This window comes from Schistocerca americana, chromosome 5, assembly GCF_021461395.2.
Source record: "Schistocerca americana isolate TAMUIC-IGC-003095 chromosome 5, iqSchAmer2.1, whole genome shotgun sequence".
In the NCBI taxonomy this organism is placed as follows: Eukaryota; Metazoa; Arthropoda; class Insecta; order Orthoptera; family Acrididae; genus Schistocerca; species Schistocerca americana.
In genome coordinates, this window is record NC_060123.1 from 627,942,337 (window position 1) to 628,014,425 (window position 72,089).

The window sequence follows — 72,089 nt, forward strand, 5'->3', positions numbered from 1 at the left end:
AAGGTACTCCACCTGATCGTCACTACTGGCTATGGGGGCACTGCAATGGCTTCATGCCAATGTATGGGAAATGCACCATCCATCCAGACGTCATTATATGTACAAAGGAAAATGAGTTTGCCATCAAGAGATAGGTGCTACAACATCTAAATGTGAATATCGACCGGTCCTGGAGCGAAGGTTCGTGATGAGGTGAGAGTGCGTTCAAGCTCTCTCATAATAAGAAGGTTGCCAGTGAAGAGTAGAGCCTCCACTCAGCTTTAGGAAAGCTGTCCGTTGGTTTTGCATACGGATGGTACACGAGTTAGCAGACGAATTACACATGGGAAATGGTCGCTCAAGTATGCGCCTGAGGACGAACCACTCTAGGTGGTGGGCATGCTGTGCATTACGGAATGAGAGATTCAGATGTGAGAAAGTGAGTGTGAAATCTGAAAGAAATTTGGGTTCACCAGTGTTGAAAGAAATGAGAATAAGCTGGCTGAGAATATCTCCCAGGAGAGAGCCTCTCGGGCAGGTTTTCAGAGAGCACCAAATGGGATGGTGGGCATTGAAGTCACCAAGTAGCAAAAAGGGTTGAGGGAACTGAGCAGTAAGCTGCAGTATGTCTGCCCTGGTCAGATCAGATGATAGGGGTATACAGGGTGTTACATAAAGATACGGCCAAACTTTCAGGAAACATTCCTCACACGCAAATAAAGAAAATATGTTATGTGGACATGTGTCCGGAAACGCTTACTTTCCATGTTAGAGCTCATTTTATTACTTCTCTTCAAATCACATTAATCATAGAATGGAAACACACAGCAACAGAACGTACCAGTGTGACTTCAAGCACTTTGTTAGAGGAAATGTTCAAAATGTCCTCCGTTAGCGAGGATACATGCATCCACCCTCTGTCGCATGGTATCCCTGATGCACTGATGCAGCCCTGGAGAATGGCGTATTGTATCACAGCCGTCCACAATACGAGCACAAAGAGTCTCTACATTTGGTACCGGGGTTGCATAGAAAAGAGCTTTCAAACGCCCCCATAAATGAAAGTCAAGAGGGTTGAGGTCAGGAGAGTGTGGAGGTCATGGAATTGGTCCGCCTCTACCAATCCATCGGTCACCGAATCTGTTGTTGAGAAGCGTACAAACACTTCGACTGGAATGTGCAGGAACTCCATCGTGCATGAACCACATGTTGTGTCGTACTTGTAAAGGCACATGTTCTAGCAGCACAGGTAGAGTATCCCGTATGAAATCATGATAACGTGCTCCATTGAGCGTAGGGGGAAGAACGAAACTAAAATGAGCTCTAACATGGAAATTAAGCATTTCCGGACACATGTCCACATAACATCTTTTCTTTATTTGTGTGTGAGGAATGTTTCCTGAAAGTTTGGCCGTACCTTTTTGTAACACCCTGTATAGATACGGGATGGTACAAATCAAAGTGGCCTGGAGGACAGCATTCTAAGGTACAAAGAAACACAGCAGAGAAAAGAAAATACAATACCAACCTGACTACAACAGATGTTGAAAGTGACAACCATTCATCTCTTGGTAGTTTTGGATCCTGTCAGCAAGTTGCTGAAGGCAGATCGAAGTTGGACTGCTGCAATCTTATCGGAAATGTCCTGCTGCACTTCTTGAAGACTATGTGAGTTATTGTGATACACATTAGACTTCAGGGCTCTCCACACAAAGTAATTGCACACTGACAGATGAAGTGACCTGGATGGCCGGCTACGGCCATGACCAGACTGAGCTCTGCTAACAACTCTGTCAGGCATGAAGAATATGCAAATGTGCTACAAGGTTTAGCCTGCTCCATCCTGTTGTATATAACCACAAGTGGTGTGGTTATATGCATACATTCACATCCAATCGTATACACTTGTGTCGCGACTTTTACTTGACCTGTATTAAAAAGAGACAAGCTGTAACTGGGGAGGGAAAGGCAGACAGCAACAGCTTTCAGCTGGGTGTCCAATGAAATTGTTTGGCTGTGGATGTTATCCTGAATGAGTGTCATGACTCCCCCTTGAGCTAGAGTTCCTTCCTAGGAAGGAAAGATGAAATGTAATGCAGTGAAGTGTATGAGGTCACAGCGATCTTGAGGGCATAATTTCGTTTATCTTGAGGGCATAATTTCGTTTCCTGGAGGTATAAAACAACTGGACATTGTGAGTGGAATAGAATCTGCAAGTCTGCCCTGTGTGATCTGATGCCATGAATGTTCCTTTGAAGAACAGCCATATTAAATGGTAGGATATATTTCTCGTAAAAGGGGGCAATTACTTCGGTGGTTGCCGAGTGCCAGATATCAGCTGTGCACTACTACTCAAGGTTTTAAGTTCGGAGGATCCTATTCCAGTGTTTCTTCAGAGGTACCAATAACCTCCATGGATTGGTCAGCTGACTCCAGGGTAGAGAACTGGTTGGCGAGTCACACTGGTGAAATGGAGGTCAGCTGGATAGAGGTATCGCACAGTGTCAATGTTCTATAGGATGTCCGAGTTGTAGAAAGGGAAGGAGGTTTGTCCTTTTTCGACTTCCCAGTACCTCTGCATTTGTCAGAAGGGGCTGCAGATGCTTGTTGGCTTGAGGTACACAAAAAATCATCTTGGGAGTATTCCTTTTTAAATTTCCGTTCTTCTGGTTATGTCACAGGTGGCTGCACCGGTGTGGACCAAGGTTTTTCGGTGTGTTGAGCAGCTGTAGTTGGTAGAGGTGAGGACATCACCTTAACATTAGGCAATTTCACAACTGTACCAGTGAACTGGAGGTCACAGGTCTGCAAAGCCATATCTTTTGTGGGTCACAATGGCAACAGAAGTACTGTAAGTGCCGGATAGTGGTATGCAAGGCTTTTGGCTAGATAACATTTTGCGAGCAGCACTGAGGGGCACCTTTTCATTCACCTGGATCTCCTGACCGGCTCTCTGATCGAGGTACACAGGGCACTCGCGGGATTCAGCAGCATTGTTACTGTTGCAGTTGATGTAGTGTAGAGGAGGAGATGGACAATCTCCCCCACGAACATCCTTGCTACAAGTTACACATTCTGTCACATTTTTGCAGGACATGTGAGTATTGCTATAGTACTGACACCGGTAGCAAGACGAGTTTGGTATGTAGGGTTTGACGGTAACTATATAGCTCGCCTTTATCTTCTACGGGAGCTCCACTCAATCAAATGTTACAAAAAGGGTGTGAGTAGGTACTAATTCTGTCTTCATCAAACCTCTTCATAACGCGATTGACTGTGGTTATGCCCTGTTCAGAGAGATACACAACATTATCTCCCTCAGTCATACCAGCAAACAGTATATCTGTGGAGGAGTGTGGCTTTAAGCAGTTTTTGGGCTTGGAAGGCAGCCTGTCTCTTGAAGCAAAGTTCCGTAGCATAAGTGAGTGCAGGACTTCAGTGGGCCTGCAGTGGTATTCACACCTTTCTGAATGATGAAGGGGTTCATTGCAGAAAAATTCTGACCACCTCCTATGCATGACACCACAAGATAAAGTGCAACTGCAAGATCTGTCGTGTCTTTGGCTGTATTCCCTTTCAATTTATTAGATGGAGGTTGCATTTATGGAGTTAATGTGCTCATCTTGGGTGAATCCCCCATGATTGCCAATGTCTCCAATGGCGGCATTCCTTCCTTCTGGGGGACCCCACAGAGGCGAGCACACCCACCTTAGGTGATCGTTCACACCTCACAAATTCTAGTTAAAGGAACTGATCGGCAACTGGGAAGGTAACACCTCAGGCTATCACCCCTCCCTGGTCCTGGCCTTTACCATGGTAGTATGCGCGAGCTCTACCCTTTGACTCAGGGTTCGGAGTTAACTCATTATCCCTCCCTCGGGCAGGTAGGAAGAGAGACAAAAAAAGGTGAATCAAATGCTGAAGAGAAGAAAGGGCAGGAGAAGTTATAACAACAAAGGAGAGAAAGACAAAAATGAAATCCACGTCAGTTTTTCGATACTTTCACAAGTTTGTTTCCCGAGTGTACACAGACGTGGTCCCAAATAGAGGGGAGAAAGAACAGGGGAACTCAGTTGTGTTGTATTGTAAATGTATATTCATGCATAGTAGTGTCTAATTGTGATATTATAATCTGTAAGAGAGAAAAAGCTGGCTTTAAACTGCAATAAAAATTTGGGAACAAAAATTTTTACAAAAACTTAGGTAGCTACTAACTGTTGTACGTAATGATAGTTGATCTCAGAACAAAAACTCACATTTGTTGTTTTTTATAACACCTGTGCTTTATTTATTCAAATTTACAAATGCGAATATTGTGACATAAGAAATACAAAAACTGCTTCATCTGTCCAAGGAGGTTTCCTGCTGCACTAAAACTGAGGCTGGAATGCAAAACACTCTTCACTGAACAGATAGCTTGGGAAAAACACTACTGTTATGCTTCTGCCACTCAAGTGGACCATTGTCACTCCTACCATCCATTCAGAGTTAAATACGTCAATAGGCTATTTTCCTCTGTTAAAAATATGGTTCAGATTGTTGTTGTTCTCATTGATTAAAACATTTAAATGGCATTTACAGACAATATTCTCATAAAGTATCTGTTATTGCTATGTGATTAAAGCTTAAAAAATCATTGAATATCAAGGTATGGTCACATGATAGAAAACGCTCTGTTACTGGCAGATTGTCTGGTGACGTCACAGATTGGCAGTATGACTAAGCTTGTAGTGACTCGAGAATTTCAGTGTAAATTCTAGAGACGCTCTGCCTTCCACCATTTCGAACACCCGATATTTTAAATATAAGTGTTGTTGTTGTTGTGGTCTTCAGTCCTGAGACTGGTTTGATGCAGCTCTCCATGCTACTCTATCCTGTGCAAGCTTCTTCATCTCCCAGTACCTACTGCAACCTACATCCTTCTGAATCTGCTTAGTGTATTCACCTCTTGGTCTCCCTCTATGATTTTTACCCTCCACGCTGCCCTCCAATACTAAATTGGTGATTCCTCGATGTCTCAGAACATGTCCTACCAACCGATCCCTTCTTCTAGTCAAGTTGTGTAACAAGCTCCTCCTCTCCCCAATTCTATTCAATACCTCCTCATTAGTTATGTGATCAACCCATCTAATTTTCAGCATTCTTCTGTAGCACCACATTTCGAAAGCTTCTATTCTCTTCTTGTCTAAGCTATTTATTGTCCACGTTTCACTTCCATACATGGCTACACTCCATACAAATACTTTGAGAAACGACTTCCTGACGTTTGAATCTATACTCGATGTTAACAAATTTTTCTTCTTAAGAAACGCTTTCCTTGCCATTGCCAGTCTACATTTTATATCCTCTCTACTTCGACCATCATCAGTTATTTTGCTCCCCAAATAGCAAAACTCCTTTACTACTTTAAGTGTCTCATTTCCTAATCTAATTCCCTCAGCATCACCTGACTTAATTCGACTACATTCCATTATCCTCGTTTTGCTTTTGTTGATGTTCATCTCATACCCTACTTTCAAGACACTGTCCATTCCATTCAATTGCTCTTCCAAGTCCTTTGCTGTCTCTGACAGAATTACAATGTCATCGGCGAACCTCAAAGTTTTTATTTCTTTTCCATGGATTTTAATACCTACTCCGAACTTTTCTTTTGTTTCCTTTATTGCTTGCTTTATATACAGATTGAATAAATCGGGGAGAGGCTACAACCCTGTCTCACTCCCTTCCCAACCATCTGCTTTTTGTACAAATTGTACAAATATAAGTAAGAGAGCGGAAACGTATCTACTGTGCCACCAGTTTCTGTGTGCAGGTTGGAAGTTTGTAATAAGAAGACGATAAGTGGGGCAATTGAACAACGCTGACAAGTGTTTGCAGCAAGCATCACAGACACTGTGTGCGAGGACACGGAGTAATTAAATGCTATTCTTTGCTGTGTCAATATATGTGGTTGTTGTAAAAAAAAAAAAAAAAAAAAAAAAAAAAAAAAAAAAAAGGAAAATGAACAATTGACCATAGACTTTTACTTACTTCATGTCTTAACTCTGAACGAAGCAAAACTCATGGGACATCTATAAATTTTTTAGTTGTTAAAACCAGGCCATTGTGATTATATTTAATTGTATCTAATGGGTATCAGTGTAGTTGACTTGCAAGAGTTTGTATGCTTATATGGAACTTGTGGAAATGAAAATACACCTGAGCTGAACTGAAAATATGAGAGTACAGAGTTATTTCAAGTGAGAGAGAGAGTAATTTTTTCATTCCTCTAACCAGCATTATTTCTTCGGAGAAGAAGTTATGGAGATTAACGCAGCCACATATCCAGAGAAGAGGATTGGCTAAATGTTTCAAGTAAGTCAACTGTAGTAAGAGAAGTGCGTAGTTCGAAATTCAGCTTTGTACCACTTCTCTTGTCGCTGAAACCGTTAGAACGCAGAACCTGACGTGATCAGGACCCAAAGAGAGAGGCATTTTCAAACGAAATCAAGATAAAAACATCTTGAGAGTTGCCATAGCAACCAGTAGTAACAAGGCAGGGAAATTGTTTCGCAGAGCTGGATTCTGCATAAACAGTAAAAAGGGATGAAAATTAATAAATACCATACAAGAAAAGATGCAAGGAAAATCTCAACAGTTAAGACTAAGAAGAGTTACGATGAGATCTATTCGATGACAAAGTTCCAGTGTGGAGAGTAAGCAGCCCTTGCACACATCGCGGGGGTGTGGACCCCGTAACCAGCAACCGACGCCTACGACACCAGCTGCGGCTCACCGGTGCTGAAAACAACCTTTGACGCTGCAAGTGCCCGTGCTGTTCACCAGTGCTGGTTCCACACATGCTCACCGACGCAGCCTAAAACTCTACGTCGGGTGAGCGAAAGACAATTAATTGAGGGTGAAGTTAAGGACACTGTTCAATAATGGAGTGTTAGTATAGTTATTATACTCAGAGGTGAATTTTTTTAATAATAATTTGATCTAAAAGAAAAATATGGACAATACTAAAAAAACTGGGGAAACGTCAGAACTAGTCATGGTCATGACAGTGACAAAAGAAATGCCAGACTGGACTGAGGTAGCAAATTTAATGAAAGCACTAAATCTTAAATTAGACTCAGTGAATACTCAACTAAATGCTAGATTAGATGACCAAAGTGCAGCTGCAAATGCTCGAATTGCAACTTTAAGTGAAAAATTAAGATGCACAAAGTGCAAATTCAGCTACTTTAAGACAAGAACTAAGTCTTAAGTTAGATTAAGTAAATACTCAGTTAAATGGTAGATTAGATGAACAGAAGGCGGATTCAACTGCTATAAGAAAGGAATTAAGTGCTAATTTAAGTGAAAAACTAGAAGCACAGGGTGAGGTTTTAAATGCTAAGTTCAATGCCTTAAATGATAAAGTGGAGAGTTTGCAATTAGATTTAAAGAATGAATTAAGTAATTGCCTGACTATCCATGTCAACCAACCGTTTACTGACTTTAGTCAGACCCAGAGTAACCAATTTCAGGACTTAGCTAAAAAACTAGAATTTGATATTGAAGATAAATGTAACAATGTAGAATCTGAATTTAATGAAAAATTAGGATCATTTCAAAGTATATGTAATGTTACATTTGATGCAGTAAAGCAGAGATTACACACTTTCCTTTAAAGTGTTGAGAAACAGGACAAGCTTCTAATTCCTGTAGTTCAATTGCAAATTGCAGGTGATAACACTCGAGATGATAACATGGAAAGGAATTTTAAAGAGAAACTAGCAACATAAGACACAATAAATGTAAGCAGTTTGGAGGAACAAGTAGAAGAGATGATAGACAGAAAAGTTGCCGTGAGAGTATCCTCCCACAATGTGCATCCCATTTTTACCTTCTGAACTTAGTAATACCAAGAGAAATGTAGATGAACTGTGGAAAGAATTCAAACTCATGCAGGGCACAGTAGATGATAGAGTGACTTCTCCCAACATAGTATTAACTAGTGAAGTTGATGTGTTGACAAATGTGCCAACACCTTGTAGATAGAGGAGGCCGAAATGCACGCTATCTAACACAGACGGGCGTGAATTCTGGAACAGGATAAGTAGTGAATGCTAATAAGAAAAGTATGCAGCTCCTCGAATACTTAACTTTTATTCCTTCATGTGAATACAGCATTCTTGATGAGACATTTCATACGATACCTATCAAACTATGTAAGGCTAATGGCGCCTTGCTAGGTCGTAGCCATGGACTTAGCTGAAGACTATTCTAACTATCTCTTGGCAAATGAGAGAAAGGCTTCGTCAGTGTAGTCGCTAGCAAAGTCGTCGTACAACTGGGGCGAGTGCTAGTCTGTATCTCGAGACCTGCCTTGTGGTGGCGCTCGGTCTGCGATCACACAGTGGCGACACGCGGGTCCGACATGTACTAAATGGACCGCGGCCGATTTAAGCTACCACCTAGCAAGTGTGGTGTCTGGCGGTGACACCACAAAAGTAACGACAGATTTACAATGGAGGGGGTGGGGGGGGGGGGGGCAAATTCAGGGTTATCGAGACAGTTCCCTTAGTTTATGCCATATGGGGAAGTATATCCTACTCATTTTTTGGAAAGGTTCAGTCAAGCCTTGCCCAAGACTTGGGAAGATTCAAAAAAGATTGAATTTGTGGTGGGGTACCTTTTAGGAGAAGCTTCAGAGTGGGGCACAGTGAACATAGAATTTTCAGTAAAAGTTTAAGGAGCAGTATTGGTCAGCAAGTGCCCAGGAATAACTAATATTTGACTTGTGGAACCCAAAGTATTACAACAGTTCGTAAGGTACGATCCAAAAGTATTTCGACTGGCATTTAACGAGAGCGAAGTACTTAGATAAGCCCATGGAGGAAGAAGGGTTGGTGCGAATTTTAATAAATTGTTTACCCATTTACGGAAGGAAGGATATATTGCGTAGTGGGTGGAAAACCGTAGAAGAATTATTATCCTTTGTAGATGTACTTGATGCCTTAAACAAAGACCACAATGAGAATGTACATCAAAATGAAAATCAGAATTTCAGAAGAGGTAGCAATAACAGTAATAGCAATTTTAAGAGGCATGAGGCCAAGTTAGCTAGAGTACAATTTTGTAGTATACGTACCACCAAAGCGAGTACAGCTAGAGTACACCAGTGTAACCGGAATAAGGGTAACGAAGATTATCAGAAGTAGCATTCACCTTCAGATTTAGATCCAGTTACTTTGCATGAATTTGTACCAAGTAGTAATAGAGTACAAAATGGTAACGTAAAAGCCCGATTTGATAACCAACCAGTAATCACCAATAATGTGGAAAATTAAGTGTGAACTGAACCCAGGGTTGGAGCCCAGGTCATAGAAATACATTAGGAGGCCTGGTTTATAATGGGTATGTTAATTCCATGCATAAAATACCAACCAAAGAATGGTTGCTCCTGGAAGAACTGAGCTTAACTACCATTAATCCACAACCAATAATAATAGGAAAAGTGAAGGATTTTGAAGGTAACATATTTATAGATTACAGCATTTTCTTTAACACATTATGAACATAATATCACTTACTGATATTACCAGTAACGGGATTGTACATAGTCGGTATTACTGGAACAAAGAACAAAGTTGTAAAACACGAGACCCAGGTGAAATTAAACATTGGGAATATCCCATTTCGTCAGACACTTTTAGTAGTAGAAAATATCAATAGGGACGTGTTATTTGGCGTAGACTGGCTATCAGAATTTAATGTCATATAGAATTTTGAGGAGAATTTTCTTTACTTTGGGAAAGATGAATACAAATATTGTGTAAAGTTTATGATGGACAGCTATATTGGTAAACAAACAACTGAGAGTCGATGTCTGAGATTAACGGCTACAGCAAGATTGTAACCAGCATCTGATAATGTAAGTCAAGTATCACACCACGCTGACATACAAAACAAAGTAAATGAATCTCCAGTATTGTCCAATGACCAAAAATTAGATTTATCTAAAATTCTATTGGAATATGAAATGGTATTTTCTGATCATGTGGGTAGTATTAGTGACTATGTATGCAAATTTAAAATCAAAGATAGTACTCCATTTTTCTGTAAGCCTTATCCAATACCAGTAAGTTTAAACGAAGCAGTTAAGGAGGAACTAATTGTGATAATTATTCAGGAATGTCAGTGGAACATTTGTTCTGATGTTTTGTAGAATAGTGGGACAAGTATAGCAGAAGTAAAGGTATGGTATATTGAATAGTGTATATAAATGTGGTGTCTACAGGAAGTATAGTGGAAGAGTAGTGGAGGACTCTAGGGGATTAACTGAAGTATTAGGAAGTGAGAGTTAAGTATGAAATAGATTTTATTTTCTGGAGGATATTTAATTATAGTGTACATAAAGATGTATACTTGGGAAATGATAGGCAAACCTAAGAAAGGCTGACCTATACTGTACGGATAGGGGCACCAAGAAGGAGATTGACCTATACCATAGGAAAATAAGAATTAAAGAGGGGCGTACCTGCTGAAACAGAAGGAGGAAGTGCACTCATAGGGTCAACCCGTATGTAAGGTATAGGTACTGTTCCTAAAGAGAAAAGGACAGTATTGTGACAGAAGTCACACATTTGGTAGGAATTCTTCTGGTAAATTCGAATTCTATATTCCATTAGCATTATTACGTTAACCCCAAAATTAATATTGTTGGATGTTAATAAAACAGAATATGACATTAATGTCACATTTTAATTCAATTGTACCTTACCTGGAATTCATTTTTCAACACAAATTTGACGTACAGCATTTAATACCTCAGCTCTATCAGTAATGGACATCATTTATAATAGTCAGAAGGGCAGCCACGAAAAGATGTTAGTCTGTGCAGTGTCCAAATTGTGACTTTCTTCTTCACAAGACAGAGACAACACAATATCCACTCACAGTATCTACAGATAACAGACTTTAATATGACAGTTGTAGTGTACTGTTGAATACTGGTAACAGTGAAATTGATGTTTTGTAACTAAGTAAATCTGCACTTGCTGGTCACACATGTATTTTTTTAAAAAAACTGTGCTTCTACAGTACCTCTGTACTGTCGGGCCCAGAGTTGCCATGACAAAGGAAACTGAACTGTAGTTTACTACTCGGTTATCAGCATTTCTGTTGCACCTGTGAATGTCTCTAAAAATTTAATGAGTTCTTTTGTAGAGTTGTTGTCGTAACCATGAAGTTTTTCAGAGACACCCTACTCTGTAGGTATTTACATGATTTTATCATGCTGCCTAATGATAGACTGTAGCATCTGAAACAAGATGTTCCTTATAGCTTTTATTCCTTGCTTGAAGCTAGTCCATAACAAATTCACATCATAGTTCCTTCATCAAACAGTGTGTTTCTTTGGCAGCATAAGTCATCAAATAAATCACGGGAATCTCACTTCTCAAATAATCATCATCAAAAATATGTTTCAGGACATGTTCAAAACATAATATGTGTAACGCATGCATAATACTGAAAGGATTGCAATATCTTGCATACTTTACAGCATTGGTCAGTAACAAATGAAGTCTTACTGATATGCTGGAGATTTACTCCTAAATTAAATAACATTTCCGCAATTCCCCAGACTTTTTCTTCTCAGGAAAGTGAGTTGCTGCCAATACCATATTCTGCAGTGTCCACTTCTGAGTGACAAAGTGTGCAGTAATAGACAGACAATAACTTTCCTAATACGGATCAGTTCACATATCCATTGTACATGCATTCACATCTACAGCCTTGTCTATTCTGGGCATCACACTCGCCCATGTTTCATTGACTTGTCTTTCAATGTTTTGTGTCATTGCCATATGACGGGGCATAATGTTGGAGACATCCACCTTTCCAAATTCTGAACTGACAAAATGCAAAATTCTCCACCTGATACAAGGGTGTTTTGAAAAGTTCTCAGAACGGAATAGAAAAAAAGTACTTACATCACTGAAAATATCTTTATTTTTCAATGTAGTCTCCTTGTAGATTAATGCACTTGGGCCAGCAATGTTCCAGTGCCTTGATCCCATCTCGAAAATGAGTTCCCTCCAGGCCTGCAAAATAGTTGTCAACTCCAGCTATCAATTCTTCGTTTGAAATGAATCTTTGTCAACCAAGAAAAATTTTCAGTTTTGGGAAGAGATGAAAGTCTGATGGAGCAATACCAGGTGAATAAGGTGGGTGTGGCAACAATTCGTACCTTAGTTCGTGTAATTTTGCCATGGTGACGGCACGTGTGGGGGTGCGCATTGTCTTGATGGAAGATGACTTTCTTACGTGCTAAACCTGGCCTTCTTTGTGTATCTTTTGTTGCAATTTGTCCAGGAGGTCAGCATAGTATTCTCCAGTAATTGTTTAACCAGTAGGGAGACAATCTACATACCAGAACACTGATGCCATGACCTTTCCTGCCAAAGGAATTGTCTTTGCTTTCGGAAAATCAGCATGTTTCCACAGGTTTGACTGTTGTTTTGTCTCTGGGGTATAGTAGTGCACCGAAGTTTCATCTATGGTCACAAACGGACAAAATATTGTTCCAGTATGTTCATTCTCATGAGTTTTATATCCAGCATCAAGAGTTGCGGCACCCATCTTGCAGATAATTTTTTTTCTAATTCTTCAGTTAAAATGTGATATACCCTTTCAGAAGACATCTGGCAAGTGTGAGCAAGTCCACGCATTTTCAACTGGCGATCCTCCATGACCATTTTGTGCACTTTTGCAATGATTTCTTGAGTAGGGACATATCATGGCCGACCACTGCGCAGATCGTCATCTAAGCTCTCCTGACCAAATTTAAATTTATTTGTCCACTTGGCAACACCTGAATATGAAGAAGCAGAGTCCCCCAGTGTATTCTTGGAAATCAGCAAGAATGTCCTTTGTTTTTATACCTTTCTTTATGAAGTACTTAATCACTGCTCGAATTTAATTTTTTCCATCTTTGCATATCACTACATGGGAACAACAGAGCCACGTCACTGCCACAGCTCTCTTCCAAAAGCACTGAAATGGCAGGTATTTACAGGCAACAGTCCAATTAGTATCACATGAACAACTCGTCGCGCTAGTGCTGACCTCTCATGGCGATTCCCGAGAACTTTCCAAACCATCCTCGTATTAATGTAAACAGGCAAAGATCCCTAGCACAGACTTCTACCCTCATTTTAGTTACCATGTGTTTCAGAAAAGCTGGTAATGGTTCAGAATGTAAATTCTAGATCTACATCTACACTCTGCAAACCACCTTGAGGTGCACAGGAGACAGTACGTCCCACTGTCCCAGTTATTACCGTTTCTTCCTGTTCCATTCATATACGAAGTGTAAGAAGAATGACTGTTTGAATACCTCTGTGTGTGCAGTAATTATTCTGATCTTATCCTCACGATCCCTATGTAAGTGATACATAGGGGATTATAGTATATTTCTAGAGCCATCATTTAAAGCTGGTTTTTGAAACTTCATTAATAGACTTTCTTGGGACAGTTTACGTGTGTCTTCAAGCATTCCAGCTCATTTCCTTTGTGTCTGTGTGACACTCTCCCATGGATTAAACAAACCTGTGACCATTCGTGGTGCCCTTCTCTGTATATGTTCAACATCTGTTAGCCTTATTTGGTACGAGTTAGACACAGTTGAACTGGTTGCAGGGGCAATTTGTAAACAATCTCCTTTGTAGACTGCTTTTACAAATAAACCGAAATCTACCACCTGCTTTACCCACAGCACAACCTATGTTCCATTTCATATCACATATCACTGTGGCGTGTTTTGCAGACACATGCCTTCAGCTGCAACATAGTGGAACTGAAAGACTGGAGATCAGAGCTAATAATCAACATGATTTCTATCCTTACCAGTCACTACTAAAAATCTCTCCCAAATTCTGCTACAACCATCATTTTTCACACTCAGGATACATTATTCTGACACTACATTTGCTAACTACTACCTCCTTAGTCTCACAGTCACCTGCTATGTGATCCTGCAATGGGTGACGGACTGGCAGTCAGCTAATTAAAGTAGGTTCACAAACTAGATGAAGGAAATCTGATACACTTGCTCCCTGGGTCCAAAGCATCTGCACTGACACACGCCGGACTTCACAGAACTACATGCATCGAGCAGTTCAACTGAGCATTAATGCCACATGCATACCTCTTAGCAGAAGTACATTCCACTGGAGTGCTTACAAAACAATTTGGCTGGTTGCATATTCCAGGAATTACGATATGAACAAAAAGTGGGAATACTAAGAACCAACAGGAAAAGTTCTCAAAATAAGTACTAGAATACAAACCTCACAAGTCTGGTCACAGCTCTCTCGAGTTATACGCTGAAGTTATGTTAACACTACTTTCTAGTTTCCAAAACTTGCTTCTACTGACAATCCAAATGACATCTATATCCGCTCTCTTTGGATACAGACATAAATCTTGAGACTACTGATCTAAAAGTAACACAATGAGTATTTGTAGAGCGTGAAATCTATTTTTAATGACATAAATCAAAGTGGCATGGAACATTACTTAATTTAATGGACATTATTTTTATAGGACCAATTTTCACAGATACCAGTGTTTAGTAACTGTTTCTGCTAGGTACTATAGTCCAATTAAAATTATTTGATACTTAACTTCTAAAATCATTTACCGATACATTGGAAGCGGCTGTCGCAAGGTATGACAGAAATATAACACAGCTGACTTTAAGTGACCAATGACTGAACTTCAGCATATGGAGCACTTTGTAGACCTGAATTTAAACGCATGTCCTAACCTAGCCACAGCCTTGTGGCATGCAGTGTATCCATAAAAACAGTGATCAAATATCTGCAGCATAACTAAAATTGTGATCACTTTGCTCATGGCAACTAAAGCTAATCTTTATGAGCAAACCCAAGACAAAAAAAATTGACATTTCAATGCTGAAAGCAAACTATAATTTATTGCTGTCATTGGTTATCTAAAACTATCCTCACACGGGATACACAAGCTGCTGTATTACCAACTGATGAACAGTCCCAGTTGACATTTGGTTACAATTATAGGCAACACTGCCACACTCCAAATCAATAAAGAACGATAGGAAGATAAGTAAGAGAAAGTAAAAAAGTCAATATGATGATGGAAATGACATGGCAACTTATTAGAAATAAAAAAAAATATATTGAAATACATTGACTGAATAGAAATAATAATCAAAGTCTTTGGGTTAGATTTAGAAATAAAAAAGAATTTGTGGCATTTAACGAGATTTGAAGCTATGACCTTCTATATGTACTGTTTATACACTACCTAGTGTTCTACACCACTATATTGCCTTAGAGTCCTCTACTTATGACTGATGACTGAGCTGCAACATTGAATTGCAGCCTTCAAATAATTCAGCTTCATTCAATGTGAAGCTTATCCAACATAAGTTGATCTCTGTGCTTATAACTGTACATGTGACGCTGAATCACAGCTTGTGCGGAAGAATCCGACAGTTTTGGTTAGTGATGTGTATGAAATCTATGCATTTCATTAGCATTGTTTTGTGTGTGTGTTTTTTGTTTTTGGTGTGGTTAACAAGTGTGATCAAATACAAAATAAAAGTGCCAGACCCATGCTTCGGGATCCGAACACATCAAGTAAGAATGTCAGACAAGGAATTGAAAGTAAACTGACCAACTGCTGAAGCAGTTCAGCAACGTGAATGGTTCAGGTGTGACTGAGTGCTGTGAGTGGAGAAAACCAGCTCTAACACATGAAGTGTCAGAAGTAATTCTAATCAGACTACACCTAGTCTAAGATCGTGAAAGAGATGCAAAATTAAAGAAAAAATGATGTTAATATTTTTTTAAATATTTTACTTTCAAAGGTTAGTGACTAATAAACTGTTCAAAACAAGAGACCACCCTTCCAAACTGGAAATGACAGCACGACAAAACTGAAATCTTATGTACACCACCATATGCTACAAAATATATTTATAGTTCTTGCTAACTAAGATGCTTCAGTCACCAGATTCTCCAGTACCTGTAACAAGAATTATTTTTGCACTTTAGTTACTCCAGTAATCCTTTTGTCATCAACTTTATACATAAGGAAAAAAGCGCATATCATCACGCAGTAAAATACAGGGTTATTACAAATGATTTCACAGCTCTACAATAACTTTATTATTTGAGATATTTTCAAAATGCTTTGCACACACATACAAAAACTCTAAAAGTTTTTTTAGGCATTCACAAATGTTCGATATGTGCCGCTTTAGTGATTCAGCAAACATCAAGCCGATAATCAAGTTCCTCTCACACTCGGCGCAGCATGTCCCCATCAATGAGTTCGAAAGCATCGTCAATGCGAGCTCGCAGTTCTGGCACGTTTCTTGGTAGAGGAGGTTTAAACACTGAATCTTTCACATAACCCCACAGAAAGAAATCTCATGGGGTTAAGTCGGGAGAGCGTGGAGGCCATGACATGAATTGCTGATCATGATCTCCACCACGACCGATCCATCGGTTTTCCAATCTCCTGTTTAAGAAATGCCGAACATCATGATGGAAGTGCGGTGGAGCACCACCCTGTTGAAAGATGAAGTCGGTCTCCAGTTGTGGCATGAGCCAATTTTCCGCGGGCTATGCGTGAAACTTGCCTGCACGCGTTCAACCGTTTCTTCGCTCACTGCAGGCCGACCCGTTGATTTCCCCTTACAGAGGCATCCAGAAGCTTTAAACTGTGCATACCATCGCCGAATGGAGTTAGCAGTTGGTGGATCTTTGTTGAACTTCGTCCTGAAGCGTCGTTGCACTGTTATGACTGACTGATGTGAGTGCATTTCAAGCACGACATACGCTTTCTCGGCTCCTGTCGCCATTTCGTCTCACTGCGCTCTCGAGCGCTCTGACGGCAGAAACCTGAAGTGCGGCTTCAGCCGAACAAAACTTTATGAGTTTTTCTACGTATCTGTAGTGTGTCGCAACCATATGTTAATGAATGGAGCTACAGTGTATTTATGAAATCGCTTCAATCATTTGTAATAGCCCTGTACTTAACGTTATGAATGTGGAAGACTACAATGAAAATTAGAAAAGAAAATAAAAATATTAAAATGTATTTTTTTAGAAAATAAGAACAGCACCATTATTCTCACAATCAAAAACAACTACTGCCCCTTAACACTACAAAGTTTCATTTATTTTAATTCTTTATCAATTTTTCATTCACTACATTTTATACTGCCAAAAATATAAATAAGAACAAAGCATGGGTAAAAATAACCATGAAAGTCTTTTAACACCTGTCTACTCCAAGGTTTTATAATAACCTTAGTACTCCATCCACTACCTTTACTTCAATCCTGAGTGTTTTCCCTTTTCCTATCTTATGGAAACAATAGCCTTTGACCTGATTATTATTGATCCCAGAAACCAAATAGTGTGTCACATATCTATACTGCACAAGAATGAGCACTATAAACTCTATGCATTAACAGTTTTAAAATACAATAACAAGCAGGATAAAGTGACTGTTGCAGGGCAAACTGCAATGGAAACTGTCTAAAAACAGTATATTTTGTCAGTCTGTACATCAGTGATGGCATTCATATGCCCATTTGTGAGCAGCATTTCTTCATCCACATACATAACTCTGCAGACCACTAAGCATGTTAGAGGGTACTTAGCTTGACACCACATATTACAATCTCTTCCCATTCCAAGTGCATATAAAGTATGGGAATAATGACCACCTAAGTACCTTAGTGTATGCTGTAATTAGCCTAATCTTGTGTTCATGGTCCGTATGGGAGTGAAATGTAAGGGAATGAATTTGTCTACAGTCTTCACTTAATACTGGTTCTTGAAACAATTTATGTAGGCTTCTGCATGTTAACATTTCTGTTTAATACTGTTATTAAAAATATCTGCTTTTTTTAGTTTTAGTTTGTTTGTGTGTTTTCCATGATTTAAAGCTTATGTTCAGTGAACATCTGTGCGTTATTTACATTCTCGTGTTTTTATGTCTGCCTGCTGTCAGAAGTTGGCTGCACAACTCAATGAAAGATAGGTTTTCACTAGTTATTACTTTATTACAGTTTAAGTGTGTGATAGGGCTTTTTTAGTTTAGTGTGAAAGAAGTGTCATGTGTGAAGAAAGTAGATGTTGCCGTAGGTTGGTTAGTTTTGTCAGGACCTTGGGTTGATGTTTTACCAAAGTGACTGTAGTGGAGAAGGCAGTAAACTATCAGATGAGGCTCTCACATGGAGTCGTATATGCAGTTGAGACACGAAAATCATAGAACAGGGGGAAAAGGCAGAATTAGAAGTAGCATTTTTTGAATGAGATAGGTTGACAGAGGAAAGAGACAGTGGGAGCTCAGACGAGGTGACAAGAAATAGGCAAAAGGAGAAAACCTCTGAAACCACAATCCAAATTCTGGTTAGCAATCAGTCTGACCTTTTACCTGAAAGAGGAGAAGAACCTCAACCAGTTTTGAGCAGCAGATACTTATGAACAACTTTATGGTTAGGTTGGTAGAAAAGTCAAATAGAAAGAAAGGAGTCCTGCCGCTATGTAACAGTCATAGAAGGGGTGTAGGCTAAATGCTTCAGGAAAAGCTAGATGTAGAATACCAGGTTACAAGCATAGTGAAACCTAGTGCCCAGCATAACCAGGTGACAGAGAAAATGGTAGCCTTGTGCACAGATTTTGATGCAGAGGATCAGGTACTTATAGTAGGAGGAGCATGAAACAGCCTAGCTAGCAACTCATAATATACTACAAAAGGTCACCTGGAAGAAATACAAGCACCAACAGCATACACTCGTGTTGGGTTTGTGGTGGTTTTACAGTGTCATGATGTCACATCGCTGTTAGCCATGTAAACAAAGAGCTGAGTTGATAGGTTTTAAGCAAGTCTCATATCCATGCTGTGCCTGTTGCTGCAATTGGGAGATTTGGATATACAAATTGTGGCCTGCAGCTGAATAGGAGGGGGAAGGACAGATTATCTGATCATCTTGGAGGAAGTGTAAGAGGAGAGGGGTCATATACACACAAGACAAAATCCCTGTGGTTAGTGAAGTCAGAGGAGTGCATTTTTTTTTTTTTTTTATGTTAAGAGTCATATTACTGACAGAAATTAGAGCAGAACAGGACCATAATATACGAGGATGTGCTGGAAAGTATTGCCTCCAAATTATTTATGTGAAAATTCTTCAGCTTTTTAAATAAAACAAATGTTATTAACATTCAACATCCTTATTCTTTATGTCTACATATTTATTTCTCAACGGAGTCACCCTGGTGACAAACACATTTCTCTCAATGCAAGACCAGTATGCTGGTACCATCACTGTATAATGTTTGACTTTGTTGACAGAGACACAACCTTATACCTGTTCGCACTGCTTCATCACTATCACTGTAAAGTCATCGAAGGAGTTCTTTAAGTTTTGGAACAGATGAAAATTGAATGAAGCCAAGTCGGGACTGTGTTTAGGACGATCACTGACAGTCAACACAAGGTGTGAGAGTGTTGGAGACATTGCAATGCTTATGTGGGGTCTGGCATTGTCATGCTTAAGGATGTGTTCCATGTGTGGACAGACTTTGAATTTGAAACTCGTTCACAGCATGCTGTTCCTTACACACCACCGTATTACCTGCTACAATTCAGAGCTCTCTAGGGCAGAGGTATGCAAATTTGTAGACATGAAGAATAAAGACGTAGAATTAGTAACATTTGTGTTATTTAATAAGCTGTAGGAGGTTTCACATTAAAAACTCAGAGGCATTACTTTTCAGCATGCCCTCATATGCAACAGTTTCCCAAATAATAAAATTAGTTTCGTTGGAATGCGAGAGGTTTGAAAAATAAGATATATGAGCTCGTACGCCTAGATGTAGAAAATTCTCAAGTGATGTGTGTTCTGTACCTCTCTGAACGCCATGTAACCTCAGGGATGAGAAGTTAAATATCAGGGTTTACAGATTAGCATAAATTTTTGTATAACATAGAAGAAGGAGTTGCTACAAATGTAGAAGTTGGGCACAAGTGCAAAAATATTCAAACATATAGTTTTTGCATAGATCAGAACCTAGGAGCATGTGCTTGTGAGTTGTTACTGCAGAATAATTTTCTGGTAAACGTAACAGTCTACAGATCCCCCTCTGGGAAACTTTCAGTTATTAGAAGAGATCTAGATGTGTTGTTTAGCTACCTGTTAGACATGATGAAACAGTTAGCAGTTTGTGAAGATTTCAATGTAGGTTTCTTAAAGGATACTGACAGGAAAATGGAATCATTATCTGGATGCTTCAATCTAATTTCAGTAGTCATTTTTCCACCTTGTGTGCAGCACGACAGTATGACACTGATTGATAGCATTTTCATTTTCATAGACAGTGCTAAGGCTGAAACAGTTAATGGGTACCCCATCATTGATGGACTATCTGGTCATGATGAACAATTAATGGACATAAACAATATACCACCTTGCAGCCCTGAGGCAGATTCACTCAAAGCGGTAAGGCTTATTTATGAGAACCTGATACAGTGTTCTAGGATTAAGTTAAGAGAGATGTATAGAAAGATCTGCTAATTTCAAATTCAATTTATTCTATAGCAAATTAGTGTCACATCTGAATGCTACTACTATAAAAATACTGTAATATTTTAAGGAAAGCCATTAAAATGTCAAGAAGTATGTACATCTAGACAGAAATTAATAATGCAGCTAATAGGGGAAATTCAACTCACAGCACAAATATATTTAAACTACAAAAAAGAGCACTGAGGATAATCTGTGGCCTCAAAAAGCTGGAATCCTGTAAATGTCAATTTATAAAACTTAATGTTCTAAGCATCCCATCCTTATTCATTCAAGAAACAATCCTATTCACAAGGGAATACCTCTCAAGAACAGGCAAATTAATCCAAAACAATGATATACACGCTCGTTATACCAGAGGGCAATCTAATATCCATCAAATTTTTTCAAGGACATCATGATACCAAAAATATATAACTCATCTGGGTGTCGTATTACACAATAAAATTCCAGAACAAATAAAAACTGCTCCAGATCTAATATTTAAAAATAAACTAAAGGCATTTCTGACAAAGCACTGTTTCTATTCAGTACAAGAATTCCTGGAAATGAAAAATTATGAAGTTCCTTTGTAAAATACTGTGATTAGAGTAAAACATTCTGTAGGCAAAATAATAACCTAATTTCTACTATACACAACTATGTTTCAGTTTCACTTCCCCAAATTTTTTAACTCGCTTTTTGAATGTACAAGTACACATTCTATTAGTATTAAAACTTGATTGTCTGTGTAATCTCAATGTTAATTTCATGTTTAATGTAGTTTTTAAATGACATTGTCCTTCCGTTGTGTTTCCAGTTGACATTTTCACTATTCTGTAATCTCAGTGATTATTTGTGTAAATTTAAAGTAGCACTACATTGCCTACATGTTTCTTAGTTCCCCATGTAAATTGTTTGTATTTTTATGTATGTGAAATTACTACATTCATCAATGAACAATTTTGTGTACATTTTTTTAAATGGCAGTCCATTGCCTATTTTTTTTCTCCAAACTACATATTTGTTAAGAAAAATGACTTGTCCTATATCATGTGTACTTTGTACAATATGTGATCCACAGGATAAATAAATACAATACAATACAATTACATGGAATGTTGTTAAATAGAAGACAGGACAGCCAGCCAGCATAGAAGAAACTGTAACAATTAAACTAAATGACAATGTTGTGACAGATATTCACAAGCTATTAGTAATTTTAACAATCACTTTCTAAATGTGGCAGCAAAAGTAGGATTAAACAGTTCAGTTGAAGAAGTGAGAGAATATATTAAAAATGACATTTCACAAAACTTTAAGCAACCAGATGTATCACCAATGTCCTTGGCTGAAATTAATAGAACTATAAAAATTCCAAAAATGAAAAGCTCATTTGGTGCTGATAGAATTTCAAACAGAGTTATAAAAAGTTATTCCAACTTAGTAAGTAATTTCATTAGTGATGTATGGTAAAACATCACTGGCACAGAGAATTTTTCCAGACAGATTAAAATATGCAATTGTTAAACCTCTTCATAAGAAAAATGACAAGATAGACAACCAATTACCACGCAATATCGTCCAATTTCCTAACTGACATCGTTTTCCAGAACATTCAAAAAATTGACACTCTCAAGAGTAGAGTCACGTTGAAGCAGAAACAACCTACTTAGTATAACACAGTTTGGATTCCAGAATGTTAGCTCAATTGAGAATGCTATTTTTGTATTCACTCATCAAATATTACAAGTCTTAAACAATAAAATATCAAAGGATATTTGTTGCAATCTTTTCAAAGCATTTGACTGTGTAGATTATGTTACATTCTTAGAAAAACATAAGTTTTATGGAATTGATAGCTTTGAACAAACCTGATTTCAGTAATACTGAAGAAATTTGATGCAAAAGGTTGTGCTGAATAATTCAAACAATGTTCCAAGGATAAAAAATTGTATAGAATGGAGAGAGAAATCACAAGGTGTTCAATTGCAAGTCCATTCCTGTTCTTTATACACGTGAATGACCTTCCACTCAACATTAAACACACAGAATTGGTACTTTTTGCAGACAATACTAGCTTTAAAAAATAAATCCCATTAGCAAGAAAGCCACAGAGGAGACAAATAATTATTGAGTGGTTCTCTGAAAATGAACTCTACTCAATTTTGAGAAAACATGTTATATTCAGTTCTGTGCAACAAATAGGGTTATACCAGCAACTGATGTAGCACTTGGGCAGGAGTCAGTAAATATGGTAGAATGGGCCAAGTTTTTTGGTGTACATACTGACGAAAACTTGAACTGGAAGAAGCATATTATTGAACTACTCTGATAATTAATTTCAGCTACTTCTGCACTTCATGTAATTTCTATCTTGGAGGAAAAAAAAGGCCACTAAATAATGGCTTACGGAATAATTTTATGGAGTAACTCACCACTCAGAAAGAAATAACTGAATGCACAAAAGCGAGCAGCAAGAATAATATGTGATCGCCATGTAGGTTGGTTGGCTGACTGACTGCAAGTTTTTCAACATTCCAACGATATTTTCCCCCAAGACCAACAAATCTTAAAACATTCATGCCACCCTACAATGTCTCATGTTAGTGGTATTTATGTGGACCCCACACACCTGAACTATTTTCTAAGGTGGAATGCTCAAGTGATTTGTAAGCAGTCTCCTTCATAGACTGCATTTTCCCAGTATCCTGCCAGTGAACTAAAGTCTGCCACTTGACTTACCTGCAGTCGTCTATGTGGTTATTCTATTGCAACAAAAACAAACAATTATTGACAAAATTATTTAATTGGATAGATAAAAAATCTACTCATCATGCGCTGCCAAACACACACATAAAAGACAATTGTAACTGGCAAGCTTCGGAGCCAGTGGCTCATTCTTCAGGCAGAAGGGTTGAAGGGGAAGGAAGAAGGGTGAAGGAAATCTAACCTTTTTCCTACACCTCTCCAGTCCTTTTCCTTCACCCTTGTTCCTCCCCCTTCAGCCCTTCTGCCTGAAGAAAAAGCCACTGACTCCGAAAGCTTGTCAATTACAACCATCTTTTATGTGTGTTCTCCTGCCGCTTGGTGAGTACATTTTTTATCTATGTGGTTATTCTATTTCATACCCCCACCAAGTGTTGCACACAGATATTTGTATGAGCTGACCAATTCCAAATGAGACTTTTGGATAATTAGGTATACAATACTACTTTTTGTTTTGTGAAGTGCACAAGTTGCAATCTTGGCACCACTTTGAAATCTTATCAAGATCTGACTGAATATTTTTTGTAGCTTTTTTAAACAGTACTGCATCACAGATAACTGCATCATCTGTAGACTGTCTGATGTTGCTATCAACAGTGTCTGCCATGTTATGGGTATGCATTATGAACAACAATGGTCCCTACACACTTCCCTGGGGCATGCCTGAAATAACTTACTTATATCAGTGAATCTCCATTTGCAATAACATGCAGAGTTCTTCCTACCAAGAATCCAATCCAGCCACAAATATCACTTGATACTTACTAAGCTCATACTTTTGATAATTAGAAAAAGCCTGATACCAAGTCAAATGCTTCTCGGCAGCCAAGAAAAACTGCATCAGTCTGACTGCCTTGATCCTTGATTTTCAGAACCTCATATGAGGAAGTGCAAGTTGGGTTTCACACTGTTAATTTTTGGAATTCATGCAAGTTGTACAGAGGCGATAATTCTGTTCAAGACACCTCATTTCATCTGAGCTCAAGATATGTTCCACAATTCTACAACAGATAGATGTCAATGGTCTTGGTCAGCAGTTTTGTGGATCACTTCTCTTACTCTAATTGTAGAGCGATGTGACTTGTTCTTTCTCCCACCTACTGAGCAAAATTTTTGTTTGAGGGATCTGCAGCATATTACGCTTAAAAGAGTATCTAAGTTGTGATTTCCGAATAGAATCTGATATGAACTCCAACAGGCTGTGTAGCTTTGTTCAATTTTAATGATTCAGTTGTTTCTGAATGAAATTGACACTAATATCTATATACTAATTTTTGCAGTGGTTTGAGGATTAAATAATGGCAAACCAAATCACAAGCAAAAATAAACACTCATACAAGGAACATGAAACTTAATTATGTACACAAACACATCCTTATTTTTGTTCTAAATCCTACCTGAGCAGAGGTTAACTGAAAAGTTAATTTCTGTACAGATATACAACTACATATTTTCACCTATGGTGCCCTGTTATACTCAAAGATGATGGGTTTCATAATCATGAACTATTAAATTTTTTTAATGAAAAGATAGACATTTTCATGTAAAAAATTATAATGTGTCATGATGACAAATACATGGTTTCTGAAAGAAACTGATGGAGATCTTAACATTCTCTGATGCATATTAAATATGTTCCAGAAAGACCTGTCCTTATATGAAACACAATATGCAACACTCAGTCCTTTCATCTTGCAGCACATGAATGACACCTTACGGTGCTATCTGTTAAGTTGCTGGCCATCATAGCCTTCATGACATCTTGTGAAAAATTATTTTAATGGTTTATTTTCTGTCACAATCACATGTAATTTCAATAGGAAATTACAAGTTTTGACTGTCAGCGGACAACTTCAGATCATACGAAGGAAGCAGTTCCCTACCAAAAACAGAAATCTACAGTGTCAACGGATATATGTAAGGAGTGTCATCCCACCAGGGAATTATCCCTTATTTGCACAACACTGTTGACTCATATCCATTGACAATGTGGATTTCTCCAAGTTCTTAGTAAAGTACTACTACTTCCTTCTCATTATCTTAAGATGGGCAGTGAGAGACAGAACTGGTAATTTACTGTTAAAATTATGAGTGATTTTCCTAGAAAATATAACATTTCAAAAAGTAATTCAACAATTACTAATGGCTTTAGCATGACTGAAATGTTGCTTCTTACATATCTTTATGCTAGGCCGATGTCTGTGATATTAAAATTAGGATTATACTTTTATACTTCATGCACATTATATGCTCAACAACTTCCTTCTTGCAGTACCAAGAATTTGTGTTCATAATCTGTAATACTCCCATTCCAAAAACTATTCTAATATGACCTGAAAGGGATATTATATCTTTGTTTCATTTATTTTCATGCTTCATTTTCTAATTTTGCATAATGTGTTGATTTATACTGTGAAAACTATGAACTACCTTCAGGAGCTAGCAACTGTTCCTTTGTGAATAAGAAGTCTGCCATTTCCTCTGCTTCTTTCATATTTCTTCTTCTCTTTTTAGGTAAATACAAAAATTTATAGCCAATAACTCCACCTATTGTCAGTGCAAATCCAAGAATTACTGGATACAGAGGTCTGTTCCTAAGTCGCTGCAAAAATGTCCCTTGTTTATCCATAGTTTTGCACATAATGAAATCCTGAAACATGAAACAAAATATTTGAACAATATGTTGTGAACATTTAAAAAATCATAATATAATAACAGATAATGTAAAACTTACATATATACGTTTTGAACATTTATACCAGAAAATTTTAATGGAAGCACTGAATAAAACCCGTGTTCATCAAAGGGCCAATGTATGTGACGTCCTGCAACTTTTCACTACAGACAGCTACTCTCCTTTGTTTCATGAACATCAAAGATGCTCGTTAATACAGCAAGTTGGACTGTTGGGCTTTATTGTTCACAGTTTTTGTAGAAACAAACAATGCATACAAAAGTGAATTATGTGCTGTAATTTATAATAATTTTAACTGAAAATTGTGAAATAAACATCCAGGAAGAGGTCCTATTAAATGCTGCTGAGGATGATTAATAAAGTCTACACTCAGTCCTCAACCACCACAAGGGTAAGAGAAATAAGCAGTTCCTGAATCTTTCCTGAAGATTACAACTGTATGTTGGATAGACACTGGACCCTTGCATTTCACAAGCAGTGCTCTCACCAAAAACACTAGCCAGATACGACACGCGAACTATCTCTACAGCTTCATTTCTTCCAGGACCACTGTGCTGCTTTTCTAGCACTACAGTAACTAATATTTTGTTGGTCTAATGATCCTGACAGAAAGGTTCTTATAGTGAAGTAAGCACCCACAGATCTAGACATACACTTCTGTAGATTGACACTTACCAGTCATCTTTCCAGAATGTACATCCTGCCACATGTCAATATTAACTATTTACACAAATTTTATGCCAAATAAGGAAAGAAAAGCAGAAAATATGAGTTTCATGGAATACTGTGGAGCTACATTCTTTGATGAGACAACGAACACACTTCATGACTGAGCTGTTTCCACTTCCTTTTTTAATCATAAAAAAGTTGTTCAGATGTCTATGGAAGATAAACCATAGCCAAAAATCTACTGACTTCCAGAATGGGCAATAACACTAAAAAATCTGTAACAAATCACATTTGATCTTAACAGAACAACTGATTAACTGTAGCAACTGACTGTAGTGTTCTGTAATTATTGTCAAAGTATTTTATCTCCATGTGCTCCAGGTATGGTTCAATTCTGAAGGGGGATTCCCAAATTGTTATCTCTCCCTCATCAAATATAACTCTCTCTCTCTCTCTCTCTCTCTCTCTCTCTCTCTCTCTCTGTGTGTGTGTGTGTGTGTGTGTGTGTGTGTGTGTGTGTGTGTGTGTGTGTCACTCTGGCCTTACTGCTTTATTTTTCCTTCAAAAACTTTTACAGTACACAAGACAGTAATACAAAAAACCCATCAACAATCAAGCCAGCGGAAAATTATTGTCCATGCAGTCTCAGCTGACACTCAACCCAGTTGGGTGCCATAGAGAGTGATTGTAAATGGGAAATGTCTTTATAAGCACACCCATCAGCCACCACGCCATGTGCCAACTTAGTTTGCTCTGACAGTACTCAGTCACCACAACCGAAGGAAGCCAAAGAAATAAGAACAAATATCAAAAGAGTGTTGGTTTGTTTCCTTGACCTAATGAGAATAGTCCACTATGAATTAGTTCCAAGACATTACAGTTAACCAGCACTATCTACTTTTTAGGTCCTAAAGTACTTTGTGAAACAATGCAGAAAAAATTGCCTGCATTGTGGTGCTCATAGAATTTTCTCCAGGTTCGGATTCGTGGTTCAGTTCTTAAGGACTCCCAAACTTTTATTGTCTCTACTTCACCCAGTATAACTCGCTGTCACTCCCACTTTTAACATGTCTCAGATTTTAATAATATTAACATTCAAATATGTTTTAATATAGTAATAATTATTTGTTTACAACAGACATTAGTATCTCACTTTAGCACAGCTTCCAAACATTGCAGTTCAGAGAAATGCAAAGCAATTGATTTCAGAATTGTAATAGAACAAACTCTCAATAGTTTGGCAGTTTCATAGTTTACAAAATATAAAACTGAGGTGTGCTCTCAACGCTATCAGGATTTCACTCAGTATTACAACTGTGAACACAGATCTGCAGACTATGGCTATGCAACTGTGTAATTTGGAGGGGGGGGGGAGGAGGAGGGGGAGGGGTATTGGGGTACTGTTTCTTTCAGCCATTTCTGCTTATGTTTGCAAAGTCAGCCTATCTGTTCTTTTTTCTTTGTGCAGAGTCTTTCTGTTTCTGTTTGGCCTTACTCAGCTTCCTGTGGTTTGCCAGGTCTCCCTGTGGAATCACAAACTATGTCAAATTTGTTGTTGACAACAGGAGTGGTCAGCTTGCGAATGGGTGCAGGTGCCCTTACATGGCTGGAATGTTTTACAGCAGCCAGTCAGCTTACATTTCCATTCACATGGGCAACCAACTGAAAAGTATCCTGTGATAAACATACAGTAGCTAGAAATTTTTAGGATTCCTTGCCATTTTTGAGAATATTAACTGTCATGTTACTTTTTCTCTGAAAGTTACCCGAGAAATTTATAATTTGACGTACAATATTTTATGGACTATAGGACACTACAGACTATAAGGTTCACCTCAATTTTTAATCAATTTTTTTCTAAAATAATATTTTTTAAATTTTTATTATTAGATTGCAAAGTCAGACCAAAACAAAATTCTTGGTTTATAAGAACAAACTGACCTTTAAAATCCCTAAAAATCGTCATCTGAACTTTCGTCTTCTTCATCTTCATTGTTGTCCTCTTCATATATATATAAGATGATCTTCACTGCCATTGAGAGCATTACTTATACTGTCATTCTTGAAAGAGTAAAGAATAACATCTTCTGTCATTCTAGGCCAAGACTGTTTTATCCACTGACACACTTGTTCGATTGTAGGTCGTTTTAAAACTCCCTTTGGCATGGATTCATGTTGGGTTTCATCCATTAACCATTTGTTCAACTCCTTTCTCAAGTACACTTTAAATCGTTTATTTATCATGACGACAAGAGGTTGCAATTGTGAAATAAGTCCTCCTGGAATAACAGGAAGCTCCGTATTTCCCTGTCTCAATTTCTCTTGCACATAATTTTTCAAAAGACTACTAAACTAATCTAGCACAAGAGAACTCTTCAATAAAGCAGCTTTCCTTCTCTCCCACCCTCTGTTAATCCATAATTTCATAATACCAGCATCTCTCCACCTTTGTCATGTACGTGAATAACAACATCTGGTGGTATTTGAAAAGACTTTGGCATTGTTTTGCACTTGAAAATGATCACTGGATTACATTTAGGACAGGCAGCCTGACAAGAAAGGACAACAGTGTAGCACATTTTTTCATGTCTACTTGTTTTTATAGTTATAGTTTTAGCACCTTTTACGCCAACAGTTCTGTTACTCGGCACATCAAATGTCAGAGGAGTTAAGTCCATATTTGCTATTTGGCTTAATTCCACACCGGTTTTCTTTCAGTGTTGAATAATAAAGTGATGGAAAAATATGTCTTCACACTCTTGTGGCATTTCCCGAGATACTTTGGTTTTGGTTACCATCCCAAGTCCGCGATGATTCATGAACCTGTAGCACCAACCAACTCCACCTTTCTGTTAAGTTGCACTGTAGTGCTAGCTTACGATCATGGATTTGAATCATTTTTGTATTAATTCTGATGTCATTTTGACGGTGTCCTTCAATCCAATACGTTGTGTTCTAGTTTTGGCCACTTTGCATTCAGTCCTCTATTTGCCCATTTAGTCTTCCTCATTTTTCTCAGTTCTTGTTTACTATCCCCCAAATCATGAAGGTTTTTTTTCTGTTGGTTGAGTGCCAAAATGCCACTTAGCTGCTTTTCTTCCATGTTCTTCTGCATATGCATATTTATAGCACACATCATACAAATAGCTTTTATTTTTTTCCTTTACGAAACTAGATACCAACAAAAATTTTTGTACCATTACCGATACCACCATTCAAGTTCACTGGCACCATAGACTGCAGTGACGCATCATAACCTACATACAGTGTTCTAAGTTTGTGATGTCAGTGTGGGAGAGAGACAGTGTTAGCAAGCTTGTGAATCCCCACAACTCATGTTCATCACATCGGTGCACTGCTACTGCCAGTTGAATCCAGTGTTGCCAGCTAGAGATAGGTTCCCTGTGGCATCAGATATATGGTCATTCTTAAGACTGGCAGGAATTTTAAATCAAACACTGGAGATTTAATATATATTAATTTCGAGTTTAAGACACAACTGAATTTTGAAGGCAATTTTTTTAAAGAAGTAAGTGAGTCTTATAGTCCATACAATAAAATATGTAAAAATATACATTTTTTTACCAATATGTTCCTAGGGGGAGAAAGGGGGGGGGGGCAGAGGGAGGAATGGGGGATGTGAATCATGAATCCCCCCTCCCATGACCAACTCCTTGGATTCTCACCTGACTGGCTGCTTCGCCACTACTCCTCTTGCAGTCCAAACACACTCAGAGTCAAATAACTGCTGGGGTCAATTTAACGACATAGCTTTAAGTGATTTTAAAAACAGATCATTGGGACAACTGCTTTACGTATGGTGGATAACTTTCTAAGATAATCAAATTTTGTAAATGTAAATGTGTTGTCGAATAAGTATCTTCATTTTTGCCCTGCATCTCTGAAATAGTAGAAGAAGAAGGGGGATGTGTGGGGGGGGGGGGGGGGGGGGGGGGGGAGGAGGAGAGAGGGAGGTCAGTTGAAGAGTAGGAAGAGGGTGAATCACCTAAGTTAATGATTCAGTTTGGAAATGTAGTCACTATACAACCATTGTTGCTAGTGGGGTGGGAAAAAGGAAGCCTTAGGACAGTGCAGTCCTTTTGCTAATAAAGCAGCTGGAGTTGTTTCACACGCAATGTTTCGTAATGTTGTTCGAACCTTGAAAACACCATTACCTCAGCATGTATGGGTGTTTTGACATTCAGCAACTATTTATCTATGCAGTACAATAATTCCCACAAAGGCACAGTGACACAGCAACTAGATGCGGCTGCTTTAATTTAATACAAAATATTTTCCTCAAATTTTGCTTTTTCTACAATGGATATGACACTGGATCTCAAAACTGTTTGTACTATCAGTCCTTCGGATGTTAACAACATTGCACATTCTGACTTTCTTCTAGTTGTACAAAAAGAACAGAATTAGAGTTTTGTGTCTCATCAATATCTATTTAATTAGAGACTGTGCATCACTGCCATTGTGGGAAGATATGGAAAAAAAGTTGAATAGACCATCACAAAACCTGCCTACCATGATTTAAGAAAACAATGAAAAATCTAAAGTAGGATTGTTAGAAGGGAACCGTGTGTGAGATACCCCTTACTTGGGGACAGCATTTTACTTTCTGAATTTTACATTTATTGGGACACTGCAGCTAGCAGAAGTAATTTGCTCTCTCAAGCAGCACTGGAGGATACAGCATCAGCAAATGAGAAGCTGCTTCTCACACAGAAATTGGTAACGGAGGGACTGTATGCCGCAGTAGTGAGTCATTCACGTGAGGAGATGTAAGCAAGCCATGACAAAGAATCTTTGGCAATCTATATACAGAGAAACCACATACATTCAGATGATGCAAAACAGATTTTTCTTTAATAAGTATTAATAATCAGAGTACATTAGGCTAGTGAAAGCTAGGATCAGCCTAACTATCATTAAAACTTTAATACTACAATACCACTATGCAGTAAACCAGTTAAACCTGAAAACAAATGAAAATTATTTATCTACAGACTGCATTCAAAAGCTACGAAGTTGTAAGAGCTACACACGAGATTTCTGCCGCACGCCCGTCTCATCAGTCCGCCATAGAGTGTAATCTGAGGCTGTTCTCTGTACTAGTTGTCTTAACCATGCTCTTTGTCTTTAGTAACATATGTGCTGATCTGTTTCAACTATTTAACTGGAAACTATTTTACAGTGTTTGCTAATAAATACACTATATTGGCACCCCAGGACTTATCTGAAATAGACTAGCTACCTGCATGACCACCTGTACCGGATGTTAACTAATATATCGCTTTCTATAGACTCACAGCTAAACCGAAAACTGTTCTGGAGATTAGGTACCACGGGGGGATCTTCCAATAAGGCATCCACTGTGTGGGCCTTTAAGAAACTGATGTTATGGATAGTGTAGGCAATGCACAATGTGGTATTACTATGCTTGAGAAATGTTTTTAAAGCTTTTGTTGAGAACAGGTGGTGCAATTCAACATGAGTGCACTGGGTAGAGGGGCAGGAAATGAAGTTTGAATTAAAAGTGACAAATCTGTGGCTTGCAGGTAACAAGAAAGAGCTAGAGGTCTGCATATTGCTGGGTGCAAAAAGTGTGTCACGTAATGTAATAAGTTCATGTCCTGGAAATTTAAACCACATCCAAGAAATACAAATATTTCACGAGAAAAACATAACAAGGAAGAAGACACGAGACAGCAGCAGCAGCAGATGTGATGAGACGAGCCATGTAAACTGAGGAGAGTTGCTGAACACATGTAGCGCATAGGAAGCAGTCCGAATTGCAGAAGCAGCAGCAGCACTGGGTGGGCTGGGGCACACATGCAGAGGTCTGGAGTTCGAAATATCAGTGCAGCATTGGCACATTCTTCAACCAGCTACATTGTTCAGAGGACACAGAAACTTAAATCTAGTAAGTTGGGGTTCATGTTAGCTGTTTTAGAGCCTATCAGTAATTAGATATTGTGGTGTATATTCCTTTTGAGGTAGTAAAGAAGAGCAAAGAAGGTGAGTGTAAATTATTTGAGACAAATGAAAGAGCAGAAAGTGTCAGCATATGTTTGGAAAAGGTGTAAGGAAATTTTGAATTTAATGAATCAAGGAGAGAGAAAGTGAGGTTTAAGATACAAAATAATAGCAGGAAATTTGATGAAGTAAAATATGGAATTTAATTTTCCTTGATACACATGAGTCTTAACTTTATCTATGATAAAGTCTCAACTTTAGCTATGATACTGATAGAGCCTGAAGAAATGAATTAAAATTTGTGCCATGGCCAGGACTTGTACCCAGGTCTCCTGCTTACTAGGTAGATATGCTAGCCATAACATCACCATAATAGTACAGGTAACACAGCTGCATGACGACATTAGTCCAGTGCCCTCTCTAATACAAACTTTAATTCATGCCTTCAGCCTATTTTCCCTTCTTAAAGTGTCAATACCACCTATGCCAGAGCCTTGGCAGTACTGACAATTTAAGAAGGGAAAAACAGGCTGGAGACGAGAACTGAAGTTTGTTTTAGGGAGGGCATTGGACTAGGGCAGTCCATGCAGCTGTGTTAGCTATACTGATATGATGATGTAATGGCTAGCACATCTGCCTAGTACGCAGGAGACCTGCGTTCAAGTCTTGGCTGTGGTACAAATTTTGTACCATGTATGGGACAGGTCTTGCATCTAGGTCTATCACAGGGGTAGGAGTCATGAGGTAAGGGGTCGGGAGCAAGTATTGTGTAGGGATGGACGAGTATATTGTGTAGGTTTGGAGGACGGTGGAATACCGATATGGGAGGGTTGGGAAGAACAGCGGGCAGGACATTTCCCCTTTCAAAGCACGACGAGAAGTAGTCGAAACTCTGCTGTTCCAGTGCTGGGTGGTACTGAGTTATGAGGGGAATGCTCCTCTGTGGCCAGGAAGTGGGGCTTTAGGATATGGTGGGAGACTGTAAAGATAAGGCACAGAGATTTTATAATAAAAAGTATGATATTATATTGCATCAACAGACATTTGTGACTGGCATGAGGATCTTGTGGTATGGAAGTCACAGCATGTTATCTTGGTTGGAGAGTCATTTACAGATGTAGAAGTAACATTGGGAGTGCCATAGGAAAGAGTGTTAGGATCCTTCCTATTTATGGACTATATTAATGACCTTGCAGAAAATATTAATAATTACCTCCGTTACTTTGTGTTATAGGATTTTAGAAGTGGTGCAAAGCTTGGCAACTTGGTTAAATGTTCATAAATGTAAAACTGTGTGCTTCACGAAATGAAATGTTCTGATAAAAAAAAAATTGTAGACTATGACTATTATATCAATGAGTCACAGATGAAATTGGTCAACTCTTACAAATACCTGAATGCAACAATCTGTAGGAATATGAAGTGGTATGATCACACAGGTTCAGTTGTAGGTAAAGCAGGTGGCAGGCAGGCTGTGGTTCACTGGTTGAATACTAGGGAAGTGCAACCAGACTACATAAGAGACTACATACAAAACACTCATACAACTCATCCTGCAATATTACAGAAGTTTGTGGAACCTTCACCAAATAGAACCAACAGAGGATATGAATGGATACAAAGTAGGACAACACAAACTGTCACAGGATCATTCAACTGATGAGACTCATACATTTCACTTGACCTATATGGCCCACAAGAAGCCCTTGATACCAAAAAATCAAACATACAACTGCAATACACAGTATTGCAACGTTCCCTTCACCTATACACCTCAAATGACACCCTCAACATAAAAAATCCAACACATGCAAATTCAAAATGCAGTGTTGTAACATTACCTTGACCTATATAGTTCAAATGATGCCAATGATACCAAAGTACCTCACACAACTCAAAAACTAAGAACCCCCAGAGCCACTTAACCAGTAAAACACAAATAAAAAAACTATACACAGAAACAAATGGAAAAAACTGTAAATAATGCATTAAAGACAAAATAAAACAAAGAAATACACACACACATAAACTAAACAAAATCCTTCAAAAAATCCCAACCTCCCAACCCCTACCACCCTTTAACCAATCAAAACCCACTTCTAAACACAATATCCACAAAGAAATATAACAAACAAAGACTAAAATCATTCTCGCATTCCTTTAAAAAGAATAAGTCCTCAAAAAAAAAAAAAAAAAACACAATAACTCCTCAAAGATGTAATGATTAACGGTAACAAAAATAATATGCAATTAAAACAATTTCCCTGATAGCAAAACTACATCTCTCAAACCAGTGACTCCCTTCGACAGATTGCCAAATACTGTCCTGGGGACACGGCCATATATGGCGGTCCTTGTCGAGTCTCAAGCCAGTTTCAGACACACACACACACACACACACACACACACACACACACCACCTCATGTAGTATGCAATTGAGCCGAACGACTATAAAAACCTTATTGTAGTCATTATATCATCAGCCAGCACATCTCTTGAGTTAACAACTATTAAATTATTCTGTCATATCCATCTCTAACAAAAAATAATAAAAACACTATTACATTTCAAGGTCCATAAAACATACACAACACTAATCATACCCAAAGCAAACTCAAATGCACGAAACAATAAATCGACATAACTCACTAACAACACATTACACTCTTCCAAAAACTTCACAGAATGACTGCACAAAGTTAAATGAGGGAATATCAAACATAACACAAACACATTCAAACATGTACATCCACCACAGGTGTTCACTACCAAATACAACATGCCTTTTACAAACAAGACTTGATTAAAAAGCACAACACCACAATGACATCGCATGACACAACACACTTATGACCCAGGTCAAGGCAGACAAATGGAATCGCACAGTTTCCTTGACCTTCATTCCTCTCAATTCCATGTTCTGAGTAAATTTCTCATACCTTTCAGTGACTGCCTTTGGTAGAGCAGAAGGAGACAATTGATTTTACTCATAGAACCATTCATTTCCTCGAAATACAAGTCCTGCAGTCAGAATAAAACCCTTTACCCTTCCTCCTGTATAGAAACCATTATTTCTACAATTTATCTGCAAACATATGCGGGATAAACACATGCTAGATGTTAAATTGTGAGAAACATACCTTTCTTGGATACTGCTTAAAATCACCTTTACGTAAATCTGCAAAGAGGAATAAAATAAAAGACAGTCATCTTGTCCCTTATTTTTCTTATTTTCAATGATAGCCACTTGGTTCTCCTGTATTATGCCTCCATTACCTAACTCTTCCATGCTTTGTACACTCTCCCAGCGGTCACTTGGTTATCCCACCATCACTCTTTTCTCAGCCTGAGCAGCAACTTATAAATAATCAGAAGTGTCACAAACATGGGTGGATGAGTTAGCATGCCTGTGGGGTCGTCAATCAGCTGTAGGCAAGTTAGGTGAATGGCTGCCATTCACCATTTTATTTTACTATATTAAATACAGACATGAATGAAAAGTAGATTAAGTGCTAGATTACTCATTCCTTAACGTGACAACAGAGAAAAATACGTTGAAGGAAATAGGCTACTGAAGATCAAATATGAATGTCATGCAGGGGCCTGAACCAAAGAAACAAGCAAGACAGCTCCACAGGAAAAAAAACAGTAGACGATAATATCTAAAAGAGAGGAAGGGAGCAGCCAGTTTGATCACTAATGTGACAATGGGAACAGAAGTAGATTGATAAAGAAGAACTGAGAGAAATAAAAGAAGTATCAAGTTGTTGCAAACCCTGCACCTCAAGTCTACAATAATAGTCTACATACGCAAGGAGGTAATTCTACCCCATCCGTTATTCATATTTTGATCTATTGAAACAATGGGTAGAATACCCATCAATATCAGATACTGCTCAATAATATGCAGTCTACTGGCATGAATAGCAAGCTGCTTCTACGGCATTTATTTAGATGAAATCAATCTTTGGTTAGCGACAACGTTTATAAGTTCATAAAACAAGTTATAAGAAGAAACCATAACTCATAAGTGCACTTTCTGCCAGATATTTTGTTGCGGAACGTTTGATTAAAATTTAAAACAGAGTTTCTATGTGTGTGTGCGCCCACTGAATTATTTAGAGGATTCAATACAAATGGCTATCAGCCTTCAAAAATATAAACAATTTACCTTCTGATTTTCCATACCCAGTGTTTAAAGTATAAACAGAAAAATGTACATTGTTACGATTACGTTTCGCGTAGTATCACACAAGAAAACACAGGTATTACTGCAAGAAAGCATTTTACACTCCCAGATATCGATGACAGGGCGAGATTACTGTGAGAAGTAAGCAACTTAAACAACTTTACCCACTACTGTCGGTATATCTGAACAACATACTGGCACTTACGTATTTTCACTTGTCTGGGACTTCCACAGGTACGCCCTCTTTCCTAAAAACAGTTCTCTGTAGTACTGGTTTCCAGATATAAATGCCTCCAAGGATGCCTATAAAAGAGACAATAATGATTTGTGCATTTGTAATTCCTCTTGGTCTTCTGACTCTCATAACTAGCCGAGTATCTACAACTCAAAATGTTCTCATCACTAGCTGTTGTACAGCTGGCAACTGTCCAATTCCGGCAACTTGCACCTGATAAAAAAGTTTCACAATGTTTACTATACACAGAAGTAATCTACTTAAATTTGTCCATCCACACGATCATATACACTTGTAATCAACTCTCTTTCTTATTGTTCTGGGCGTTTTTTCCACCTTCGGGTGCATAGACCGGCTTCATGTAATACAGAGTCCCGTGATAAATCAAAACAGCTGCTGCCAGCAAAGGCAACACTTTTTTCATTCTATCTCCAAACTGCATACTCTTGAACTAAATATAATTTAAGAATTTGGCTGATCAAATGTCATAACCACGAGACTGTTGTTTTAATAAAAACCACCTCCCGACCACGTATGTTTGCTAACTATTGCAGTAAATAAATATAGTCTATCGACTTAGGTCTTATTCGAAATTCGATGTACGTATCGATATGATCTTCAAGACGGACCAAGTTTTGCGCTAGGTCACGACCGTGACAGGGTGCCAAAGCAGAACTACAGCCACTGTATTTTGTTCGAAGAACACATCCATATAATTCATATATGTATTTTACAGCCAATAAGGCCGTCACTATCAACTAACACAAGTCTGTGATCTTTGTTTACTGCTAAAATTCCAGGTTTTATCCAGTAAGGCAAAATATTCAAAATTTCTGGGTGTGTGCATTGACGAGAAATTGAACAGGAAGAAACACATTGATGATCTGTTGAAGTAGTTCGGTTCATCTACTTACACTATTAGGGTTACTGCAAATGTTGGCGATAAATGTACCAGTAAATTAGCTCACTACGCCTATTTATATTCGCTGCTTTCATATGGCATCATATTTTAGAGCAGTTCTTCATTAAGACAAAAAGTATTCATTGCACAAAAGCGTGAAATCAGAATGATAGCTGGAGCCCACCCAATATCACCTTGCAGACATTTATTTAAGGAATTCGGGACATTCACAGTGCCTTTGCGATACATATATTCCCTTACGAAATTTGCTATTAATATCCCATCCCAATTAAAAAATAATAGCGAAGTGCGCAGGATGATCTTCACTATTCTGGATTAAATCTGATTTTGGCACTGTAAGGGGTGAATTATGCTGGCACAAAAATCATTGCTCGTTTGCCAAATAACATTAAAAGTCTGACAGATAGCCAACCAACATTTAAAAAGAAATTAAAAGAATTTCCAGATGACAACTCTTTCTATTGAATAGATGAATTTTTAGATATGAAGTAGTAACCTTAAAAAAATTATTATATTGCGTATAGAAAACTTATGTTAAACTGACACGTTCCACATCACTACGAAATGTCGTATTTGTAATCTATGGAACAAGTATTAATGTAATGTAATGTACAACAGCAAGCAGTCAGTATCAGGTACACACAGCTGAAGAAATAGATAACTAAGTTCTTCGTGAACCGTACCGTGCTTCTTTAGGTTTATTTATTACGAGTGACTGAAATTCGGAAGTGCATGCGGCGTTCGGCTGAACTCGGAGAGTAGTCATGTGACGTCCGCGTTCATTACTTTAGAGCTATCATAATGGGTTATCATATTTCGGTTGTTTTCGTATTATAACTTAGGAAAAGATACAATGAAGATTTATAACTCTATGTTCTGTGTGTTACAATTAAATATCAGTTACTGATAAATTGTCTGTCAAAATTCTAAGAAAATTTACTATGAACAGTTTTAAAGCAGTATCCCGTCTACGGTCCATGTGGTCTTGTAATTAGAGACGTGTTCCCAAATGGGAATACCTGGAGGGAAGACAATGTTCTTCTCAAGGAACGCCGTGAAGTAAGTGCGAATCAAGATACTTGTAATTGGTTTTATCATTTTCGCGTTTGTAACACGTTCTGGGAGTTCCTTAGTCGTGGAACACAAATATGTCATGCAATATTCAATGTTATTTATCTGGGGACACCGGGGCAAAGAACATAGCTGACCAACTCAGCCCAGCGAAGGTGTGGAGCCTCTGCATTTTGGCAGGTCGGTCATGGTGGCTTTCTCTATTGTGCAGTTACAAATAAATGTTTAAATCCGTAATACTCGTGTTTGCGCGTTATTGGTGTATTCATTTCCACTACACAAAGGTTCACACCTACTTTGGTGATCCTGACTACAGTAGATAACGAGTTATTCGCCAAATACTGTCTTGTGTCGCTTTATTGTGCATTAACAATTGCCACGAAATTTACATCGTTTGTAGTTTCTTGCAGCTCAACTGTTCCAAATCCATCGACATTGGCTTTCGTAAACAAGCTGTGTGGAATACAGAACAAGAACTTGCAGAAATGCCATACTACAAGACACAGTTACTGTGACTCAACAGCGGCCGCCGTCGGAACTTAACATACCGACCCCACGCTGACTAGCTTTGAGGACAATTCGCACTCGGTTTTCGTGCAAACGGATATAGCGCCAACAGTGTCTTCCGCATTTACTGTACCACAGTCGCTGATATTCGATGCAATCACTTCATTTGCAGAACTGTTATGCAACACTGACGCCATATTCCCAGCTCCCAATGCGCTGCGAACCACTGTTGCAACACCGGTCGTGCCTTCCTATTCAGCTCAGCAGTACAGCCATTATTGGGCTTCACAGGACAGTGCAGAGCTGCACCACATCCTATACGCCCACCTTTCTGAACTGGTCAAGTGACATTAACGTTTGCGATGGTCGAGTGGCTGTTTGCTTCATTAGCCATTACAGATGACAACTCAAAATTTGTAATGTTGATCTGCCATCTTGTGCGGGATTAATCAATGATATTATCCTACCCCCATCAGCACACAATAATTACGACACAGCAAAAGGAGCATTTCTAAAATGGATTGCTCATATACCTGATCAACAATTGGTCTATGAAGAGCAGCTTACTGAGGGATCTCTTTTCCAATTATAGCACTGTTTACATTCGCTAGTGGACCCCAAGTAAATGTTAGGCCCCACTCTCTAGACATTATGGATTGTCAGATTTCTGCCTCAGCTACAGCACACAATGACTGCACACAAGGTGGAACCTTTAGATAAAAGACTTGCCCTAGCAGACAGATCGTATTCAGTGGTATAGCACAGGCACACCAGCACACAGCACACCAATTTGGGCATCTCTACCTTCATCATTCGGTTGGCTGGTATAAAACAATCTTGATGCCACTTGACCTCATGCAAAGCTGACGTCTTACTCCCCTTGTGAAGCACTATTTCGCAGATTGTACATGTCACCACATCACCTGCATCAAACGTCATGTCAACTGATCTTGTCTCCCTTTGGCTACAAAACTGTTGGTATCACATGCAGTATGGCGCAGCCATCTGTAATTGGTGGCAGCCTTGCTTGTACCCAAATGACTACAGCAGACCACAATAGGTGCACTGGCTCACACTACAATACCAAGCCACCTCTCTTCTGCCACAGCTACTTCTCATGAAAGGCAGCTATAGATCTGGGATAAATCCATGGACATATGTTTCCTTATCGACAAAGGGTAGATTGAGTACACCATGCCTCCTCTAATGTTTGAACCACATAGACTTTGGACTGTAACTACACTTGACTAACAATGTCAGCATTCGAATGCACAGCTCTGTGCATCTAGTCATACAACTTATGAACAGCTACGCTGTATTTGGACCTTTTACACAGGTGACGTCTCTGAGTCCATGATAGCGGTGACTTCCTTCATAAATTCAGCCTTTCGAAAGACCTCAACCAGGGTGCTTTATTGCGCCATGTCACTCAGCAGTCCATCCTGGATCTTATTGCCCCAACATTGCTATGGGAAATGAACCAATACTTACTACCTCTTCGATCTATGTTATGGCCCTGCCTGACTGCTGTCCACTCCTGCACAAGTGTGTTGCGACCATACAAACCATCAACATGATCCAAGAAGAACTCCTTGAGACTTACATCGATTCGCAGCCACTATTCTGTGCCAATGATGGTCTGCATCAAAGAATACCTGTCCCTGCAGTCACGGACAAGAGGCGATATAACAGGGTAAGTTGTGGCTTCGGGTCGACTGAAGCCTCTTGCCCACTTGTGCCGCCAGCCGCGGCGCATTGTGCAACAATAAGGTGTGGCTTGGTCATATGGTTTTAACTGCAATTCCATTGCCTGCTTAGCTGAGTGGGAATGTGCTTGCCTACCATGCAGCGAGCCCTGGGTTTGATTCCTGTTTGGGTTGGAGATTTTCTCCGCTCATGGACCAGGTGTTGTGTGGTCCTTGTCATCATCTCATCTTCACTGATGTGCAGGTCGCCCAATGTGGCCTCACCTGAAATAAGAATTGCACCTGGCAGTCAAACTTCCCCAGACGAGGCCTCCCAGCCAACAGTGCCACATGATGATTTCAGTTTTCTTTTTGCAGTACCACCCCAGCATACACTTCCCACTTAGAAAATCCACTTTACCCAATCCGAGACAGATATGTTGCTGACCGTACACCTCGATTTCCTCACACAAAATGTAGTTTTCGTACTTTTATACGAGTTAATTTCAAAGAAAGAAGAAATCAGGGCCTACATACGTTTTCACATCGCTGCAGTATCACTAAATGTTGTGAAAATGCTGTAACAGCATGGCATAGGCTATATTTCCTCTAAGTGTTCTCTCATCAGGTAAAAAGTTCTGTTCTAATCATCTTAATATCTGTTATGTCATCCATCACTGGACTAGAATATTAAACTCATTTTTGGCTCATGATGGAGTAGTAAGAGTATGCTCTACCTCTGTCACAGGATGTTTCCTCCCTTTCGAACTCTCTTAAAGTAATCAAATGCTTCATCACATACATAGTTAAGATAACAGCACAGAGAAGTTGTAAATATCAGGTTTATACCACACATCATTTTATAAATTTGGTAATATAGCTGATTTTATTACGATGGTCATCTCTCCCTGTGTGGGAGGGAGATTGAAATTTCGTTCAAAGATCTCACTGCAACGAAAAAACGCCTGATTATCGATAGAACTCCCGAATCATATACATGATACTCTACCACTTACTTACACCCGCCATCAGCATGGCATTGATATCTAACTTATAGGCCAATTAATTACACTAATCATGAGAGTTACTTTGCACAGTGAGTAATATTTTTCCAGCAGTCGGATTGCACAAGTCAGTTAGCCCAAATGGGAATACCTGGAGGGAAGACAATGCTCTTCTCAAGGAACGCTGTTGAAAACCGACATTTGAAGCTGACAACAGAAGGATTCTACAGCCACCAACATACATTTCGCATAAGGACCACGAAGATAACCTACGAGGAATTAGCACTCATATGGAGGCATGTAGGCAGTCTTTTCCCTCCCTCTGTTTGTGATTGGAATAGGAAAGGGAATACCTAGTAGTGGTACAGGGTACCCTCCACCACACGCTATAAGATGGCTTGCGAAACAACTGTATATGTATAAATGTAAGTGTAGTCTGTTAATGTGTCACTCCATCCATTTATAGGCATACAAAACTCACGGAAGGATGTTGTCTCTTATTTATTGAGAAAACAAGAGGCAGAACGTCTGCTGCTGATTGTCTCTCCATAAAAATCTTCTTATTAGATCCTGATTTTCTCATTGTAGTCACATTGCGGGACTTATATGAGAGGTTGTGATATGTATGCCCACAATACTTAGAAGATGTGGTATACAGCTTACCTCTCAACTTCCCTTTCGCCAGAGTATTGCTTACCTGCCGTACACTGACGACTCTCCTTGTCTTCGATATACAGAATTTGACTCCTCATGGTTTCCACGAGCAAGCAATGTCTTCTGCCAAGTCACAGACTCCTGCTAATTCTCTCGAAATCCCATCACGTTCCGGCATCACTGTTCCATTTGTTAGAAGGTTGTCTAGTCCTCGACCCATCACTGACTATGTAGAGAGCTATCACCACGAGAGAAATAGCACACTAATGTACAGGAGGAAGTTCACAACCATGCAGAGTACATGCAGACTGCAGAAAGAATTTCAGAAGCATAGCACCTACGGTTCGTCGATACCAAATGACTGTCTATAAATATCACCCTGTACATGTCCTGATCTCATTTATCATATTCCTATGTTTACTATGTTAGAACTATGACAGTGTAATGGTGTCAAGGACTTCATTCATGGCACAGACTCTCTCTCTCCTCGTTATTTTTATAACACCCAACAGAGTGAAACTACAAACTATAAAAACTGATCACCTGGTAGAGCATTCGATAAGATATTACCACGTCCTTCTCTACCGATATATCGAAAACAAATATCATTTGCATGTTGACATCGAGCATATGTGGTGATCCTATTAAATATCCTCGTATTGGTCCATTGAAGCAGATGGCCAGTGATCCAAGTCACTCGCTGTGTAAAGTCTTGTCGCCCATACTGTAGCAGGATCATATCCCACAGACTATCAATCACAAGAGACGGATCCTGTATTATTCTTTTGTAAGCAGCTTTATACATTGTTTTTCTGCTGTAACACATCCAAGCAGTGTACGACTACAGTTTTGTACACAGCCATACATTTTTTTTCCACCACGGCTTTGAGGTCTGTGCCATTTTCTAAACTGGCATTAACACAATGCAATCCATCAGCTCTCACAGGAAACTGGACATCGCATGGTGTAACGTAAGCTGTTCCCATAACACACACAATGTTTGAAATAAAAGATAGAGGTGGTGGCTATTATTGAAGAAAAGTGCGAAACATCGCAACATATGGACAGAAAGAGTTTGAAGTATTGTAGAGCATCTCCAAACAATTCGCCTCTACATTTAAACTCCTATTCTGCAGTGACAGGGTAGCAGATGTCTCAGTGTTCCATTTTCGATGAGACCAAGAGCATTGATTTCCCTTATTGGTAGGGTATATCGCACTCAGATATATGATAACCATTTCGGAGTCCTAGGTGGTGGCCACCATGACAGCCAAATTTTTGTACACTTTGTCTTTAATTTTTATGACGTATAGTGCATAGCTGCATGTGGAACAAAGTGGTATTCTGTGGGACTTAAACCCATAAAGTGTGGATATTATGGATGTCAGTCACACTGTTGGAGGAATTGAACGATTTTCATACACCCAGGTGAGCATGTAAGTGCCCTCATTCGTTCACATTTTCGTCGTGTTTACATCAGTTTTAACTATTTTACATCAATTTTCGTAATTTTACCACGTTTCCCATAACTTAAACGCATTTTACCCAATTACTCAAGTTCGAAGCCACCACCCTCAACGACCTGCCACCCCAACAAAAGGTCTCATCGCATTGATCTCATGATTCTATCAGCCAATGACATTGCAGCACGATTCTCTATTTCTGTATCATTACTAAATCAACCCTGCCCCCCCCCCCCCCCCCCATTTCTTCTACATTACACTGTGAGGTCTATATACATGTGAGCATGTCATGTACCCTGTTACACTGCCTACACCACATAACTCAAATACTGTTCCTTAGTATAGAAAATAGCCATCACCAGAGAAGTGGCTTAAAAACTGCGTTTCTTAGCCAAAACACTTTATAAATTTGTAAGAGTTTATTACAATAGGCCATCTCTCCCGACTGGTAATCTCTCCCTATGTATATGGGACTCGCAAAGTATTCTTGCATTCATACATCCTGAGCAAAACTCTAGATGGTCTCTCTATGCAATTGTCTTTAACCAACCCTCCGCAACATTGTCTCTGATTTAATGTGGAACTGACTCAAAGTAAGTGCGCACTATACCCGCTACATTCAATGTCTCATTAAGGGACAGAACGAGCTGAGTTCTACATAATCAATGAATGTCAATATTTTGTTTTTGGGAAGAGCATAATACATGTTCCAAACTTGCATACGCCTGTGATATAGACCAGTATTCTCATTCCAATACTGTAACTACTGTCCTGCAAAGACTGTTCTGTACCAATCACACATCACACATGATTTCTCTAGATGCATGCATGCTGAGGAGATAAACATCCATTCTTGGTGTACAGCAGATACAGATACGAGTTGATACATCTGAGAGTGTTGTGGTGATATAACAGACGACTAAGAAAAAGGAGACAGTTACGATTTATACGTGATAGCACGCCAGACAGAAGGAGTTGGAAACATTTTATATAAATCACTTGTGCTACCAATTCTGTAGTACTGTTGTAGTGTTCGGATTCCATGCCAAGAGCGTACTGGAAAGAGAAAAGAGACTGTAGAACGTAAACACACATTCCTTAGGCTACATGGTTCTGCACTTACATATGTTATAATGTTAAAGCAGTGTGGTTTCCAATATAATAGTCACATGGAATGCAACGCTGTTCATACACCAATGCAAGACATATATTTTCAACACCTGACATACATTCACCCTGCAAATTATCTATACCACTCACTAAGGCGAAAAACTTTAAGATGATAAAACTACTACCCTTTACACCAAAAGAAAAGAAAAATGATGGATTGTTTGTGATATATGCACTATAAAGCTTTCTGGGAGTGTATATGACTCACTGTACAATCCAATTGTGGTTAGCAAATCATGCTATGCTCGCAGCAGTCCTATAAAATAATGGTCAGCAATGGGAAATGCATGAAACATCATCTTAGGAGGAAACAGACAAATTCACAGCAATGTTGTTTGTCAGTGAAATTGCACTCCATGCAGCACTAACTCTGTGCACAGAAAACAGTCTCTTCCCACATGACATCAGTCAAGCAATTATATAAATAGGGATTGCAGTACCTCGCAAACTTCTGTAACTGATTTCGAATACCTGCAGTTATGAAACCGATGACTCGATTTATGTCCAAGACGTGGCAGTAAAATGGAGTACTTCACATACATTTTCGTTCGTCTAGAGGAGGGTGCCAAAATACGTTTTCCCTCGGTTGGGTGGACTTGATTCATCGCACAGGCGCAGGAAAACCTCTGCTGACAGTAGAATGGAGAGGTTTGCTGTTAACGATTGTCGGTAGATAGTGCTCTAAATCACACAAAGAAAAAGCAGTTGTGCACCCCGAGAGAACAACGGAAAAATATAGATAAATATATGATAAATGACCTGACACAACGTCTCCCTCCTCCTAGAATGCATCAGTCTACCATTGAATCATACCTCATTACAAAACCTTTCAACCAATTACTCCAACTACTTTCTATCGTCCTTTAACGCAGATCCATGCCAATTTAGAGGCAGGTGGTTCTCTTTTCCAGAAAAGCGTCAAAGACAGCGGTCAATTTGTATGTATCCCTATTACCTCAATAGACATACAGCAGAATGTTGTTAAAAATGTAGCAAAGTTCTGCAAGGTATTTGTTAGCAGACACTGCGTAGTTGTGATTGGTAGAGGGTACAGAGACACACATTGTAAACACTGCTTGTTACAGTTTAAAAATATGAACAGTCTCACAGCATCAGACATGTGATCCATTCTGTAGTTGTATATTGTAGTCCCATAGTCCCACAGCTGGTGATACAACGCTCTTTAACTAAGGAAGCTTTATAAAAATCTGTAAGGTGGTTGCCGATAACTTTTGGGTCACACCTGGGCTTGTGATTCGCCATGTATAAATTCATTACTTTATATTTGGCAGTCGTGCACGTTAACACATTCTATTCCAACCGTCTTATCACTGTCGACGAAAAATGACTGTTTCCCTCGTTTCCGGTGCCACCATGTCAACTTTTTGTCACATTGTTATTACTGCCAATTACTTGTTCACATGTTCAAGAATTTTCCGGTACCAAGCAGAAAACATGCAAGTATTCCCTCAATTTCCCCAGCATTTTGGCGTATTTTCCATCAATTTATACGTATTTTCCGTAGTTTTTCGTAATTTTATCGATTTTATGTTACTTCTGCTCATGTGATCATGAAATCACTTCTTGCCATGTATTCTAAGATCACTTGTAAATGTAGTGTAGTTGTCAACATCTAGTGTAAATGCGCTATTTTTCTGTTCTGTGTGTGTGCCTATATCAAATGTAGCAGGTACAGTGTGCTGCTACTTTGGGTCAGTTCCAAATTAAATTGGAGACAATGTTGCAGGAAGGGTCAGTTGAAGTCAGATGTACAGAGAGACCCTCTAGAGTTTTGCTCATAATACAAGAATGCAAGAACACTTTGTGATTCCCATCCACATAGGGGAGACGGCCAGTCAGGGGAGATGGCCGATAGTAATAAAATCTTATCGAATTTATAAAGTGTTTCGGCTAAGGAACGCAGTTTTTACACCAGTTCTCTTCTTATGGCAAGGGAAAAGGACTGCCTATATGCTTCCTTATGAGCCCTAATTTTCAACATTTGAGTATCACATGCAAACATTCTGCAAATCAAGTAATTAAATTTCCACCAAAATTAGATTGTAGCACTAAATATATGCGAGGTCTTGTACGCACCAATGTTTGATAACACGAACACCCCATCCACCACAATATTTCCACTAAACATATGATATGCACGCCATCCACATACTACAGGGTAGCCCTGTCCGCACCAGCCGGGAGAGAGACCCACACCCGTGTAGGCCACGCCTGCCCATACTGAACGCATGCATGCTCGCAGTACAACCATCAGAAACAATAAATTGATCAACTGGGACTCTGACGTTGCAATTGGGTTTTTAAAGCACTATAGAATTCCTAAATTGGTCCGGTCCGCTACAGTCTGAAGGAGGAGCGAGGGTCTACCACATGATGGGATAGTGACAACAACAAACAGATCCGCAAGAGAGTCAATGCGATGTACTGAGAACACAACACACATAAACCGCGAGCCAGTCCGTAGACTAAGTTGTCATGGCTACATGTCAGAGATAGCTATCAATCGGGACTGTGGCGTCGCGACTGGGTTTTTAAAGCACTATGGAATTCCTAAAATGGTTTTCTCCACTACATTCAGGAGAAGGAACGGTATACTGCGTGACAGGATAGAGACGATATCAAATACCACTGCAAGACAGAGCCCACTGCAGTGAACTGAGAAGCACTAAACACGACACATTTAAACCACCATACAGTCCGTAGCAGTAGTTGTCATGGCTAGATGTCGGAGATCGCTGAAACACTCGCACATCCCACGCATTCATATCCCGATGTCCTCACCCAGCGTGCTTCCGGCGCTAATGCTCAGAGGTCGGCCCAAAAAACCGCTACGTCCCCAGCGACAGTCGTGGACGCCCATATGTGCCACAGTGCACCACTCCCAGCCATGGAGGGTATCCAGGGATTGGAGTGGTAGGAATTCGGATGTTATCAGTACGTCCAGTGCAAACACCCATCATTTAGAGTCTTCTCTCACGCAACACACATTTCTGCTTCTATCCCCACTCATCCAGCATACTAGTCACTCTGCTAGCCTCCGCTGCCGTGGGCAAAATCAGACAGGTCAGCGTATTCTTTGTACATAACCACCTGTCACAGGCTGAGCTAATCTCAAACTTCCAGTCCATGAAGCCTAGTGATCACTTCTGCCGACACCGCGGTGCACAGCGCAACAAACGACGCCAGCCGCTATGCACTGCGAAACAAACAGCTTTGGCTTGGATGTATAGAGTAGTTGCAACCAATTCCACCTCAGTATAGACTACAGTTTATAAAATCCACTTTACCCAATCCGAGATAGGGATGTTGTTGGCCATATCCACCGAATTCCTTGCGAGAAATGTAGAGTTCTTCTTTTTATATGTTTAAGTTTCGAGGACAAGAAATCAGGATATACACGCTTTTTCACATCGCTAAAGTATCGTTACTTGTAAAAATCCTGTAACAGTATGGCAAGGGCTACTGTTGTGGGTTGGCAGGAGAGCCAACACCGTATTATTAGAGGAAGCCGAAAGGCACGCGTTTTAGCTGACGCAGGCTGGCGTGAGGTCTGGAACAGGACAAGGAAATTAGACTTTAGAAAAACTCATGTAGCTGGTGGAATACTTCTTTAATCCATTAATGATGAGCGTCGCTCTTGACGGTACATGATTACAGTATCAATAGTAACTGGTAATGGCGCCTTGCTAGGTCGTAGCAAATGACGTAGCTGAAGGCTATGCTAATTATCGTCTCGGCAACTGAGAGCGTATTTTGTCAGTGAACCATCGCTAGCAAAGTCGGTTGTACAACTGGGGCGAGTGCTAGGAAGTCTCTCTAGACCTGCCGTGTGGCGGCGCTCGGTCTGCAATCACTGATAGTGGCGACACGCGGGTCCGACGTATACTAACGGACCGCGGTCGATTTAAAGGCTACCACCTAGCAAGTGTGGTGTCTGGCGGTGACACCACAGCTACATTATCTCCAAGTATTCTCTCATCAGGTAGAAAAATCTATTATTATCAGCTTAATATCTGCTACTTCATGCATCACAGGACTAGAATATTAAACTCATTTTTGGCTCATGACAAAGTGCTAAGATCTATCCCTGCCACAGGATGCCTCCTCACTTTCGAACTCCCTTAAAGTAACCAAATGTTTTGCCACACACAAAGTTTCTTGAGGTAATAACACAGAGAAATTGTAAATATTAGGTTTATACCATGTTTCACTTCATAAATTCGATGATATAGCTGGATGGCCATATCTCCCTGTGTAGATGGGACATTGAAATATCATTCAAAGATCCTGCTGAAACGAAAAAAACGCCTGATTATCGCTCCAACTCCCCAATAATATACGTGGTACTCTAGCCCTCGCTTACACCTGCTGGTAGCACGTCATTGATATCTAACAGATAGGCTAATTAATTAAATTGATCATGAGAGTTACTTTGCACATTGAGTAATATTTTCCCAGCTGTCGGATTACACTCGCCAATTAGCTCAAATGGGAATCCCTGGAGAGAAGACAATGTTCTTTTCGAGGAACACTATTGAGAAACAACATCTGAAGCTGACCACAGAAGGATTCTACCGCCAGCAACGCACAATTCGCGTAAGGACTGCGCTATTAAATAAACGACCAGAACGACTATGTTATTGCCACACCGCATAAAAAGCGGTCTTGGTTCTGCAGCCACACACAAGAATCGCTGATAGTATTACACTTTCTGGTAGAAATGCTGTCTGCAATTTGGAATCAAGTCTATCCATTCAACCACATACTTGCGTTGGGTCCTATGGAGACATCTTTTAATAATTACAGCCACTTGTGAATCATATTTGTGCTACTATCATATCTCGAAAAGAGTCACCTCTTTTTTCCGAACCCATTTGCTAAGGATCCCATACAGCAAAACTCCAGCACGGTTTTTGAGACAGTCCCTCTGCGTCTTGAACTGTTCCCCAGCCTCTGCCCCCCGTCGCTGCAGCTTTGCCTATGTAATCGTTCCAATTTAAGTTGGAACTGAACAGATGTCAGAGAGCGCAATATCTAATACCTTCTGCATCACGTGGAGAAACAGGATGAGCTGAGTTAATGTGACAGGACTGTTTTGACCACTCGATGAGAATGGGAACACATTGTTGTAGCTTGTCAACAATGTACGATGTGTAAGGCCAGCGCCAAACGAAGCTTTCTCCTGCAGCACGAGATAGTAGACAAGACAGTACAAGCATTTACAGCAGGATTTCTCAGTATCTCTTGTCTTGAAAATGAGAAAGACCCCACATCATACAGGAACTTGAAGAAGGACAAGGATTTTGCTACTGCATTGTAGTGCGTCCCCAAACAACGTACAGGTAGTACAGTCTGAAGAAGATCTGCTTCTCACACACTACATTCATGTCTGTCACCCAAACATTCTCTCTCTCCTCCATATTTTATACGATGGAAAAGAGCTAAACTACGAACTATTAAAACCCTGCCAACGTCACATGGTAAAGAACTGGATAAGATATTACCACAATCCTGTCTTCCGATACATCGAAAACAAATACTGTCTCCATGCTGTCATTGACTATATGTGATGACCCCATTAAATATATTTATATTGGTTCACTGGAGCAAGCAACCAGTGGTCGAAGTTGCCTCCACACTGGTATAAAGTTTTGTCACCCACCCTGTAGGAGGACCATATCCCACAGACTATCAGTCGCAATAGAGGGTCCCTGTGTTGTTGTTTCGTAAGTAGTTTGATTCATTGTTTTTTTTGCTGTAACACATCGAAGCAGTGTATGACTGCAGCTGTGTACAGACCCATACATTCTGTTTTTCTACAATGACTCGGAGGTCTGTGTTAGGGGGTAAACTGACATTAAAATGTTTTCATCCATTTGTTCTCACACGAGAGTGGCGGATAGTAGAGTGACAGTATGCTGGGTGAGTGTGTATAGAAGCGGATCTGTGTGTTGCATAAGAGAAGATTCAAAATGATGGCTGTTTGCACTGCATGACTACAGCTGTGGCTTTACTTTTCATCGACTTCTGAGCGTTGGCGCCCGCGGCATGCTGTTTGTGGGCATCAGGACATGAGTGCATGGGATGTGTGAGTGTTTCAGCGATCCCCGATATCTGTCCATTACAACTACCATTACAGACTGGATCGTAGCTTAAGTGTGCTGTGTTTAGTACTTCTCAATACATTGCACTGGGCTCTGTCTTGCAGTGGTATTTGATAAGATCTCTATTCCGCCACATAGTAGATGCTTCCTGCTTCTGAATGTAGTAGAGATAACCAATGTAGGAATTCTTTAAAAACCTAGTCATAACGTCAGAGTCCCGATTGATAGCGATCTCTGACATGTAGCCATGACGACTTATTCTACGAACTGGCTTGCGGTTTATGTGTGTCGTGTTCAGTGCTTCTCAGTACATCACAGTTGACTCTCTTGCAGATCTATTTGTTGTTGTCACTATCCCACCACATGGTGGACACTTCCTCCTCCTTCCAAATGTAGCAGAGAGGACCAGTTAAGGAATTCCATAGAGCTTTATAAATCCAGTCGCAGTGTCAAATTCCCGATTGATCAGTTTATTGTTTCCGATAGTTGTATGCGAGCATGCATGCGTTTGGTATTGGCAGGCATGGCCTACAAAGGTTCGGATCTCTCTCCCAGCTGGTGTGGACAGGGCTAGCCTGTCGGTGGACAGTGCATACCTTGTGATCACAAGTTTGTGTGATCGGTAGGTCTTATTTCATCACATATGTTCAGTCAAGTTACTGATCCCTTTTAGAGCAAAAATACATTTCTTATGGAGATTCTCTACTCCTTGCTCAAATAATTCAAGAACATTACAGTGTAATACTTGACATAAAAGCTTATAAACTAATACATACATAATATTATCACATTATTACTGCTAATTATTTTACAATAAACATTATATTTACAGTTATGGGATAGTGCACATTGTAACGGAACCTATTAAAGGCTTTACTTTACCGAAGTATGCGATACCCTCCAAATTCAACCAGTTTAACGACTATTTTTGATTATAGAAAAGTTATTGTGTATGTTAACAATGATTGCATAATATGTCTCCATAAACAGTCAACCCATTACATTATACTGAATAACTGACCCACACAAAAGTTAATATCACTTGATCACTGATACAGCAAATGTCATCATGTAAAAAACACTAAGTTCATCTTAAATAATTAATATGAAGTACGAAAAATAGTGGCCAACTTACGTATTTTGGATCTCCTTAAATAAAAATCACCCAGTGAAATCTATTTGTTCACTAGGACCGTTTTCACTCAGTATTCACGTAAACACTCATATTTTAGACGAAAACCAATGTAATTCTTAATAATTCATGTTATTTACTTGTTGTTGTTGTTGTGGTCTTCAGTCCTGAGACTGGTTTGATGCAGCTCTCCATGCTACTCTATCCTGTGCAAGCTTTTTCATCTCCCAGTACCTACTGCAACCTACATCCTTCTGAATCTGCTTAGTGTATTCATCTCTTGGTCTCCCTCTACGATTTTTACCCTTCACACTGCCCTCCAATACTAAATTGGTGATCCCTTGATGCCTCAGAACATGTCCTACCAACCGATCCCTTCTTCTGGTCAAGTTGTGCCACAAACTTCTCTTCTCCCCAATCCTATTCAATACTTCCTCATTAGTTATGTGATCTACCCATCTAATCTTCAGCATTCTTCTGTAGCACCACATTTCGAAAGCTTCTATTCTCTTCTTGTCCAAACTATTTATCGTCCATGTTTCACTTCCATACATGGCTACACTCCATACAAATACTTTCAGAAATGACTTCCTGACACTTAAATCCATACTCGATGTTAACAAATTTCTCTTCTTCAGAAACGCTTTCCTTGCCATCGCCAGTCTACATTTTATATCCTCTCTACTTCGACCATCATCAGTTATTTTGCTCCCCAAATAGCAAAACTCCTTTACTACTTTAAGTGTCTCATTTCCTAATCTAATTCCCTAAGCATCACCCGACTTAATTAGACTACATTCCATTATCCTCGTTTTGCTTTTGTTGATGTTCATCTTATATCCTCCTTTCAAGACACTGTCCATTCCATTCAACTGCTCTTCCAAGTCCTTTGCTGTCTCTGACAGAATTACAATGTCATCGGCGAACCTCAAAGTTTTTATTTCTTTTTCATGAATTTTAATACCTACTCCGAATTTTTCTTTTGTTTCCTTTACTGCTTGCTCATTATACAGATTGAATAACATCGGGGAGAGGCTACAACCCTGTCTTACTCCCTTCCCAACCACTGCTTCCCTTTCATGTCCCTCGACTCTTATAACTGCCATCTGGTTTCTGTACAAATTGTAAATAGCCTTTCGCTCCCTGTATTTTACCCCTGCCACCTTTAGAATTTGAAAGAGAGTATTCCAGTCAACATTGTCAAAAGCTTTCTCTAAGTCTACAAATGCTAGAAACATAGGTTTGCCTTTCCTTAATCTTTTTTCAAAGATAAGTCATAAGGTCGGTATTGCCTCACGTGTTCCAGTGTTTCTACGGAATCCAAACTGATCTTCCCCGAGGTTGGCTTCTACTAGTTTTTCCATTCGTCTGTAAAGAATTCGTGTTAGTATTTTGCAGCTGTGACTTATTAAACTGATAGTTCGGTAATTTTCACATCTGTCAACACCTGCTTTCTTTGGGATTGGAATTATTATATTCTTCTTGAAGTCTGAGGGTATTTCGCCTGTTTCATACATCTTGCTCACCAGATGGTAGAGTTTTGTCAGGAGTGGCTCTCCCAAGGCCGTCAGTAGTTCCAATGGAATGTTGTCTACTCCGGGGGCCTTGTTTCGACTCAGGTCTTTCAGTGCTCTGTCAAACTCTTCACGCAGTATCATATCTCCCATTTCATCTTCATCTACATCCTCTTCCATTTCCATAATATTGTCCTCAAGTACATCGCCCTTGTATAGACCCTCTATATACTCCTTCCACCTTTCTGCTTTCCCTTCTTTGCTTAGAACTGGGTTTCCATCTGAGCTCTTGATATTCGTACAAGTCGTTCTCTTATCTCCAAAGGTCTCTTTAATTTTCCTGTTATTTACTTATTTATGCAAAGACAATGACACAACACAAAGTAGCACTTCTTTTACATGTTCTCTGCAATGTTTATCCGCCTTGAACAATAGCACACATACACTTAACCAAAGTGACATTCAGACTCCGGTCCTGATCCTCCTTGCTGCTTGTATTTATAACCTTGTCAAAGAACTACTAAAAAGAGATATAGTTTATAAGTCACATGTACATCTGTTATCGTAATTTGTGCAGAAAAGTTATTAATTTAATAGGTTATTAAAATCACAGACAGATTTGTTGACTTGCCAGAATAATTCTTTGTTACAAAAAGGCCGTTTTTTAGAAGTTTGTCAGTTGACTTCTCTAATTGGCATTATTTACTTATTTATGCAAATTAGAGAAGTCAACTGACAAACTTCTAAGAAACGGCCTTTTTGTAACAAAGAATTATTCTGTCAAGTCAACAAATCTGTCTGTGATTTTAATAACCTATTAAATTAATAACTTTTCTGCACAAATTACGATAACAGATGTACATGTGACTTATAAACTATATCTCTTTTTAGTAGTTCTTTGACAAGGTTATAAATACAAGCAGCAAGGAGGATCCGGAATGGAGTCTGAATGTCACTTTGGTTAAGTGTATGTGTGTATTGTTCAAGGCGGATAAACATTGCAAAGAACATGAAAAGAAGTGCTACTTTGTGTTGTGTCATTGTCTTTGGTGGACAGTGGAATTAAGATGGCCACCAGAGTAATAAATATTTGATGTTTAATTATTTGTTGGTTTCGCTCATTATTTATCATCAAAAGCACATCAAAAACACGGGACCTCATCTTTTTTAACCCTTAGACAACCAGATTTAGAGCCAGCATTAGCATCGAGAGACAGCAGCGATCCAGCAAGCAGCAGCGATTACCACAACACATTTTAATGGCGCCAACCTAACATCAAGTGCTAACAAGCTCCATAAATGGGAATGAAATAGTGCGAATATAGCAATATCTACGACTAGGCGACCATTATAACTTGCACTTCTCTTTCATCACATCGTTTTTCTTAGTCCAGGGGACCGAGTAAGATGCTCTGCAATAGGTCTTGTGCGGATATACTTTCATATTATAGCGGTAATCTTTTATGATTCCAGGGCGTTCAAGGTATTTGGATAACAATTCTGTTAATTGTCTAGCCTCTGAAGCATTAATGCAAATTGCCTTCTGTACTTTCTCTATTATTGTTGTGACGATGTCACTCACTTTGCTGGGTGCATCGTTATTTCGATTTTTGTGACACATCTGTGGGTGCTTATGATCCAATACTAACAACTTCTATTTGCTGACAGAAATATTCATTTTTCTCATCAGCGGAAGGTTTGCACGGAACTCCCAATTCAGCCTTAATTGTTATCGGTCGCTGTTGGTACATAAGTGTACATGTCCCACAGGCGACATCAATTACATCTTCCCTTTCGCGAAGGAACTCAAGATCCAGAAGCACAGGTACTGACAAGTTATCCATTAGTAGGAACGTGCATAATACGCGATTATTTCCCAAGGAAACTTCCACCTGTGTCTGGTATTTTATACTCTGCGCCTTTCTTCCCAATGCCCCTATAACCTTACAATTTGGAACATGCAAAATCGGCAATCTTCTTATCTCCGATACCTTCTTGAAAAACTGCATGTTCATAACTGATACATTCGTACCTGTGTCAAGCAGAATAGTAGTTGTTACACCATTTACAGCTCCAGTGACACTTGCTTGGATATTTTCCCTTTGTGGCTTATCAGAGACAGCAGATGCCTGATATAGCTTATCTTCGATCCCTTTGCCATCATGATACCATATCATGTTTATTTTTTGTTTCGTCGACCTACTGCCTTCATTGTTGGCCACGGTCACCTGGCAAAGGCCTACAGGGACCGAAATTAGTTTGTTGGCTTCTGAGTGTTTTGCTTTGCTTCTGAAGATACCTCCACTATTCTAACATTTTGTGAGTCTTCAGTCAGAGGTGGCCTGATTGGATCCCACCACAGTCGATACTGATTGCTTGGTATAAGTATAGCCTGTACATAATTTATTGGCTGACCTGAATTGATAGAATTTTGCTGCGGCTACCAATGACTTGGCCCTGGCTGTCGCCAATATTCACTGTCATCCCGCATATTTTTAGGCTCGTCTTTATATGGACTGTCTGACCTGTTGTCATTTCGTCTCTTTCGGTTGCTATTGTTATTGTTTGGGTATTCATTGTGGTACGGCCTCTGATTGCCATTCGGTTGTTGGTGTTCTTTGGCCTTTTGATAATTACTGTTCTTATTATTAGGATAACCAAAATTTTGGTTGTATGGTTTCCTACTACTATTATTATTATTGTATTTTCCGTTACTCTACGCTTTACTTTTATTTTTCTTTGGACTACCTTTGTCCCTATTTCCATTGTATCCATTCCATGAATTTTTTCTATTAAGACTATTGGTATTGCTGATCACATCAGAATTTTTTCTGGCGTCTTCTTGCACTAGATCCAGAGAATCAATTACGGACAGAAATTCTTTCAGATCGGTGTCTGTAACATTAAATAATTTTTCTCTAATATGTATGGGTAATCTAGCTTTTAACACTCGCAATAAGTCTCTGGTGGTTACTGGCTCATCCCGGTACCGGGTCATGTTAATATATTTTTCAAAGTACTTCCTTAAGGGACCTGACTTCAGATTGTACAGCCGAGTGGTTCTAGGCGCTCAGTCTGGAACCGCGTGACTGCTACGGTCGCAGGTTCAAATCCTGCCTCGGGCATGGATGTGTGAGATGTCCTTAGGTTAGTTAGGTTTAAGTAGTTCTGAGTTCTAGGGGACTGATGACCACAGATGTTAAGTCCCATAGTGCTCAGAGCCATTTTTCAGATTGTACATTTCTGCATTGTAAATAACTTTACGGAGTCACTCTTGAGTAGACACTGACCGGAATTGATCAAGGAACGCTTTCTCAAAGTCGTGGAAAGTCTCGCGAGTTTCTGCTGCATTTAATGCCCAGAGCAGGATCATGAGCACCCACAGATGTGTCACAAAAATCGAAATAACGATGCAAACAGCAAAGTGAGTGACATCGTCACAACAATAGAAGAGAAAGTACAGGAGGCAACTTGCATTAATGGTTCAGAGGCTAGACAATTAACAGAATTATTATCCAGATGCCTCGAAGTATTCATTGAACGCCCTGGAATCATATAAGATTACCAGTATAGTATGAAAGTATATCCGCACAAGACCTATTGCACAGCATCTTACTTGATCCCCTGGACTAAGAAAAACGAAGTGATGAAAGAGAAGTGCAAGTGCACTATCCCATAACTGTAAATATAATGTTTATGGTAAAATAATTAGCAGTAATAATGTGATAATATTATGTATGTATTAGTTTATAAGCTTTTATGTCAAGTATTACACTGTAATGTTCTTGAATTATTTGAGCAAGGAGTAGAGAATCTCCATAATAAATGTATTATCAATAACTTGATAAACACTTGAGTGTTATTGCATTAAATGTGAGGAATTTTACCTTTCTATACGTAGCATAGAAATGATTAAAATGCTTAAATAATATATTTGTTTGTGTGTGTAAGTATGGATATAACAGACATATTTTCATAAGATTGAGTAATGTAGTCCCACACACATAGGGAGTGTTAGTGGTGTGTGAGCTGTGTGAGTGTAAAAAAAAAAAAGTACTGCTTTCACCACTAGTGAAGCGAAATCTGATTGTGTACTGATTTACGTACACGGTTTCATTACAAAGTCATTTAAAATGCTCTTACGAGCAACAATCCGGTTAGATAAACCAAACATGTACGTCTGTCCCAAAAGCATGGTAAATAACAATACCAATAAAAAAATAGAAATATATATACAAATATATGTATCTGTAATAAAAATGGAAGTGTACTGTTACCTGGACAGTTCAGTAATAATCTCATGGTCAAGATAATGTAGCATATTCTGAAAGTTTTATATTGTCTCATGTTTATGTGACAGTGCAAAATTTTAAATTTTGTTATTCAGTCATGGTAATATGAACTTACATGCAAGTGTACCAGACCTCATTACTTGAAAAGTGTCATTTGCATATAGATTGTCTGTTAAGTACTGTGGAAAACTACTGACAGCAATCAGAACAGTGAAACGTGTTTCGCAGGAACTAGTGGACGTGTGAAGAACTGTGAACCATATTGTGAATAATGATGAACAGTGATAAAAACTGTGATCACGCAACCTTATGAATGCTCTTGGAGTGTCAAAGTTAGCAGCAACGCTATGAACATTGAGTACTGTTGACTGTATTAATAATTAACTTGAACTGATAACCTTTAGTATGGTTCATATGGTTCTGAGCACTATGGGACTTAACATCTATGGTCATCAGTCCCTTAGAACTTAGAACTAAATAAACCTAACTAACCTAAGGACATCACACAACACCCAGTCATCACGAGGCAGAGAAAATCCCTGACCCCGCCGGGAATCGAACCCGGGAACCCGGGTGCGGGAAGCGAGAACGCTATCGCACGACCACGAGCTGCGGACTAACCTTTAGTAGTTTGATACGAATCGTCTTTGCGTGCCAAATTTAATGTGACAGACTGTACAGCCAACCGTGCCGCAAAACAGATTAGATTAATACTTGTTCCATAGATCATGAATACGATGTGGAACCTGTCAGTTAATAAAAGATGTATGTACAAGATATTACATTATACAAAATATTGCATGACACTAATGTTTAAGTTGTTGTTTTTTCCCATCATTTATATCTAAAAATTCAACCAATGAGTAGAAGGAGTTGTCATCTAGAAATTATTTTAATTTATTTTTAAATGTTAGTTGGCTATCTGTCAGGCTTTTGATGCTGTTTGGTAGGTGACCAAAGACTTTTGTGGCAGCAGAATTTACCCCTTTCTGTGCCAAAGTCAGATTTAACCCTGCATAGTGAAGATCATCCTTTCTCCTGGTGTTATAGCTATGCACACTGCTATTACTTTTGAACTGGGTTGGATTATTAACAACAAATTTCATAAGTGAATATATATACTGTGAGGTTACTGTGAGGATCCCTAGCTCCTTAAATAGATGTCTGCAGGATGACTGTGGGTGGGCTCCAGCAATTATTCTGATTACACGTTTTAGAGCAATGAATACTTTTTTACTCAATGATGAATTACCCCAGAATATGATGCCATACGAAAGCAGTGAATGAAAGTAGGCGTAGGAAGCTAATTTTCTGAGATTCTTATCACCAAAATTTGCAATAACCCTAATAGCATACGTAGCTGAGCTCAGACGTTTCAGCAGACCATCAATGTGTTGCTTCCAGTTTAACCTCTCATCAATGGACACACCTAAAAATTTTGAAAATTCTACCTTAGATACAGACTTCTGTTCAAAACCTATACTTATTACTGGAGTTGTGCCATTTACTGTACGGAACTGTATATACTGTGTTTTATCAAATTTTAAAGAGAGTCTGTTTGCTGAGAACCACTTAATAAGTATGTGAAAAACATCATTTACAATTATATCACTTAGTTCTCGGTTTTTGGATGTTATTACTATACTTGTATCATCAGCAAAATGAACTAACTTTGCATCTTCATCAATGTGGAATGGTAAGTCATTAATGTACACTCCTGGAAATGGAAAAAAGAACACATTGACATCAGTGTGTCAGACCCACCATACTTGCTCCGGACACTGCGAGAGGGCTGTACAAGCAATGTTCACACGCACGGCACAGCGGACACACCAGGAACCGCGGTGTTGGCCGTCGAATGGCGCTAGCTGCGCAGCATTTGTGCACCGCCGCCGTCAGTGTCAGCCAGTTTGCCGTGGCATACGGAGCTCCATCGCAGTCTTTAACACTGGTAGCATGCCGCGACAGCGTGGACGTGAACCGTATGTGCAGTTGACGGACTTTGAGCGAGGGCGTATAGTGGGCATGCGGGAGGCCGGGTGGACGTACCGCCGAATTGCTCAACACGTGGGGCGTGAGGTCTCCACAGTACATCGATGTTGTCGCCAGTGGTCGGCGGAAGGTGCACGTGCCCGTCGACCTGGGACCGGACCGCAGCGACGCACGGATGCACGCCAAGACCGTAGGATCCTACGCAGTGCCGTAGGGGACCGCACCGCCACTTCCCAGCAAATTAGGGACACTGTTGCTCCTGGGGTATCGGCGAGGACCATTCGCAACCGTCTCCATGAAGCTGGGCTACGGTCCCGCACACCGTTAGGCCGTCTTCCGCTCACGCCCCAACATCGTGCAGCCCGCCTCCAGTGGTGTCGCGACAGGCGTGAATGGAGGGACGAATGGAGACGTGTCGTCTTCAGCGATGAGAGTCGCTTCTGCCTTGGTGCCAATGATGGTCGTATGCGTGTTTGGCGCCGTGCAGGTGAGCGCCACAATCAGGACTGCATACGACCGAGGCACACAGGGCCAACACCCGGCATCATGGTGTGGGGAGCGATCTCCTACACTGGCCGTACACCACTGGTGATCGTCGAGGGGACACTGAATAGTGCACGGTACATCCAAACCGTCATCGAACCCATCGTTCTACCATTCCTAGACCGGCAAGGGAACTTGCTGTTCCAACAGGACAATGCACGTCCGCATGTATCCCGTGCCACCCAACGTGCTCTAGAAGGTGTAAGTCAACTACCCTGGCCAGCAAGATCTCCGGATCTGTCCCCCATTGAGCATGTTTGGGACTGGATGAAGCGTCGTCTCACGCGGTCTGCACGTCCAGCACGAACGCTGGTCCAACTGAGGCGCCAGGTGGAAATGGCATGGCAAGCCGTTCCACAGGACTACATCCAGCATCTCTACGATCGTCTCCATGGGAGAATAGCAGCCTGCATTGCTGCGAAAGGTGGATATACACTGTACTAGTGCCGACATTGTGCATGCTCTGTTGCCTGTGTCTATGTGCCTGTGGTTCTGTCAGTGTGATCATGTGATGTATCTGACCCCAGGAATGTGTCAATAAAGTTTCCCCTTCCTGGGACAATGAATTCACGGTGTTCTTATTTCAATTTCCAGGAGTGTATATCAAGAACAGTAAAGGACCTAAGACTGAATCCTGTGGGACCCCATATTTGATAGCCCCCCAGTTTGAGGAATGTTGTTTTAACACTACATGAACCACTTATTTCAACTAACAATAATGCAACATTGGCTATGCAGCGCATCGTGAAAATATTTACGTTCCACTTAAGTAAACGAAGCACACTACGGACACTTGTATGATTAACGATGCAGTGTTCAAAATATGCATATTGTGATAAACTTACATGTGAGTCACTACATTGTGTTGAACAGTGTCAAAATACAGAACATACTCCAAAAACAGTCTAATTCCATCTGTGTGAATGCGAGTGAAATGGACACTAACAAACTTTTCCTCCACAGGATGAGAATAGTAATTATCTTGTCACTGATGCTTATATTTTGACGTTTCATGTACGTATCTTAAACTGAGGGACGTGGGAAAGGAGAAGCAAGACCTGCTGCAGCGCCACTTCTAGCCAGCAGCAGATCCAAACCACGATGCAGCCGACGGTAGTGGACACCCCACCGACTCGGCCGGGAGCGGTCCAGCAGCAGGCAGTACCTGTGCGTTCCAACGGCTCGACACGAGGGCGGTCTTACGACGTCAGCGGCAAATTGTTATGATATACCACCATGAAAAAACATTCATTATCTCAGATGCTTACAACAGAGTCATAAATTTGCATTTTCCAGTGGATTTTATTACATTCATGTCAAAAGTTAAAAGTAGGTGGCTGTATCTTCTTGAAGCCCCTTGGACGGTTTTATTCCCGGTTTTCCGAGTCCAGTGAACCCAAATGGGGGGGGGGGGAGATACGTTAATCCGGGAAGCATCCGCAGTAACTTCCGAGATAATACAGTCACTGAATTCGTTTAAAGTACTCGATTCAACTATAATTTTATCATGTGTAAACCAACATTGAAACTGAACATTTGCATCTTGAGAGTAGAAAATCTATGTGGATTACGTGGAATGATAAAAAATATACAATAGGTAAACTAATTTTTTTCTCAGCCCAAGGGCCAATGTAACATCCACGAGATAAATTTTAGCTACAGTGCGACGAGAAGAAATTATGCCTCTAACAGTTAAAAACATTATCTATCTGACATATGAAAAAATAGTGAAAACGATGATAAATATTAATTATTTATATAGTATTTTATGATGTAATTGGACATATTGATGTGTATCATACAAAGACGATGATAATTGTAAATTCCTTTTATGATCTGCGTTTGTCTTCCTTTGTTTTTACCTTTGTTGGTTGGCTATGGTATGGGTTCAAATGGCTCTGAGCACTATGCAACTTAACTTCTGAGGTCATCAGTCGCCTAGAACTTAGAACTAATTAAACCTAACTAACCTAAGGACATCACACACATCCATGCGTAAGGCAGAATTCGAACCTGCGACCGTAGCGGTCGCTCGGTTCGAGACTGTAGCGCCTAGAACCGCAGGGTCACTCTGACCGATTGGCTTTTGTAGGTTGCAGACGCAAGACGCATATCAAACTGAGGTCTGTTAAGAAATTGTAATTATTTGTTAATTATTACTTGAGAATAGAGTTCATTATTATTATAAATATGAGTGAATAATTATTTGTAACTTTAATTTCTCTCTCAATAAGCATTATCTGTGTTAATTATTTCTTTCCACTGCAAGAAGCGCAGCCATTGATGATAGCGATTTGTATCGCGTTTTTATCTGTTTTTCTAAGGAAAGAATCAAAAGTTTGCTTGTTGAAAATTAGTCTAAATAGTGCACAATATGAAAGTAATGTTTGATAAGCATTTCAAATACTTAGCCTGCTAAAAGAAAATTTACTCTAACAATAGAAAGTATTTATAAATTTCTGCCGCCATCTTAACAATTATCTCAGCGGCAAATTCAAATTACGCAACTCTGCAGACATAAATGCCGAAGGTAATAAAAACGTGCAAAAATAAATATGCACCGGTGGCCCCAAACTCATTGTAATGAAAATAATTCGAATCAGATTGGTTCTGCAAAAACCATGCTCATAGCACGATCCATATAACAAACTTTTCTGGCTGACGTATGGAGCCGAAAATAATTACGCACGGGTTGCGAAGAATACTGTATTGTTTCAGGTAACATACGTCAGTGTTGTGCGTGGCTGATATTCGGTGGTTTTAATGATCATTTTGCTGGAGATAACTGTTTCCATCATAATCAATAGTTGTATAGAATGTGTTGTATGAACTTTGAATTAGTGACACTTACACAGCTTACAGGCAACACTTTAACACAACATTAACTTGGATTTCTTTAGCAATTTGGCCAAATCTTTAAACATGAGAAAAAATTATTTAGTAATTACTCAATGTAATGAAATAATATTATCATTTTCATTAAAAATTAGTTAAATACCAACCACTGAATAACACAGCGGACGCCACAATATCCCACAATCAGTCGCAAGAGAGGGTCCCTGTGTTGTTGTTTCATAACTAGTTTGATTCATTGTTTTTTTGCTGTAACACATCGAAGCAGTGTATGACTGCAGCTGTGTGCAGACCCATACATTTTATTTTTCTACAATGACTTGGAGGTCTGTGTTAGGGGGTAAACTAACATTAAAATGTTTTCATCCATTTGTTCTCACACGACAGTGGCGGATAGTAGAGTGGCAATATGCTGGGTGAGTGCGTATAGAAGCGGATCTGTGTGTTGCATAAGAGAAGATTCAAAATGATGGCTGTTTGCACTGCATGACTACAGCTGTGGCTTTACTTTTCATCGACTTCTGAGCGTTGGCACCGGCGGCATGTTGTTGTGGACATCAGGACATGAGTGCATGGGATGTGTGAGTGTTTCAGCGATCCCCGATATCTGTCCATGGCAACTACCATTACAGACTGGATCATAGCTTAGGTGTGCTGTGTTTAGTACTTCTCAATACATTGCACTGGGCTCTGTTTTGCAGTGGTATTTGATATGATCTCTATTCTGCCACACAGTAGATGCTTCCTGCTTCTGAATGTTGTAGAGATAACCAATGTAGGAATTCTTTAAAAACCTAGCCACAACGTCAGAGTCCCTATTGATAGCGATCTCTGACATGTAGCCATGACGACTTATTCTACGAACTGGCTTGCGGTTTATGTGTGTAGTGTTCAGCGCTTTTAAATACATCACAGTTGATTCTCTTGCAGATCTATTTGTTGTTATCACTATCCCACCACATGGTGGACCCTTCCTCCTCCTTCCAAATGTAGCAGAGAGGACCAGTTAAAGAATTTCATAGAGTTTTATAAATCTAGTCACAGCGTCAAATTCCCGATTGACCAGTTTATTGTTTCCGATAGTTGTATGCGAGCATGCATGCGTTTGGTATTGGCAGGCATGGCCTACACAGGTTCGAGTCTCTCTCCCAGCTGGTGCGGACAGGGCTAGCCTGTCGTTGGTGGACGGTGCCCACCTTGTGATCGCAGGTTTGTGTGATCGGTAGGACTTATTTCATCACGTATGTTCAGTGGAAATGTTATGGTGGAGGGGGATGTTTGTGTTATCAAACATTTGTGCATGCAAGACCTCGGATATATTTAGCGCTATGTGAAAATGTCATTACCTGATTTGCGTACCATTTCCAGCCAACAGACAAATGTTGAAAATATGTTTTATTATGAAGAAGGATAATCGTAAGGTGGAGGTGAGTGTTTAAATCTATCTATTTGACTCCTGTAAATTCTTAAGCAATTGATTTGATAGGGTAGTGCAAATGGATTGTGACACTCTATTTTTGGTATCGAAATTGTGTCATCTCTCCCTCCGTTGCCAGCATTAGTCAACAGGAACACTAGTCTGAGGAGAGATGAAAAGCTCTCTTGCGAAAGACAGAGACAGGAAGCGAGTTTAGAATTTCCCAATTAACAAAATGCCATCACTTGATGCTTTGTGTGGGGGTCACGAGATCAAAGGAGGCCGCTGTGTGATCTGCAATTAGGATACTGGACGGTTTTGATCTTCGTGGCGGCGCCATGACGATCGACACACATACGGGAGACCCCAAATGGTGGCTACTACAATGCGCTTCATTCTATTCTTGATCTGTGGACCACTTTTGCAGAGTTCAACTGTTGTGCAATATGTCCGTTGTATGTTTCTCGACCTGTATAAAATAGTTTTCTGCTGAGATCCTTGTAATTTGCCCATCTGCAGAAGTGTCGGAGGGTTACGGAATATGTCATGAGCTTTTAGATATGAAATTGTCTGATATCCTGTCTGTGGTTAGACACCAGTGTGCTTCGAAAAGTGAGGTAAAAAAAACTATCGTCGCCCCAGAACACATCCTCAGGCCTGGATATCCACCCACACAGCAGTTTTCAAGGCAGATGGTGGGGTACAGTCAGGAGTATGCTGTCCCCCACAGTCACAGCAGCTCTCAGCTCATCTTTACATCCAGCATCCTGCCTCTCCCCCCCTCCCCCCCCTACAATTGTCGTTTGTATCCTCCCTACATGAGAATGGTGTGGCATTTCTGGAGGAGGAATGTGCTGGCGTAAGCTATCGCCAGCACACTGGTCGGCAAAGATGATGTGCGAAGTTCGATTAGTAGACACTGGATCAAGTGCGCACATCACAAGAGAGGGCAGAGACACACCCACAAGCAACATGCCGCGAACGCCCTCTCAACAGCATGTATATAGGTCGCCGCTGCTGACTGCAGGCCCTCATTCACTCACCCAGTTTGGCATCTGTCAGTTCACTCTCAGAGCGGGTTCGGTTCGTCTCAGGCTACAACAATAAATAGCAACTAGATTAGTGACTACAGTGCGACTAGTTTACTTCAACCAGAATAGTAAGTACTTTACATCAGTCTGCAAGAGGACTATTACTGTTGAGCTTGTACCATGAAACATGGACTCTATTCAAGTTAAGTAACAGCTTCTTGTTCATGTAAATAAATAACTATACTAATCTACGTGTGCTTTAGTGTTGTAGAAAGAGGATACTGGCCACCCATAACAACATCCTCTCCTTTGCTTCCTTGTGCTACAAGAATCTACTGTGGCGAACGAGGATAATTCAATGGTGATCGAAGACAAGCAACTTGCGCCAAGATGTTGCTTGCTTCTCTTGTGTTTTAGCTTGCAGTGATCGTGTTCAAGTGCTTCTATTTGGTAATTTGTTGTTGTCTTCTTGCATGTATTCCAGGAGAGGAGCCACAGAACTAAAAAAAATTCTCTTTTCAGAGACTTTGCTTGCTTTTTAATATAATGTATTTGTGTAAATCATGAATTCCTGCCCCATCCACTCCCCGCCCTCCTGCCTCAGCCGCAGATGGCCAATGTGGTGGAACTAACACAAGTTTTTTTCAGTTTCGGAACCAACAAATCGCTACCTTACTGATAGTGGTACAGCAACTACTGGCTACAAAATGACCAACCAACCAGCCCAACAAGTGCCACTGACCAGTATACCAACATTCCTGCAATTTAAGGAAACAGAGGAGGAATCGATTGAATACCTGACTCAGTTATAAACACATTGTCAAGTTGATCGTGTTCAAGGTACTGTCAAGTTACAATTCTTCCTTTCGACTGCGGGGTTCCCAACGTTCACATTAATACAAAAACTGTTCCCAACCATGTCTGACGAATTCGCCTATGACCAAGTAATCGCTGCATTAACTTAATACTATGACCAGTAAGGCCAAATATCTGCAGTTAGATATCAGTTCTTTCACTTGCAGAAAAAAACCAGAACAGACGTACCGCCAATGGTAGACAGAATTAACGGGCATGACTAGGAAGTGTAAACTGAAGTGTAGTTGTGGCAACTTTTACAGTGATTCAATGGTACATGATGCAATAAGCCGGTCGGAGTGGCCGAGCGGTTCTAGGCGCTACAGTCTGGAACCGCACGACCGCTACGGTTGCAGGTTCGAATCCTGCCACGGGCATGGATGTGTGTGACGTCCTTAGGTTGGTTAGGTTTAAGTAGTTCTAAGTTCTAGGAGACTGATGAGCACAGCAATTAAGTCCCATAGTGCTCAGAACCATTTGAACCATTTTTTTAATGCAATAACATTCAATGTCCCAGGTAAGAGTACACGGGAACAGATCTTAAAGTACTCTGATCCATCACTTCCCCAAGTACTGCAAATCTTAGAGCAATATGGTTCGACTGCCATAGTAGCCGACAAGTTTGACCAGGCCCCGATTTGTCGGGTCGAGTCGCCCCATGTTCACGAGCGCCCCAAACAGCGACAACACCGAGCGCGTACATAGCCGCGCGGACAGCCACGTAGACATGTAAGCAGGCCTATGAGTTAAGTGACATATTACCGTAGATGTTTTGCTCGCCATAAAAGACAGGACTGCCCATCACATAACGCAACATGTTACACATGTGACAAAACAGGTCATATACAAGCACTTTGTTTGCAACGGCACAAAAACGTCAATTTTGCCCACTCCCGAAAAAAACAGGCTCGTGCACATGCAGTGAACGCTGTGTTTTCAAAACCTACAACAGGTTCTGACACAAGTAAGATTAAGGTTGTGCCTCCTTCTCGCCGTAGTGCTTTGCAACGACGTTCTAACAAACTATTTGTTTCATTACAAACTGCTGGCTGTCGTGTGGACTTCCTATTAGGCACAGGTGCCTCAGTGACTTGGCTTAATCGCGTCACATACTAAGAGTTAGGCTCACCACACCTTTCTAAATCTAGCAGGGACCTCACTGCTTACAATGGACAGGAAATTCCAGTGCTTGGACAGTGTGGTTTGCCTCCCACTTACAAATCTCATACTAGGACAGTGAATTTTACTCTGTTGAAATCAGGAGACAGTGAGAACATATTCTGTTTAGATGCCTTTAATTTGTTTGGACTTAGCGTCCGAGACAATATACTTTCAGTGTCTGCTTTTGAACCAAAGGACAATGCTTAAAGAATTCCCTGAACTCCTGAAATATTTTCAGAAGGAATGGGAAAAGCCAATAACTTTGTAGTGCATGTTACATTGAAAGACAATGCAGAGCCCATAAAAAATAAAGCAGATGAGCTATTAGTGTGTTTAGATGACCCCAAAAATAAGAATGAGATTGATATACTCTGTCTTTCTGAACACCATGTAACTGTTGGGACGGATAGTGTAAGTATAAAGCCCGCATCTCGTGGTCGTGCGGTAGCGTTCTCGCTTCCCACGCCCGGGTTCCCGGGTTCGATTCCCGGCGGGGTCAGGGATTTTCTCTGCCTCGTGATGGCTGGGTGTTGTGTGATGTCCTTAGGTTAGTTAGGTTTAAGTAGTTCTAAGTTCTAGGGGACTGATGACCTAAGATGTTAAGTCCCATAGTGCTCAGAGCCATTTTGTAAGTATAAATGGGTATAATTTAGCATCTTACACTTGTCGATCATGGATGGATAAAGGAGGAGTTGCCATTTTCGTAAAACAAGGGTATAAATACAAAAATATAGAAGTAAGCAAATTTTGTGTCGATCAGTACTTTGAGGTTTGTGCATGTGAACTTCAGGTAGATAATATAGTATTGATATTAGCAACAGTATACAGATCCCCATTAGGAGAGCCAGCCGGTGTGGCCGAGCGGTTCTAGGCGCTACAGTCTGGAACCTCGCGACCGCTACGTCGCAGGTTCGAACCCTGCCTCGGGCATGGATGTGTGTGATGTCGTTAGGTTAGTTAGGTTTAAGTAGTTCTAAGTTCTAGGTGACTGATGACCTCAGAAGTTAAGTCGCATAGTGCTCAGAGCCATTTGAACCATTTTGAACCCATTAGGAGACTGGGAGCTAATAATAAAAAAGTTTGACTCCCTATTATGCTGTCTGTCAGACAAAAAGAAGAAGTTATGAATCTGCAGATATTTCATTGTAAACTTTCTAAGTAATCCCGGTAGGAAAAGTGAACTAGAAGTGTTATTAACAACATATAACTTAGAATCAGTGGTCAATTTCCCTACACGTATAGCTCAAGACAATAGAACTCTAATAGATAATGTATTTGTGCAGAAAGAGGATGTAAAACAAACACATGCTTTCCCTGTGGTAAATGGATTGTCAGACCAAGTTGCAGAACTGATTAACTTACAGTTCGCCCTTGTTAGCTGAGTGGTTCAGTCAGTCAGCTTTCGTCCGGTGAGCGGCGAGGACGTCATGTTTACGTCCCGTCCGCAGAGTCGCGAGCGCGTAGTCTGTTTACTTCCTCGCCGCCGCTAGTACTCGCGTCCGTTGACATTGAGTCGCCATGGCTCATTCGTACAGAAAAGCGACCATCAAGATCAGTTTTCAGCCCGACTATGCACGACCACGAGCCTTTGAAATCGAACGATTCATCCGTGACGAAGTTCAAATACCAACACGTCACATCATCGGTATCCACCTATCCATCACAGGTAGCGTCGTTTACGTCAAGATGGTCGACGACGAGTTATGTCACGCAGTTGTAAACAGATGCGCGAACACTCTCAAGTTCAAACACTCCGATGGTCACATCGGCGAGGTTACCGTTGACCATGCTGGACTAGGATTACGCACACTAAGAGTCTTCGAACTCCCGTTCGAAGTGCCACCGGACGTAGTTACCTCAGCTTTCCGCCCTTATGGGACGGTAATTAGCCACGTGGCCGAAAAATGGAACACCTTCGAGACGTACCAGGTCCTCAACGACGTCCGACAAGTCAAAATTGAATTAAAGAAACATGTGCCATCCTACTTAGTCATGGGCGACTGTCGAGCAATCGTAATGTACGATGGACAACCTCGGACTTGTTCTGTTGCGGCCAGGAGGCTCATGTACGCTCGGCGTGTATTCAATGTCGGGTTACACAAATTCCATTACATGACACGGCACCACCTCCTACGCTCACGGCCCTCACCCTCAATTACGCAGGAGTGACACGATCGACCGCCATGACAGACGAAAAACCACTTGGAAGACAGGAAGCGTTAGAATGCACACCTGTCGCCAGTCCTGGATTGACCAACAACATTACGGTGTCCGCAGAGATTGACGAACGCTGCCCATCGACTCCACATGAAGATTCGGACGAGAGAGTGGAACTCGACGCTAGGGTTGTACCAACCTCTGCTTTTCTCCCTGGGGGGATGCGATATGGGAACCACAAACTCTTTCGGACCCAGAAACCCACGTCCGCAAACAAAGGTCACCGAGAAAACATAAAAAGCGACATCGCACACCCTCAGACGATTGCCTACAGCGTACGTCTTCTCCAGTTGACGACCGGAGGGCCGACGAGACGACGAGGAAAATGGATGACACAGGATCGCCCTCACCTGTCACTTTGACTGATTTTGACATACCCGATTCCGCTCTCTCGGGTAAACAGATCACAAGCACAGTGCCCGCCGTTGGTGCACAACCAGAAACAACTGCGGATTCACCCTTAGTCGCTCAGCCCACAAGTGTTCTACCGCAGCCACCGTTAACTTACGGACCTTGGGTGGATGACATTGAAGACGATTCTACGCCGGCTGTGGTGGATGAGGAGAGGGGTTTCTCCTCCCACACCTCGGCCCCTCCCGAGTAGCAACAGATGACGGCGCGGACGCGGCCTGCAGATTACAGGTCCCACCTTTTACGTCTACACTGACGGCGGCCCCCACTGCAGGATACGATCCGCAGACCTATCGCTTAACGACCATTAACATTAACACCATTCGGACATGTTCGAAGTTGTCGCTGCTCCAAGACATGCTCAATGCAGCAGAAGTTGACATTGTCTTTCTCCAGGAAGTCTTCGTCGCCGATTTCCCGGGTGTGTATGGTTATAAGGCTCATGTGTCCCATGCCTCGCCAACTAACAGTGGAGTCGCAGTTCTCCTCAGAGAGGGCCTCGAGGCAGACGAAGTCCGATATCTCCCCGACGCTAGAGGAATGGCCGTAACGGTGCTAGGCGTCCGGTTTATCAATGTGTACGCCCCTTCCGGAACGAATCGCCGTCGTGACCGATCGTCTTCTTCGCAGAAGGAATAGCACCGCTTTTTCAGGCCGGGCACGATGACTTGATATTAGGGGGCGATTTCAATTGCACCCAAGCACCCAAAGATCAGCTGCCACGCCATTCACCGTGCCCTGAACTTGGGACGCTCATCGGCGATCTCCAGCTGGTAGATAAATGGGAACATGTCCGAGGAAATCGACCGGGATACACCCATTTCGCGAGTCTTTCGTCTAGTCGCATCGATAGGATTTACGTCTCCCGTTCTCTCGCGGCAACGGTGAGTGATGCGGAGATGTGGCCTTCTCTGATCACGAGGCCTATATATGTGCCGTCACCCTTGGT

At 40.2% G+C, this 72,089-nt stretch overlaps 1 long non-coding RNA gene across 1 annotated transcript; it reads right to left on the minus strand.

Moving 5' to 3' along the window:
* Window positions 1-15,833: 15,833 nt before the first annotated feature.
* Window positions 15,834-37,693, minus strand: LOC124615981. The gene is made up of 3 exons (XR_006979833.1): window positions 37,092-37,693; window positions 25,778-25,997; window positions 15,834-16,023 (listed from the first exon to the last, which is right to left on the minus strand). It is a non-coding gene; the product is annotated as an uncharacterized LOC124615981 (long non-coding RNA).
* Window positions 37,694-72,089: the final 34,396 nt, after the last annotated feature.